At 33.1% G+C, this 72,089-nt stretch overlaps 1 non-coding gene across 1 annotated transcript; it reads left to right on the top strand.

Moving 5' to 3' along the window:
• The first annotated feature begins 45,703 nt into the window (after nt 1-45,703).
• Nucleotides 45,704-45,810, top strand: LOC139850868 (small nucleolar RNA R71). Its single transcript, XR_011760245.1, has one exon. It is a non-coding gene; the product is annotated as a small nucleolar RNA R71 (small nucleolar RNA).
• The last annotated feature ends 26,279 nt before the right edge of the window (nt 45,811-72,089 follow it).

Genomic DNA, 72,089 nt, shown 5'->3' with positions numbered 1-72,089 from the left:
TGATTTTCCAAATTGGTTATTTTTGTGACCAAAGAGATCAACATATTTTGCTGAGTCTTATATTCATCTGAAGTGACCTGAGGTGTTGTGGTAGCAGGTTTTGGTGATGTAATAGCAGCCCTTGCATCCTTCATGAAACCGGATGGCTTCCTCTTAGCTTGTTGCTTTGAACCTCCTTGTGATGATCTCTGAGGTGACTCATAAAAATACTTCGTTCTTTTCTCCTTCTTCTTGAGTTATTCTGAGGTCATAGGATCTTTTCCTTTCCTTTTCCTCTGAATCAAGCTGACATCCTCCTCCGTCGCTTCATCATCACCCTCGATAACCTCGTCATCAAACTTATCTCCTCCTTGGACATTACCAGTAGCTTTCTGATTATCACCCTCACCTTGCTCATCTGTAACTTCGTAGTTAGAGTCTGAATCCTCATTCCTCCAAGCATTACCTGCTGGGCATCGATAGTTCTCCTTGATATGATGACAAATGAGCTTTCTATTAAAGTCAGGCTTTAAATCCTCATTCCTTGTCTCTTCCATTCTGCGGAAAGTAATTAGATTCATCGGCTTCAGGTGGATAATATCCTCTTCAAGCTTAGGTTGATCAGGTGCAGCGTCATTAATGATTAATTGAAGAAAACGGGCATAGATCAGGTATCTTTGAGTAGTACTGAAGTGGTTTGCTTTGAAGTAGTATAAGACAAATCCCAAGAAATCGTATGGTGCCTTTAAAACAAGTGCCATAAACATAGTTTGCACTTTCTTGTTCAACTTATCAAAGCCAGATTTTCCTCCACTCAAACAATGCATAATCACGTGAGCAAGATATCTAAACTGTGGTGGTAGACATGTCTTCACTAGTTCGGATTTGCCACCAAGGTAACCAGAATAAGCACATCTTCTAAAGCAACCATGAATTCGTTCTCTACTGATAGTCATGTGGGAGCAGTTCTCGTCATTAAAACCCAAAATCCTCCAAATCACATCCTTAGAAACAGTAATATCATGTCCTTGGACTTTACTAACAAGCTTATCTTCATCTACATCGAGTACTGCATTTCTCCAGAACTCTCTCTGATGGCTTTAGTATGGTGTGCATTCAGTAGAAATAGCAGTGTGTATCCTCGATCTCTTAAGAAATTCGATAATCTCCTTAAAATGTGAACCTCTCTCAAGATTAGTGTCATAAAGAGCAACTTGGTTGTTCAGTTCTCCCTTCTCTAGAGGAATCTCTTGCTGAGCAGGTGGGTTGATCGGATTCACTTGAGGATTAGCTTGTTGCTCCCCCTGTCCTTCAACGTTAACAACCGGAATATTGACTTGTTGTTCAGCCATTTGATGATATCTAAACAAAAACTAAAACATTTACAGAATAGTTAGATATATAAATCAATCACCATAAAACATCATAGCATTTGCATCAAAGTGTCATAAACGTGTTAAACATGATGAACCGTGCGAGTGATTATGTCACACGTGCGGCTGAGAGATCAACCATGCGAGTGATATAGTCACTCGTGTCACTGTTGACACGTTTGAGCAGTAACATGGTTTCAGACAATGTACACGGTTGAGGCAAAAATTCTAAGCGAGTGAGTCAACCATGTGGTGACTCGTGCGGTTAATCACACGTGTCAGCTCTTGCAGACGAGTGATCAATAAGATCAAGACAAACGACTGAGCTCAAAGATCTACATGGTTGATCATCAAACGTGCACTGACTCGTGCGAGTCATGTCTCACGCGTACGAGTGACGTCACTCGTGCATGTCTGATGAAACCCGTATTAAATGCCTTTTTAAATTCAACAAAATACATGTTTGATCGTTTTAGGGACCAATTTACATCACAATAGCATGTATGTGTTCTGTTTAACTTAAAACAATAGCAAACACAGATCAAAATAAGCTCTAATTACATGAAATTCGAGTTAAGAACCCTTAGGGTTTCGATGCATTCAATCAACAAATTAATGTACTAAAACTCGATGAAATTTTACTATTGGGTGGCACTGAGATCGGAATAAAGTAATGAACGAATGCTGCAGTGGAAATCTTGATTAGTTAAGATCGAAAATTGAGAGAGAAATAAAAGTGGGTGCACAAGTGTGAACTTCTGAGCTCGTCACCCCTATTTATACTCTCGTGATCAACCGTACGGTTGATCACACGATCCACAATCAACCGCGCGTCTCACCTTTATCACACATGCGTGTGACCCAATAGTCTTAGACCAATTTTGATCAGGGTCATACGTACGGTTAACATCAAGCGTGTGGTTACCCGTACGGTTCACACATCAAGCGTGCGTGTGAGCCACTTAGGCAATTTCAAATTTTCTAATTTTCACAAACTTAGGATTTCGACTCGTTTAACAATCTTAGGGCTAACTAACACTTTAATTTTGAGTCATAAATCACTAACCCTTCAAGAAATGATCATCAACACTTAGGTAACCCAAACAACTTAACCTAATTGAGGTTATTACTCCAATCACTTTGTTTATCCTGAGTAAGTCCTACAGTGTAATGTCATCTTAAATTCACTTACAACCTTAAAACATTAAAGTCCTTCAAATAATCACCAGCTCTAAAAACTTCAAACTTATGGATTTGGTGGCCAGAAATATCTTGATCTCAACAAGGTTCTTTCAGATGTCGTTATGCATTCCGAGGATAATCAGAAAACAAAGAAATGATAAAATCTTTATGGATTTTCTGATGCAAAATGTCATGCAAATAAAATTATGCAAAAGAAAGACATTCTATCATGAAATGCAATAACATGTAAACAAAAATCTTTTTGTTGTTTTTCAGTAATCAGAACAAGCCATAAATGAAATATACAAATCCACATTCTTTTTGTGAGCAAAATGATTAACAATATAAAAATGGATCAGAACTGACATATTGAATCAACTTCTGTTGTTCATTCCTAATTATCTAGTCTATGTCTATTATCATGCAATTACTGATATCAATCCTCATTAAACATGAACATATTTATTCCGGACACTTTGACAATCATGTTGGCATTAGTTACTTGAACATTAAAGAGCAGTGATTTTTGAGATCACACTAAGTTCATTAATCCTTGATTCTTTCATCACTTATGATTGTGCGTTGTTATTAGGTTATCAATTCATTACATGTAACTTTACGTTATCTCTTTCCATGTATTTCATTCAAATTGAACAGGATGGTTCTCACGGCATTTTGAATAACCCTGTCAGCCTTTGGCTTCTATCAGTGTATTGATAATCTTTAATCTAGTTGAAACGGCAGATTTTAGAATATATTGGATTATCCGAATAGGCACATTATTTACCGCGGGGATTGGTTTACAGTTAAAGCAGACTTGCCTGATGACTAGTCGTCACACGAAATAAATCTCAAGGCCCTTAACTTCATTATGTTCAAGTTGACATGGAAAACAATATCGAAAGTTAAACTTTCATATATATATTTAATTAGAGTATATCTAGATAAGTATCTTTCCAACTTACGGTCTTAATAGGTATAACTCTATATTTCAGATGATAAGAATCTTAATAGTTCAGTGTGAACGTCATGATTAAACAATTCAAGCTGCGCGGGGGCGTCAAACTAAGAATGATCTGAGTTCTTTATGAGCACATCATGAATCAGCATTCTTCATACTTTCAAGACTCTGCCATCTTGATACACTAATTATTTTTGACTTTGATTTTCTTTTAATATTTCTTTTTCAGCATATCACTGTCTTTTGACATATTGATTTTGAACATCATCATGAATGGATTTTCCATTGTTATACATGAACTCATGTTTCTTTGTTGTGTGCTCAGATCACTCGAAGGTGTTCTCCCTTAAATGCTTGAACGGTCCGCAATAAGGAATTATACTTTTCAACCTTAAGCGAGAAGGGACACTTACTTTCGACATAAGATAATTTTCTCTGATATTTTGGGGTTTAGTTTCGATTATAAAGTATTAGGCACGTGACAACGTGGTATGCACCAGCCAAACAGATAATCCTCAACTTAAAATTCACCCCCAACTTTCTCTAACAATTATCAATTATGATAGGGGATACCCTCAATCGACTGTTGAGTTCCTTAACAATTATCATTAGATACGATTTCGGAGATTATTAGGTGACTACCTTCAAACGCAACAGATCGTTCATGACTTCTGAATCTCAGATGATCGTTATTCTTATTATGATTGTCTAATGCCGAGAATTCATAAGTCACATCTATCAGTACATCACACAACAGATAGATAAAAATGGTCAAATCAGTCATTACTAATCAAATATATCAATTCTCAGTACAGTAATTTCTTCATCTCCAACAGATTAATCAAAACAAGCTCATTTTCGGATTTTTCAACTTTTTAAGATTTTCTGGTGAGGCATTTATCACTTTTTAGGTATTTTCTGCTGATAACATATACTCCCCCTAAAATACTAAAATATAAAATCTGTTTGTGTTTTAACATTTTAACCAAACAGAAAATATCTACAGACTAGCATGCAAACATGAGATAAATCATGCAAAGGAATGCAGACAGAAAGCAAAAATATGCAATACAGATAATCAAAAACTAAAGATCTATATGTCATGCATCCTACATGCAAAGCCTAAAAGTCTTGATTAAACCTCGCACACAACATCCGAAATCACTTTGTCTCGATCAACAATGTCATTCATCTCTAGTAGGAATAGGAACCTATGTCTAACAAAAGCCTTAGTAAATAAGTCTGCCCTCTGGTCCTTAGTACATAATCTCTTAACCTCAATAATCTTTTTCTCATGGCAATCCCTAAGAAAATGATATTTAACACATATGTGTTTGGTCTTAGAATGTTGAACAGGATTCTTAGTGATCGCTATAGCAGTGGTATTATCAATATAAAGAGGAGAGAAAGAGATTCTTAGCCCGTAATCGTGAAGTTGTTGTTGGATCCAAACAACTTGCGAACAACAACTAGCAGCAGCTATATATTCAGCTTCACACGTGGAAAGAGCAACTGCAGTTTGTTTCTTGCACTGCCAGGTCACCAGCCTTTCACCTAAAAATTGACATCATCCTGATGTAGATTTGTTGTTAATTTTGCAACCTGCATAATCTGAATCGCTGTAAGCTACAAGATCAAACTTCTCATCGTTCGAATACCAGATGCCGAGATTTGGCGAATGCAACAAATAACATAGGATTCTCTTGGCAGCTGTAAGATGAACTGTATTCGGATTAACTTGATAACGAGCACACAGACATGTTGCGAACATAATATCTGGCCTAGACGCAATGAGATACATAAGCGACCCGATGATTGCTCGATAATACGTAGGATCAACAGGTTCTCCTTCGCACTCAAGTGAAATACCTTGATTCACAGCTAATGGAGTTGACACAGGATGTTCTTGAGTCATACCGAAACGTTCCAGTATATCATTCACATACTTTTCCTGATGAAGAAAAATTCCATTTTCTGTCTGTTCGACTTGTAAACCAAGAAAGTAGTGTAGAAGACCCAATTTACTCATTTCGAACTCGTTCTTCATCACCTGTTTGAACTCATCAACAAGTTCCTGCTTAGTAGCACCGAAGATAATATCGTCAACATAAATTTGGACTAAAATAATGTCGTCATCTTGAACTTTTGTGAACAGAGTACAGTCTACCGTGACCATTTGATATCCTTTTTGGATAAGATAACTCGATAATCGTCCGTACCAAGCTCTAGGAACTTGATGTAAACCATAAAGTGCTCGTCGTAATCGGTAAACTTTGTCAGGATGAAGATGATCTTCAAAACCCGGAGGTTGACTGACATATACTCGTTCGTTTAGCTTGCCGTAAAGAAATGCACTCTTAACATCCATTTGATAAACTTTGAACTTCATAAAAGAAGCGAAAGTCAAGAAAATGTGAATCGCTTCCAATCTGGCAACATGAATAAAAACTTCATCGTAATCAAAATCAGGATCTTGCTGATAACCTTTAGCAACTAATCTTGCTTTGTTACGGGTAACATTGCCATCTTCATCGAATTTGCACTTCCAAACCCATTTGAGATCAATTACTTTAGCACCATGCGGCTTAGTAACTAGCCTCTAGATATCTAAACGATGGAATTGCTGAATTTATTCTTGCATAGCCATGACCCAGTCAACATGCTTCAAGGCTTCCTTTGTAGTCTTTGGCTCAATTCTCGAAATATGACATGAGTACTCGTAGTATGCAGCAGTAGCTGTCATATGAGCATCAACTTGACCATCAAACTGAACTTGTCTTCTTGTCCTAACGCATGCATTTGGATCTCCAATTGTATTTTCTCTAGGATGAGCAGCTGTAGTTCTGGGAACTGGGTGTGCGGGAACATGTATCTCATGGTGTAGATTCGTGGTATCTCCATCTTTAGGATATCAGAATTCTCACTTGAAATATCAGATCCGCAGGTATCGTACACTGGATCAACATCTTGATCTGAATCTTGTGCTGGTTCAACGACAGTAGGTAATAGAGTTAGAGTAGGTGCAGACACTTCTGGCTCATTTTGTAAATCAAACAGCATTTGTAGTTCTACTTCATTCTCCGTCTGATCTGGAGCAAGATTAAATGAATCAATCAGCTCATCATAGTTGTAGATCCAAGGATGACTTTTGGTAGCAGTCTTTGTGTAATTTCGTTGGACGTCAACTTCAGACCATTATTCAACACATCTTGTCTCATTGTTGAAAAGTCGCTTGTTAGGAGAAATTTACCCTAGAAACACTCTAGTAACCACTTTCAATCAAACTTACTTCCTTGTCTTCTCTTCAAAATGGTACACAGGGCACCAAATGGTTCTAGATGCTTCAAAGAAGGTTTTATCCCATGCAATAACTCATAGCATGTTTTACCTAGTCGTTTAACGGTTAAAACTCGATTCATAGTGTAACAAGCATTTGCAACAGCTTCACCCCAAAAATGAACAGGTAAAGATGAATCAGCTAGCATAGTTCTAGCAGTCTCAATCAAAACCATATTCTTTCTTTCAGCAACACCATTCATCTATGGAGCGTATTTAGAACTGAACTGCATATTGATACCTTTTTCAATACAAAAACCTGCGAGATACTGATTCTTAAATTCTGTACCATTATTGCATCGAATCTTTCTAACTTTCAAATTAAAACTTGTCTCTAATCGATTGATTAGCACTTTCAAATTCTCAAACGTATCAGACTTCTCTTTTAAAAACATAACCCATGAGAATCTTGAATAATCATCAGTTATCACCAGACAATACTTACTACCATCAATACTTTTAAACCGAATTGGACCAAAGAGATCCATGTGCAACAACTCAAGTGGAACAGAGATTGGATTATACTTCACCAACTTGTGCTCTTTCTTGCTCTGCTTACCGTTCTTACAAGGAACACATGTGCCTGGAATCTGAAATGAACGAAGATCAACACCTTCTACGAGATTGTTGTGAACCAGATGGTTCATCTTTTGAAAAATTAAATGACCCATGCGTTTGTGCCATGTAATAGAATCTTGTTCAGTAGCTTTAGAAACAAAAGCTTGATGATGTTCAGCAGTTGAAGTAGCAACATTCATATCTAGCATGTATAAATCAGCTTGTCGAGGAGCCTTCATCAAAATCATTTCAGGAGAAATCACAAACTCTGGTTTCAAGATGTAGCTGAATTCGTCATCAAATGCTACTTTGAAGGATTTTTCACAGATTTGTGAAACTGATAACAAATTATTTACAAGCTCTTGACAATAGTTCACTTTATCAAAGCTGACTTTATCATTCTTCAATAAACCCTGAGCTAAAATATGACCATCCTTATCTCCAGCAAATGCAACATAACCTCCCTTAATTTTGTGTACATCCGAAAGAAGAGATAGATGTCCAGTCATATGTCTCAAAGTGCCGCTATCTACAATCTAGGTGTTGTTTGCAGGTTTCCTGGTTCCCTGCACATCACATTAAGAAAATTAATTGATAATGGGAACCCATGCCCTGACGGCAGTAGGTTGTCCATTAACACACATAGCTTGAACTTCCATCCATTTCCCGTTTGAGTCCGGAGGAATCTCATCATTAGAAACCTTAAATTTAGAAAGTTTGGAAGGAGAGGTGTCACGCTCTTGGCGTTTGACATTCCTCTCTGAATCAGAATGATTAATCCGTGGTCTTGTTCTTGAAAAATACTTTCTGCGAATAGCTCTTTGAGATGGAGACCTCAACTTTTGTTCAAAAGGTCTACTTTGCTCATTAGCATTGGCAACATTTGCCTCAAAATTTCTTTTAGGAATTTTTCCCTTCACAGGAGAAACAGATCTATTGAAGTACTTCCTTTTGGAGTCTCCAAAGACAACATTTGTCTTAGATCTTTTATCACGAAGTTCATCATTTACAGAGAAACCTGTTCGATGAACATGAGATGATCTAGAATCATCATGTGATAACTCAACTTTATGTCTCGGAGATCGGAATCTTCTAAGACAATAAGCAGCAATGTGTCCAAAAACAGCACAATTAAAACATTGTATTAACTCCCTATGTCCTCTAAATTGATACACGTTATTAGAATTTGAAGATGACGGATCTTGTGTTCTTACTAACATAGGAGAATCATTTGATCTCTGTTTCTGAACAGGCTTAGGGGTAACAGGAGGAACTGGTCTGTTAGCAAATCTAGGATTTTTCAAAATCTTAACAGGACCTTTTGGTGTTCTAACTCTACTTTTCTTAGAGTTATCTCCTAACCCAGTTTTCCTATCTTCCTCATGATCTAGAGCACCTTCAGCAGTATCATCAGAAGTTGTATCCTTAGCTGAACTACATTTTTTATTCTTTTAAACATAATCTTCATAACAAGGAGGGATACAATCTTCTGGTCGACCGTTAACTACGTTAGCATTAACAAATGTGTTCTGAAAAGGAGGAGATGCAGAACTATATCCAATACCCTTTCCCTTGGTGTCATTAAGTTCCACCATTAATGCATTCCATTGTGACGCACTTGCCCAACATTTCATTTTGATTGAAATTGCCTCTAAATCGGCTTTAACGCATTCATTTTCTTTCTTTAGTTCATTAATTGTATCAACATGTTTAATTAAAGCTTGATTTATGTCAAAGTTATAGCATTTAAGATCGTGAAGTTGTTTCTTATAAACTTTGATTTGCTCTTTCAACTCATTTTCAATCTTAGTGGTCACATGGTTAGCATGTCATTATTCTTTCATCTCCGCATATGCCTTTGTTAAATTATCTATTGTTACCTTAGATTCAGCACATTTAACACATTCAATAATAGCAGATGGATCAGAAGATACCTGTTGAACGTTATTTGATGAGGAAGTTTCAGCCATAAATGCAAAGAAATCTATCTTCTTCCCATCATCGAGCTCATCTTTTGATTCTGACAAGTCTGTAAGAAACTCTGATGTATCAGCATTTTTACCCAAATGAATCTGCTCAAGTCTATCCCATATATCCTTAGCTCTTGTCAAACCGGAAATCTTTTCAAGATCACTTTCTAATAAGCACATCTTCAGTAAATCTACTGCTTGCTTGTTCAATGCTTCAAAATTAGATTGATCTACTCCAGTATGATCAGCTTTAACTTCTACCTCTAATTCTGATGTCTTACCCGAATCATCATTATCTGTACTTACACTTTCAAGATCTGAACCTTCACCCATGAGAACTAACAATTCCAATTCAGCAGCAAACATTTTACCCCATTTGTCTAGTTCTGTATCAGAATCAACCAATGTCTCTTCACTCTGATTAGACTCTAGACTTTCTTCAAACACAGAGGTATCACCATAGTTATCCTTCCAACTGTTGAAGTAGTAGTCCTCTGACGATGTTGGTGAAATACTTCCAGATTCAGGTGTACGAGGAACTGAATCATGTCCCTTCTTGAATTTATCTTTAACCATCTTTTGAATCTTCTCTTTCCGAATGATTCATGATAACTTTTCAGCTCTTTCAGCACGAGCAGTTACCTTCTCAACTATACTTTGATCGATAACACAGTTTTCTTTTTCTTCAGAAATCTTGGCCATGTTAGCTTTAGGTTGTTGATCATCAACATTCAATTTGATAGACCAGTCATCATCATCTCCATGAATGACAACTAAAGCTTTGTTTGGACTCTCAGCTGTATCAGCTTCATTTGCTTTATCAGTAATGTAAATCTCATGTTTTGTAGATTGACTCTGAGAACTGTAGTTCTGATTCTTGAACGGATTACGATTACCCTGCTTCTTCTGTTTTGTGCACTGTCTTGAAAAATGACCTAATTCTCCATAGTTGTAACAAGTAACAAAATTCATATCAAAACCTAGTTTTATATCTTTGGTCAGACTGATTGCTTTTCCAGTTCGCTCTCCGTAATCTCTAGCTCGTCTCACAAGATTTGCCATACCCCACACGACCATCAAGATAACTATCATAAGAATTAACAAGGCTTGACAACAAGGCTATATCTTCACTAATATTTTCTTTTCCAGCATTCCTCAAGTTCTCGATCTTAAGAGTAGAAAGAACATCTGATGTAGTCGGTGTAGATGACGCTGTAGTATTGGTAGTAGGCTGTGATTGAGTATTGAGAGAACATGGTGAAACTTGTGGTGGATATGAAGACTGTTGGATAGGTGTACTGCTGACATTCAAACCATACATATTCTGATTGTTCATAGCAAAAGCTGTTTGAAATGGTGCATGAGCCAACTTAGGCGGTGTATAACCATTTGGACAATACATTTTAGTGTCTTGAACTTGTTAAGACCTCTTGACTTTGCTTAACAATTCTAGCTCTTCTTCTTGAAGTCTTGCAATAAACGAGTTCACTGTAGCAGTAGCAAGTTCTCCACTGGTCTTCATAGTTAATACGAAACCATTCCATTCTAACTGTAATGCTCCAGCTAGACAAGTAACTTTATCTTTCTTTTCAATGGTTGCATCATGCTTGTGTATTTCAGCTAACAAATAACGATATCTTTCAACCAATTCTGTAATAGACTCTCCAACTTGCCAGTGAAAACGATCAAACTCAGCTTTTAGTTCTAACCCTTTTCTTGTTCTGTAAGATGAATTTCCTTCGTTGAAGGTACGAAGTGCTTCCCATATCTTGAATGAGTTATCATAACACAGAAATTGATGGAAAATCGGACCATCAAGAGCACTTGTTAAGTTACAATACATCTTCTTTTCCAAGTTATACTCATCACGTTCTTCCGAAGGCATATTATGTAACGTATACAATTCATTTGTCACAGGTGAACGTGGCCATTGAAATTCGGTTTCAATATACTTCCAAAGTTTCGTGTCCTGACCATCAGACCAAATCTTAAACCTCGACTTCCAAGTGGAATAGTTATCCATATTCATTAATCTTGTACATTTCATACCACTTCCGGATTCGCTTTCAGTAAGAAGTAATCGTTGAGTCATATTCGTAATGCTCTAAACTAATGGTACATGTAACGCATAGTCGTTTGAATTAAAAATCTTGAAAACATTACCAAAGGTAAACCTTGCGGTTCAGAATATCAACTGTACGTGTGATAGTATCAACCGTACGTGTCACAGACTCAAGCGTACAAGTCACAACTCAATCGTACATGTCACAACTTAACCAAAAGAACCAGTCACAAAGTCTCAAAGATGCGAGTGACAATCACCCGTGTGATTATTCGTACGTGTCACTATCAACCGCGTGATCACCCGTGTGGTCAGACTTGTAGTTTCTTAACCTAAAAGGTTATGCTTACCCTTGCGTGTGAGTTCACGAGTGATGTCAACCGCCTGGTCAACCGTGCGTGTGATCAAAAATCTTGACCTACTCGTGTGAGCTGCTGTTCACACACAAATCACTAAAAAACCCTAGAAATTAAAGCTAAACCTCAATTTCTTCGTTCACAAGCTGGATTAGCACTAAACTAACATAAACACACTCTCAAATCACTATTACACAAGTAAAAATGATTCTTTTTTGCTAAAAATTACTTTAAACTCAAAAACCCAAACAAATAAACTCTTTAATCACCAAAAATCACTAGGATGATGTTGAAATCACAACCAACGCTCTGATACCAATGATGAAACATGACTAGGAACTTAGAAATCAACACATTTAACTCACACAATGGCGGAATAAGTGAATCAAACCCTCAAGTGAATAGGTTAAGCTTTTTGGGATTAATTTAGTCAAACAACAACTAAATCAAGTGTGATTAGATCAACACCTAGAGCTATTATTCACCATCTGGGTGATTTGGGTTAAGAGAGAATCGGAGGAGCTTACCAGATCTGATTGTGTGTAACAAATGAGAGGCTTAACCTAAAATGAAGAACATAAGACTTTATATAACCCCTGCTATTGAATCACCCGTACAAGTCATCCATCACACGTACGAGTTGGCTTCATCAGCCGTACGGGTGATCACTCACTCGTGTCTTCTCATTTAGGTTGTAATTGTGACTTAGCTCAGCATCAACCTTGCGTATGAGCCTATCAGCCGTACGAGTGAGGCTTCACTCATACGTCTGACTAAGTCAACATAGTCAAACATCCAAATCTCGTTCCTGCAGTTCCTGTAACCACATACAAACATAGATAGGATAATAAGGAGCGATCATGGTGGCCTGTAAACTGTTGTACCTGCAATGGACGTGGTAGATGTCTAGAGACTTGCATAAAATGCATCAACATTAAATGAACTTTATAAATTTTATTAATTAAGATATATAAAAGTATATTTTTATTATATAAATTTTAATATAAAATTTTATTTATTAATAAAAGAACTATATTATTTACTTTAATAAAATCTGTTAAAAATATTTAAATATATAAAACGACTATATTTGAACTATATAATAATCATGTATAAATTTTGGAAGACATTTTGGTCAGTATGACTTTTGTTGACTTTTGCATATTTAGTCTCGAGCATTAGGATTGTGATACACTACGATTTGACCTAAATTGTTAGACAGATATTGATCAAACAAATAAATATATATAATTAATATAGGTTCGTGAATCCAAGGCCAACCTTGCACTTGTTCAATGACGTCATATGTATTTTTACTACAAAATACAGTATTGTGAGTTTCATTTGCTCCATTTTTAAATGCTTTTGAAATATATATTTTTGGGGCTGAGAATACATGCACTGCTTTTATAAATGTTTGACGAAATAGACACAAGTACTTGAAACTACATTGTATGGTTGGATTACTATACCGAATATCGCCCCTTCAAGTCTGGTAACCTAAGAATTAGGGAAATGGCCCCTAATTGACGCGAATCTTAAAGATAGATCTATGGGCCTAACAAACCCCATTCTGGAATTTGGAATGCTTTAGTACTTCGATTAAAATGGTGATTGTGATTGCCAATATTTATGGCATACTTGTGAGTATGCGGAGGATATTCTTTATGCATTATGTTAATGTCGGTTACCAGGTGTTCATCATAAGAATGATTTTTATACACTTGCGAGTGTAAGGTTGTTTATGAAAAATGAAATATTGTAGTCTATTAAAATTATGGAATTGATGGATTATGATAAACTAATGAACTCACCATCCTTTTGGTTGACACTTAAATCATGTTTATTCTTAGGTATTAAAGAAATCTTCTGCTGTACATTAGCTCATTTTAAAGATATTACTTGGAGTCATTCATGGCATATTTTGAAAGACGTTGCATTCAAGTCATTGAATTCATCAAGTTTATTATTAAGTCAATTATAGTTGGATGTATTATGAAATGGTATGCATGTCGTCAACTTTAGATGTAAAGAAAGTTTGTCTTTTAAAAACGAATGCAATGTGTGTAAAATGTACCATATAGAGGTCAAATACCTCGCGATGTAATCAACTATTGTGAATCGTTTATAATGTATATGAACGGGTCCTTTCATATGTGGTATCGAATTCATTTAGTAAACGATTGTAACATTCATTATCATTTCATGCTTAGTTAAACGAAGTTAAAATTTAAACTTATGACATTTTGAAACAAACGGTGATCCGAAAATAAGTTATATAAATTTTAGTCCTATTAAAATATATTTAGGACCTATTTGAGTGATTTTAAAAATACTTATATTTTATTAGGGACTGAGCTCGAATGACAGGTCAAATTTTAGGATTTAGGTTAAACAAGTCTAAATACGAACTTATGTAAATTTAAAAATACACATTAGTTCATAATTAAGTTATGTACAATTAGGATTATTAAAAAATATTATTACTTTGTTAAACTTGAGATTTAATACTCAGTACATATTACTTGGAACAAGAAACAAATAATAAACGAACATTTTATGATTAATTTTACACATTAAAAGACCAAAATAAATAAAAACATGTAATATAAAAATTAGGGATTTTTCCGAATAATTTTATCCGTCATTAATTAACAACGAACCCCGTTATAATCGTCACAATAATACTGTCGGTAGGAGATATATATTTTACCCTCTTCCTGCAGGTTTAATCTACTTGAGTGTTTATTATTATCATTATACTATTTACTTTATCTCCTAATTATAATATATATACATATAATATTATCTCTACTCTCTCCACTTTTAATTCTTGTAATCGAATCAAATCACCATCTCCTATCTATTTGATCAACTTTTTGATTTTTATTCATTTTTCTAATTTTCCGTGATTGGTGTCTCCAGTATATGAGTTTTATTTCTATCTCACTATTGTATCCATGATATTAAATTATGAATTGAAAGTCATTGTTTCCGTTTTAATCATTAACTCATTCATTGAGTACTTATACAATGAGAAAGATATTAGCCATCATTCTTCTCCTTCTTCTCTCATTCGTTTTCTACCCGAAAAACAAACACCCACAATCACCTTGCTTAAACCACCTTCTTGCTTAATGAACGAAACCACCACTATCATCATCCAACAACCACCATGAGCTACCATCTTCAAACCATGCATAATTACAACCGTCTTCAACCGGGTACACAACAACTCTACTACCTTTCTTTTCCCTTCCTTGATCGTGAAAGCAACGAACCACCATGTACCCGGTTCTCTCATTCCTTTTTTCAACTGGACCACCAAGACCCATTTAAATACACCACTAGAAACCGCAACCATCGACTATCACATGAAATCACCAACAAACCCATTAAAACTGCATATGTTTCCTGTCTAATACGCTACTACTGCAGCTAAAAATTTTTACCATCTGTTTTCTGTTTATATTACGGCTGTAAACAACCGGAAAACAATCACCTACAAGAACTGCTATACGTGCTACTGTATATGCTTTCTTTTAATATCGAAATCCCCACAACCCAACAGCCACCACCAACATTTTCTTTCTTCTGTTTTATATTTAACCCAACCGAAAACCACTTCATCACCACCGTGAAAACTTCAATTGTTTAGTTTATGTTCCTATTTCTGTTTTCGTTAATAATAATGAAGAATAAGATGCTAATATGATGGTGATTATGGAGTATGAATAAAGAATGATGAAGAAGATAAGACTATTAAACAATGATAATGATGCTGTGATGAGTGCTCGATTCCCTTTTCTTCCATCCTGGTCGACAGCTTTTAAAACCCAAAGCCCACTTGAATCTAATTTATGATTGCTGTAACTCCTTTAATTATTCATAGGGCCAAACATAAAGATACACTTATGATTTATAAAAGAGGTGACGTTAATGGGATGATGATGGCGACTGTTTAGAAGATAATTAGGACCGTATATTAGATATGGTTATACATCTAATGTCGTTCGAAGTTACAGAATAAAACCACTTCATTGTTTTTAAATTGGACTTCCCATTTGGGTCGTGGTTTGATATTTGGGCTGTTGAGGAAAAACGGGCCACTACTCGCAAACCCACATTTTTTCTTTCTTTCTTTCTTTGATTTTTTTCCGACGTCACACACATTATCTAAGGATAAACGAAAACAAATATGATGATTGATGATGTAGATGATCATGATGATATAGTAATACCGTATGATGTTATGAAGAACGAGACTGTGTATGACTCGATGATGATGAGATGTTTAGTTATGACCGAATGATGATGAGGATAATTCGAATGACGATGAATAACGAGAATGATTAAATGATTATGTGATAATGATGATTATGATCATGAAGATGATAATAATAGCAAATGAAACTGATAATGATAGAAGTTAGGAAAAATGATAATCATGAAATGGGTTTAATGAAGAAGAAGGTAGAAACAGAAAACGGGTTAAAAGAATTAGTATGGTGTTAATAACAGAAAAGATCAGACAGAGGAATGGTTTAGGTGTTTGTGTTTAACTGAGAGGTCTCGGGTTCGAGCCCGGTCTGAGGCATTTAATTTTTAGGAAAAGCTTGAAGGTAGTTTACTCATTTTAATTATTTTTATTATTACAATCATTATTATTATTATTATTATTATTATTATTATTATTATTATTATTATTATTATTATTATTATTATTATTATTATTATTATTATTATTATTATTATCATTATTGATATTATTATTATGATCATGAGTACATGACTAAAATATAAAAAGATGACTAAAAGATTCTATATAAGATAATTATGAAATGATAAATTTAAGTATTATGATTTAGATAAAATATTATTATTATTAAAATAGGTATTATGATCATTATTATGATTACGATTATTATTACTATTTTGAAAGCAATACAAATTATTATTATTTTCATTAACATTAGTATTAGTATCATTTTATTATTATTAGTATTATTATTATTATTATTATTATTAACATAAATATTGTTATTAACAATATCATTTTTATTATTATTATTATTATTATTATTATTATTATTATTATTATTATTATTATTATTATTATTATTATTATTATTATTATTATTATTATTATTAATAAAGTCATTAATATTATTATTAGTAAATCATTATTTTCAAAATTTCATTGATATTAAAAGTATCATTTCTATTATTATTATTATTATCATTATTAGAAAAATTATCATTTTTATCAAAATTATTATTATTACCATCATTATTATAATTTTAACATTAATATTATTATTTTTACATCATCAATATTATTATCATAATAACTATTATTATTATTATTGTAAAATAAAATAACTTTTTATTTATTTTTATTATCAATATTATTCTGTCAAATAACTATTAGTTATATAAAACCATATTTACTACATATAACATAATTATATTAGTACTTTTATAATAAATATTAATAAATATAATTAATTAGGTTATTAATGAAGCACTTAATTAAAATAACATTTAAATCGCTAATAATATACAAATCTGTGCGACTACCATTATATGTGTTAATATATATGTAAATGATATAGGTTCGTGAATCCGAGGCTAACCCTACATTGTTTAGTTGCGTCGTATGAATATTTTTACTACAAAATATTGTATTGTGAGTTTCATTTGCTCCCTTTTTAAATGCTTTTGCAATATATATGTTTGGAACTGAGAATACATGCGCTGCTTTTATAAATGTTTTACGAAATAACACAAGTAATCAAAACTACATTCTATGGTTGAATTGTTATACCGGATATCGCATTTGTTGAACTTGGTAGCCTAAGAATTGGTGTTTATTATAATTGCCACCAATTGACGTGAATCCTAAAGATAGATCTATGGGCCTTGACAATCCCCAGTCAGAGAATTTGAACTGCTTTAGTACTTCGATGTTTATATGTTTAGGGATATTCTAGATGCATTTTGTTAATGTCGGTTACCAGGTGTTCAATCCATATGAATGATTTTTATGCAGATCAATATTAATGGAAATGAAAATATTGTGGTCTATTAAAATATTAAAATGATTATTATGATAAACCTATGAACTCACCAACCTTTTGGTTGAAACTTTAAAGCATGTTTATTCTCAGGTATGAAAGAAATCTTCCACTGTGCATTTGCTCATTTTTGAGATATTACATGGAGTCGTACATGGCATATTTAGGACAGAACCTCGCGATGTAACAAATGTAATGTATTCGTCCAGATGGATTAGGACGGGTCACTTCAACTAAAATTAATGATAATTAAGTTGACTATATCTTTTAATCCATTCATCGAAACCATACGCTTTCTAAATGAAAAGTTATTAATTTTTCGCCAGCTTTGCAACGACATGCATATCATATACCTTATCTAAGTAGCATACGTATTAAATTCATGATTATCATAAACTATTTAACGACGAAATTAAACATACAAGCATGCATAATCATATATACTCGAGCACTAGTCAGGGATACACTATTAATATATAAAAATAAGGTATGAATGCTCACGTATCAATATTGTGATTCGATATTTCACTAAAAGTACGCGGATACAACAGAAATGATAAACACTAGTTTGACCTCACGAGCATACCCATGAATATTACCCATAACCTCCATAGCTATAACCCATAATTTCCTTAGCTCTATCCCGCTCGAAAAACCCGTTTTGAAATATCTCGCTCATGACTCCGTTATAGTATTTTATGTATAAACTAATAATACTAATACTACTACTAATAATAATAAGATTAATAATAATATTAATCTTAATAATAATAATAATAATAATATATAATATATTTATATAGAGGGAGTAATATAGAGGTGAGGATATGTGTGTGATTACAACTAAAATCAAGTGAGATTTATAGAACATTTTAGTCCCCAGCTGCCATGCGATCGTATGGCTCTGCAGTGTGATTCCCATGCGATCGCATGGGGTCACTTTACAGCCCATCTTCATTTGTTTGTACCTTGCTAACAGTTTTATTATATATATATTTATATATATATATATATATATATATATATATATATATATATATATATATATATATATATATATATATATATATATATATATATATATATATATATATATATATATATATATATATATATATATATAATATTTATAAGCATAGTTGACTTGTAATTTTAGTTCCTAAAACTTGTACGTTGTCGCTCGACTAATGTCCCGTTTCCGATTTATCGAACATCGTTACGTACGGTTAGAAAACTAGCACTTTACTTTTAGTGACTTGTACCCTTGTCAAAATATACACTTAAATTATTAATAAACTATATCACTGAAGATGTATCTTAATCATTTGAGTGTTTTGGGCATTTGCTTCTATAAATCAACGTCTCGTTATATAATAATATTATTTTAAATCAAAACGTTTTATGACTACGTTATTATTATATCTCGTTACATTGTAAAGTATATATATATATATATATATATATATATATATATATATATATATATATATATATATATATATCTCAAAATATAAGTTTGAAATATTTATTTAATAATATAATATTTAGTTTCTCAAAAGTAATTATATTTCAAGAATCATTTATAATCGTTTAAATGATAGAAAATATTATTTCATATTACGTTTACGTTTTTGAAACACAATATATATATTTGTAATTTATAATATAAAGCTTTAGTTAAGTTCTTCAAAATTCATTTACAAAATATCTTATAAAACATTTTGATAATAAAGTTCTTTCTAAATTGAAAACATTTTAGTACTAAATCAAATAAATATGATAACTTTTGTTTTCCAAAACTAATATATAATTAAGACTCATGTTGTTAATAATGGAAATCGTTATATCATATTTGAAAAGTAAACTTATATATAATAGGTTTCAAGTTTTTAAATTATTAAATATTGATGAAGCGTGATATAGAGTCCAAAGATTAAATGAACGTACGAAATCATTTTAAGGTAAAACGTCGATATTTATTTTCTAAGTTATCTATATCCCATAACTTTTCTTTCACATTAAGTAATATGAAAGTTAAATAGTTGACGCATATATAGGACATCGAATAGGAACTCCACTAACCCTTGTCTAGTTTCCTGTTAATTGACACTTTACCAATAATTTTGAATTTCGTTAAAAAGGAAAGGTTTCTTAAATCAAAGTGGACCTCTCAACAGAGACACGTAAATCATATCATAATGAATCTTGATAATTCAATCATTTGATATTATCTTATAATTTCCGTCGATAAACATATATTGAAACTAATATGTTTATGTAAAGTATTATTCATCAAATACTTTATTAACGTTCTCAAGTCATTTAATTGATTTCATAACTTATTTTCATATCAAGTAACCGTTTAATGTTTTATTAATATTTCTCAATTTAATAATCACACATATGTATATATTCATACATATTTATTTACACATAATTGTTCGTGAATCATCGAAAGCAGTCGAAGGGTAAATGAATACATGAACACAGTTCAAAGTTTTTAAGATTTCAACATTATAGACTTTGCTTATCATGTCGGAAACATTAAATCATTTAAAGATTAAGTTTAAATTTGATCGAAAATTTCTGGGTTGTCACATAGCTCCCACTTTATTCAAGAACCAAGTGAAACTTGTCGAACGCCATTGTTATTAACCTGATCTGTGCACAATCCTCTAAGCCAAACTCCATGTCGCATCTTTATCTTCAATCTTCATCTTTTTACATTTATATAAAATAGAAAAGTACAACTAATCTAATACTTTTACAATTTTAGATAAACTTAATTACAAAACTATGAAATTGAAAATAAATACAATACAACTTTGGCTTCATGACCTCTGAATAAATCAATAACTAACACGATTTAAAATTGCCATGACCAACAATCACAACATAACACACATAGGTCGGGGCATTACGGGCTATGTATGCAATCACAAATTTAATAACTACATCATTAAAACCTATATATGGCTTATCCATGGTTACAATGCATGTGTATAACCATGGAATAAAATAATTAACAATTATAATAATATTTCAAGCCATAACAATTAAAACTATAATTTAAAATAGTGATATTCTTTCAATCATATTTGTGCGTCATGAGGTTAAGTCTAAATCAGTCGAGTTGACTTTAAAAACCAAAAAGGTTTTGACTTTCACCAATACACCGCAAAACTAAATCTATAGAATAATCACAATACAATTAAAACGGTGTAAAAGCAGCTCTGATACCACTGATGGAAAATCGTATGTACTTTTAAATTTTATAAACGCAGTGGGAGTAACTAACCAACTAAAGGCTTCCATCAAATGAACAAGCATCTTTATCCCAAGTCAACTTCACACTAATAAACTATACACCGAGCTTACCTTATATTCCCTGACGATACCTGCGTCTATAAAAAAATATAAACAACAACGGGTAAGCTTTCAAAGCTTAGTGACTATAATAATAATATGTACATACACATAGCTCATACGATCACGCCTATAGCATCCAACATGCAGTCATATAGGCACCAAATACTATCACAGTAGGATACACATCAAAGCCTGCTACATCACATCAATTACACGTTAAAACTCAATCATACACATAAGGATATCCAAATCACCGGGTGGCCGCCCAAAAGTTATCTAGTGTCTAATTAAAGTCACTAGATGCCATGTGGTCTAATTCATAGTCCACGTCACCATGTGGTCTAACTCATAGTCTACGTCACCATGTGGTCTAACTCATAGTCCATTCACCGTGTGGTCTAACTCATAGTCCACATCACCGTGTGGTCTAACTCATAGTCCACGTCATCGTGTGGTCTAACTCATACTCCACGATATTACTCATCGTCAAATATTCGCCGATTTGACTACGAGTTACACATATAATCTATGCATTCATACATATAATTATTACTCTCACCTCGATAACATGCACAAGTGACATGTAATCACGATCTTCGTCCTCAAATCCGAGCAAGTATTCACCTATATGACACATAAGCATACAAAACACATAAAGACTCATTCTTTATAAGAGAATCCATCACCACATCCCATGACCAATGGATTACACTTTGCTTACTAAAACTCGCCCATTTTGACACAAAATGGACATAACTCATTACTACTTCGGGTGGTAATTCTAACCCACACAAGCAGGCACAATTTAAGTAAATTGCATTTAACTCAAACATGAACCAACCTAGGTAACAACCCAAAATCACTAGTTAGATAGTGATTATACACTAATTGATCATATATATAGGCATATATATGTATATTTTAAGTGCAAAAGGCAATTCAAGTGCAAAAGCAAACAGAACTACAGAAATAAATAAGTAATTATGCGCTGTGGTTAAACTCTGCGGAACCGCACTGAAAGAATTTCTGCGAAAATAACTCGCACAAATATTGTGGATATGTCGGTGATGCGCGGTTGTTAGCTCCGCAGAAATTCGAAGCCTATAAATAGGGAGCTTGGCCTCTCATTTTAGGTTGTTGATTCTGTGCAATTGCTATGGTTTTTATAGTTTGCTTGTGAACACGCTGATGTGCGAAACGTGGTATATGAATTGTTGTATGAAATAGTATGGAAAATACCGATTAAAGATTGTTACACACTAACGGGCAGTGTACCAGATCGTGTAGTAGTATAAATAATGGTTTAGTTCCGTGTATCGTTCCAAGTACGGTTGTATTAGTCAAACTAGTATTCGAAACTATATTATAATTAACTAAGTAAAGGAAACTTAACGGTACAAGATATTATGTTTTTGTGGCTATTTAACGATTTAGCCAAATCAGAGAAGATTAAAAGTAAAAACAATATTTTTAGTCTTTTAAGTTTATATAATGAAAACAAATGCAAAGAAAGCAAATAAGATAGTTTGATTTAGATCAAAGAGACAAAATGTTCATCTAGATATTTTACCCTCGGTATTGGATGTAAGTTATATTGTTAAGACCCGATTGAATGAATATGTGTGTAAGTTACCTAATAGATTTACCAAGAGTTCTCTTTAGTAAACATGCAAACTCGATTACAAGAGCAAGGGTTCCGTTTTCTCTATAGTTCTCGTGTTTGTAACCAAATAACTATGATATATATGCTAATCACCCAAATCGACTTGCCAAGAGTTCTCTTTAGCAAGTACTCAAACTAGAATTACTAAGTGGAGGGTTCCCTATCACCTAGACCTTTTCATTTGTGACTAGTTGATTAGCTAGATCAAAGACTTGAATACCAATTGTCTTTTGCGTTCGCTCTACACAATTCATCCCGACATCGTCTAATCGTTTTAATCTAATTTACCCCCTTGGTCCGGTTTAGTAAACAATCAATCTAAGACAAGTTGATTGTAAATCAATATGATACATCAACAAGAGTTTTCTTTATCAACAACATATCAATTAACTAGATACAAATGATTTAACATCAATAAGCATGGTTCTTTAATTCAAGCTTTAATCTATCACACATAATACATTTAATCAATAAGTTTACATCCAATACCTTAGTTATTAATCTAGACAAACATTATAGATTTTAGCCAACAATCATATTAACAAACAAAATAGCAATCAATTGATAAGTAGAATTCATTGTTAAGAACAAGAAATCAACCTAATAGAGAATGAATCTTGAATGGAGAAGGTGTTGAATCTTGATTCTTGGATGTTAAGCCTCTTCAAAGACCTTGGAGTTCTCCAAAATAGCTCCTAAAATCGTCTTCTAACTCCTCTGGTTCATATCTGATCGTATCTCCCTCAATCATTCACTTTTAAAGTAGTTAAAGTTGGTCAAAAAACAAAAGTAGGCTGAAACCTACTTCTGGACGGCGTCCAGATTTCTGGACGGCGTCCAGTTGTAAAGGCCTGGACGGCGTCCAAATTTCTGGACGGCGTCCAGTTGTGAAGGGCTGGACGGCGTCCAGATTTCTGGATGGCGTCCAGTTGTGCTGAAATTCACTGTCTCGTTTTTTCATAATCTCCCTTCATTTGGACGGAGTCCCAATCATTTTGGACGACGTCCAACATATCTGAAGCCTTGTTTTATCATTTTAGAGCGTTAATTTGACCATAACTTGTATCGGGATCAACTATGATGAAATCACAACATATAGAATGGTCATAATTCACCAAAACTCTTTATAAACCACTTTCCGATACACTTTACATACCTTTGTGTATTACTTGTAGAAACCGCCTTAACTATCATTGATTCGAGAGTATTTCACACGATATTGCGAGATATATATATGATGTATTTGAGCAATACCAAAACACCCTACACTTAAACCTTGCTTGTCCTTAAGCAATTCTTTCTTACAAAGGAGAACAATATCACACATACTTACACAATATATAGTACACACATCACACAAGTTACGCGAAGCACATGAAACACACACGTTTATTTGAAATGTAAACTCACGCTATAAGAAACACACGCTTTATTGTAATCACACTCATGTTATTTACACAATGAGAACACACACACACACATTTTTGGGAGTTTAGAGCCAAGTATCCGAAAAATTTGATCCTACGAAAATCAGGACCTTATGAAAACGTTTTATGTTTTTGAAAATATAATGCTAGTTTTTACACTAGGCACATTTTCTGTTTTTTGTTAGATTTTCTGAATTTTGGAAAATAAGTGCGGGTTTCCCGCTATTGGTCAAGCCAATTCCTCCCACAGTACCTAACATCGCTGGATGTTGGTAAGAAAATAATGTATTTAGGAGGATACACATTACGTCCAGATATCATCGATAATCATGAAGTAATCATCTAATCCGTTAAGTCAACCATAAAGATTGAGGTTCATCAGGCTTAAAAGCTGATATCTTACCTTTTCGGAGGTTATCCACTGGGAATCTGATCAATCACTGACATTTTGTGTATCATGGTGCGCTTCCCATTTGGCCAGCAAATCTCCCTCATTGAGATAAGCTTTGACTACCAGTTTCCTTGTTTGACGTTGAGGCCTGGTAGATTTCCAGTCGATTTTAGCAATGACTTTTCACGATTTTGTCACCCTACAACTGGTCTAGACTACAACTTTTGAAACAAATCAGCAAGTGTGTCGTTCGGAAGACTTTACTTCCTTGAGGATGGAATGGATACATCCTATGGGTAATAATAAAGTGGTCTGACGCAACATTTTCCTTGTTAGGAGAAACAATGAGGATTGTCCTGTTTTAGATTTCGATCTGGCGTGAGGTCCGGTTTCCGACCACGCTATGCAATCACCGCTTTCTCACGGTTTACACTCATTTTGGTACAAGTGACCTACAAGTTAGCTTTACTAAACTAGTAGGATTTTCATTCAAATAATTGAATGATAGTGCAACTTCAAAGACTATTAATAATTTAAAACATAACTCAACATTTCTTTTCTAGTTTTAGAACACAATGTATGTAAAATGAGTTTTGGACAATTTTCGTTTCTAAGGCTACCTGAAAATTTTAAAATTTTGATCATAAACGCCTTAATTTTTGTAAAACGAATTCCCGATAAATTTCTATCTCCCACCCCACACTTGAGATCATGCAAGGCCCTCATTGCATGAAATCAAAAAAAGGATTAAATTTAGAGGGCAAAGTGATAGGGTGATTGTAGAAATTTTTAACCTGTAAATCGTGGAATATGTAGACGAATGCCGCTGAACTTACTGTCAGCATAAGAACATCGTCCATTCCTCGATTATCAACATACATACATCATAATATCAAATGTTTCTGAACTTAATGCCAGTCTTTGAAGTTCAACCACGCTGCACAAAATAACAAACCACACAAATAATGCAAAAAATAATGGTGTATTTAAAACGACAACCATTATCAAACCACACAATTAGTTTAAAAATACAAACCAATATTGTTTTAATACACACCATAACAAATAAATTGTTTAAAATGTTTCCACAAAATGATCATAGGCTCGCAGGCCTTTAGTTATTGTAAGGCCAAAAGTAATTTCCGGAGCCATCTCTGCTCGGGCGTCCCTGCAGGTATTCCTGCTCAAATCTGTTCCTTGCATCCTGCATCGAAGCGTTATTATTATAAATTGGGTAAGGTGGAGGTGGGTTTTGAGGATCAGTGTAGTATTGGGGTGTCAGACGTGTTGTCCCATAGTACTGATCGAGGTTGGAATAAAATAACTCGGTGTTATGGTTATTCCAATCAATACCATAACTGTTCCATCGCTGATTATATACTTGAGCAATCTGGCATTGCTCCATTCCTTGCTGACTCAACCTCATTTTATTGACACTATTGACCAAATTATCCCAACTAGATTGAGACAGATTCCAAGGACCTTGATCATGAACATTTGTCTGGGCTTCCATTTTCGCTTCTTCTTCCTCTTGTTTTTCTTGTTGAACGTTTGTTCCACTACTACTCGCGCCACCTGCCACAAAAGGTACCAAACGCCTATTTCCGTCGTACATCAAAATCTCAGCGTTAACATAAGAAACCTTTTTCAAGGCTTTCATTGCATGGTCACATTCAATCAAGCGATTAAGATCAATATTAAAGTGACGAGCAATCCGCGTAATGTAGTGGCCCCCTAGAAGCAGTTTATCTCTTCGTGCATCCGTAGCGATACCCAGCAAATAGTTCCCAATTAACCCCGGTATATCGGTGTGACAACCCGTTTTATTTGATCCAATATCCATAGATCCAGATATTTTACCTTTTATGTCCTTCGACTCTCGCATTAAAAGTACATGCGATAAGTCGATGGAGAAGCTTATCGTCAGGGGTTGCTATTTCGGTATAACTGTGTCTGCTTGATTTAAATGGGCTAGATGCATTTGGCCCCCTAATCCTTCGCTAAAAGGATTGTTCATTAAAACCCACTCTTCCATGATAGTCTGAGCTTACCAAATATGTCCTTAATTGTGCGTCAGTAAGCTCGTTAAAAATACCCAAAACTCTACATAACCCAAAACTACTCAAACTTCTTTCCTCACCCCCTAGTCGGAATCTAAAGAAAGCATCCGATAGTGGATCGCGAACATTATTGAATCGGAAAGTTGAGTAGAACTCTTTATATAGCACGGGAAACACTTGATCGTGTAGACTGAAAATGTGTTCCCATGCATAGGTCACTATGTTATTATATAGTATAGCTAACAAACGAGTGACATGGGTGTGCATACCCGCCTCAATCAAAGGAGCCCAGTCGAAATACCATGTAGCATTAATTGGTCTACGGGTAATTCGAGCAAAAGTTTCCCCGTAATCATCATTGTCCCGAAGATGTTCTAACCATAATATTGGATTATTTTGATCCTCTTCTTCTTCGTCAGATGATGATGATGAATGTCGTTGTTGAACCGGTGGTGGTGGTGGTGGAACGTTTCTTGATCTTCTGCCTCTTTTTGGTTGTCTACCTCGGCTAGATTGTCCCTGTAAAACATAACAACACCAAACCAAAAGACCATAGAAATCGTTGTGTTAATGTTAGCCAAGAACATAATCGAGTAGCAAGGGGAATTAGTAATTCTGTTCAAAGTTCATAAGCATTGTGATTCATATAAGCAAAAGCGTATGTTCAGAATAATTGATCACAGTCAACCAAAGTCAACATAAACTTGCAAATACACTTTCAAAAATGTGGATCACAAAATTCACAATTAGGCGTCAACTTAGGAGTCAAGCATGTTGCGTTCATAGGCATGACATTTAAACTTGCATTCTAATGATATTCATTACAATCATAGCACAAGTTATCACAATTTAGTTCAAAATGACCATTATAACGCCACTATATTATATCATTCCATACCATCAATCCACTTCAATAGGCTTAAACAAATGAAAATCAAGCATACATCTTTCATAAGATCATTACAATTCAAAGCATGCTAAAAATTCAAGAACATTCAATTTATGACCCGGCCAAATTAACATCTACATCATCAACAACAATTAAACATTTCACAAGCTTCATAAACAACACAAACAAACTCAATATCCTGAATTAATTACCCTAATTTTTGATTTAATCAATACAAACCCTAGAATCATGAACATACCCATCAAACATATAATTATTGCAAAATCAAGACATAATGGGTAATTAAACAACTAAGACATGTTAATCTAAACAAGAATCATGCAAATCAAACACCCCACACTTATCTTTCACCAAATTATACTTATAGACATACAAATCAAGTAATTAAGAAAGAAAAGTATGAAAAGGGAGTAGCAATACCCTAGAAAACATGATTCAAGCTTGGATTTGAATGAAGAAATCGCGAATTTGAAGGAAGAAATTAGGGTTTTTAGAGTGTTGGTTCGTTTGTGGGATAAGGAATAAAAAAGAAGTGTGTTTTGTGGTTGAAAATTGGGTTAGAATAGGTATAAAACGTGTTTTTTTTTTCTGGGTCAGGTGTCTGGAAGGCGTCTAAAATTCTGGACGGCGTCCAGTGAAGAAGATCTGGACGGCGTCCAGAAATCTGGACGGCGTCCAGTAAAGAAACGTGGGACGGCGACCAGTGATTTTGGACGGCGTCCAATTAAACTAAAAAGTACTGACCTCTTTTTGAGAAAACCCTTTGAAATTGGACGGCGTCCAAGGATTTTTGGACGGCGTCCCACTGGTCTGGTGGCTCAAAAACTCATAAAAATTCCCATTTTCAACACACAAAAGTTCATATCATCCTCATTTATCATTTTGTACATTAAAAACAATCAAATCAATCATAAAACACCCAATTCACACTATTTACACGCGTGAACTTTCTTTAACGAGTCGTTCACCCAACTCGTCCCCATTTTGATTTAGGCTTTGTTCTCGAAGTAGAGGCTAACCTCGTCTTCGATTTCCAGGGGACCAACGACATAGTGTTTGACCCGGTGGATATTCACTTTAAAAATATCGCCCTTCCAGTTCACCACTTCAATTGTACCATAAGGGTACACCCTTCTAACAACAAATAGTCCGGACCATCGGGACTTAAGCTTTCCTGGTGATAACTTGAAAAAGGCATTGTAAACAAGGACACGATCTCCTTCCATGAATTCCTTTGGATTTTTCAATCTCTTGTCGTGCCATTGTTTGGTTTTTTCTTTATAAATTAGAGAGTTGTCATAGGCTTCAAGCCTCAACTCGTCTAATTCATTTAACTGGGTTAAACGTGACCGACCCGCCTCTTGGTAATCCAAATTACATGCCTTTAGCGCCCAATGCGCTTTGTGTTCAATCTCCAAAGGGATATGGCATGCTTTTTCGTATACCATACGGAAAGGAGTGGTTCCAATAGATGTTTTGTAGGCCGTGCGAAAGGCCCACAATGTATCGTTTAACTTAACTAACCAATCTTTTGGATTCACACCAACGGTCTTTTCAAGTATGCGTTTTAACGACCGATTGGTATTCTCCACTTGCCCACTTGTTTGGGGATGATAGGATGTTGAAATTTTATGGATCACTCCATATCTTTTCTACACCTTTTCTAATTGCTTATTGCAAAAGTGGGTGCCCCGGTCACTAATAAGGGCTTTTGGTGTGCCAAACCTTGAGAAAAGTTCCATAAAAAAGGTTACTACAACTCGACCATCATTTGTTGGTAGAGGTTTTGCCTCTGCCCATTTGGAAACATAGTCTATGGCAACAAGTATGTAGAGGTAAGAATGAGACTTTGGAAAGGGCCCCATAAATTCAATTCCCCAAACATCGAACACCTCGCATACTTGGATGCTTTGTTGAGGTATTTCATCCCGTTTAGTGATTTGACCTGCCCGTTGGCACGCGTCACAAGCCTTACAAACAGTGTAGGCATCTTTGAATATTGTAGGCCAAGAGAAACTGGCCTCGTAAACTTTCATCCCCGTGATTTGGGGACCAAAGTGCCCACCTGTTGGACCAAGGTGACAATCAAGCAGAATTTCGGTGCATTCCTTCCCCGAAACATACATGCGAATAACTCCATCAGTACATTGCCTAAATAGATAAGGGTCTTCCCAAAAATAGTATTTTAGGTCACTGAAGAATTTTTTTTCTTTTCTGATGTGACCAACCGATTTCTAGGTACCCCCCAATAATGTAATTGGCGAAGTCAACATACCACGGGTCTTCCACTTTCTCTACTCACATGAGGTATTCACCGGGAAAATCATCTTTAATACTCGATTCATGGAGTACTTCAAGATTAGGATTTTCAAGTCTAGAAAGATGGTCAGCCGCGAGATTTTCAGCACCTTTCTTGTTCTTAATCTCGATATCAAATTCTTGCAAAAGCAAGATCCATCTTAGCAATCGAGGCTTAGAGAAAAGGTATCTTAATGCCGAATTATCGTTGAAGATAATTGTCTTCGATAGGACAAGATATGATCGGAATTTTTCAAAAGAAAAGAAGATAGCAAGGAGCTCTTTTTTCGTGGTTGTGTAGTTCAATTGAGCTCCTTGTAAAGTCTTACTTGCATAATAAATGGGTTGAAAACTTTTCTCAACCCGTTGGCCCAAAACTGAACCAACTGCAAAATCCAATGCATCGCACATTAGCTCGAATGGTAGTGACCAATTTGGAGCTATGATTATTGGTGTGTTGACAAGTTTTTGTTTTAAAACATTGAATGCCTTAGTGCATTCACTTGTGAAAACAAAGGGTGCATCTTTTTCAAGAAGTTTATTCAATGGCATTGCAATTTTTGAAAAATCTTTAATAAATCGCCAGTAAAACCCTGCATGCCCAAGAAAACTTCTTACACCCTTCACATTTGAAGGAGATAGAAGGTTGGCAATGACGTCAACCTTTGCTGGATCTACCTGAATACTGACACTTGAGATTTTGTGCCCCAATACAATGCCTTCTTTAACCATAAAGTGTCATTTTTCCCAATTTAGCACTAAGTTTGATTTCTCATACCTAATTTGCATTTTCTACAAATTTAGAAGGCATGAATCGAAAGTGTCATCAAAGACTGAAAAGTCATCCATGAACACTTCCATGCATTCTTCAATCATATCATGGAAAATGGCCATCATGCACCTTTGGAATGTTGCGGGAGCATTACATAGACCAAAGGGCATTCGGCGGTATGAAAAGGTTCCATAGGGACACGTGAAGGTAGTCTTTTCTTGATCCTCGAGGGAGACGGGAATTTGAAAGTACCCCGAAAAACCATCTAGGAAATAATAAAAGCTATTCCCTGCTAGTCTCTCTAACATTTGATCAATGAATGGAAGCGGAAAATGGTCTTTTCTCATGGCATCATTTAGCTTACGATAATCTATACAAATTCGCCACCCCGTGATAGTTCGTGTTGTGATAAGCGCGTCTTTATCATTGGTGATAACAGTTATACCACCCTTTTTAGGAACACAATGGACCGGGCTTATCCATGGACTGTCTAAGATTGGGTAGATTAGACCTGTATCTAGCAATTTAATGATTTCCTTTTTGACAACATCTTGCATATGAGGATTTATTCTCCTTTGACGTTGCACCACTTGTTTGGAATTTTCTTCCATCAAGATCTTGTACGTGCAATACGAAGGACTAATTCCTTTTATATCATGGATTTTTCATGCAATGGACGGTTTGTGGGACTGTAACAAGGAAACAAGACGTTCTTTTTCATGTTTAGAAAGAAGTGAGGAAATAATTACCGGAAGCTTCGAATCTTCTTAAAGGAAAGCGTACTCAAGATGATCAGGGAGCGGCTTAAGCTCCAAAATTAGAGGTTCCTCAGTTGAGGGTTTACTCCAGTACTCGCTATCCTTATTCAGTTGTTCTATCTCCTCCCCAGTTAGTTCATACCCATTTTCCATCAAAGTGGCCATCACATCCATTTCTTCAACGGAAAATTCTTCATCTCCACTCGCCAAATTGTATACACCAGTTTCATCTTATTCAGGAAATTCCTGCAAGAACTCATAATGCGAGTCTATGCTTTGCATAAAATAACAAGTATCATCTGAAGATTCAGGATATTTTAATGACTTGTCAATTGCAAAATTCGCACTAGCTTCACCAATTCTAAGGGTCAACTGCTGGTCATAAACATCAATGACACATCTAACAGTATTCAAAAATGGTCGACCCAAAATAATTGGTATTCTTTCATCAACTTCCATGTCTAAAACCACAAAGTCTGCCGGAAAAATCAGATTTCCGGTCTTAACTAACAAATTCTCTATTATTCCTCGAGGGAATTTTATAGAGCGATCAGCTAGTGGAATAGCCATTCGTGTGGTCTTGAGTTCCCAGGGGCTAATTTAAGGTAAATCGAATAGGGCATTAAATTGATACTATCCCCCAAATCGGCCAATGCCCTCATACAGTCGAGGTCACCCATTAGACATGGAATAGTAAAACAACCTAGATCCCGAAGCTTTTCAGGAAGTGTGTTGGACACCAGCTGTGACGACCCAAAAATTTTCGATCAAATTTAAACTTAAATCTTTATATGATTCGACACGATAAGCAAAGTCTGTAATGTTGAGTCTTAAAATCTTTGAACTGCATCATTTACCCATTTTACCTTCGACTGTTCTCGACGATTCACGAACAATTGCTTGTAATTGAATATGTACATATATATAAATGTAAATACATACAATGATTTAAAATTATAAATTATAATTTAATCATTAGAATTAAATATGAAAAATAATATATAAGATAATAATTTTGTAATTTAAAATGAATCTATAATATATATATATATATATATATATATATATATATATATATATATATATATATATATATATATATATATATATATATATATATATATTGTAATAAATAAATATTAAATAATTCAATATAATATAATTAGTAAATATGATATAACTAATAAATTGTATTATATCAAACTTAATTACAAGATTGTATTATACTTTCATTATTATTATTTATAAAAATGATATGTATAACTTGTTATATTATTATTAGTATTATTATGATTATTGTTACCAATGTTAATATCATTAGTAATATAACTAATAAGTGAAATTATAATTTTAGATATTGTAATTAATATTAGTATTATTATTATTTATTGATATTAGAGATTAATATTTATATGATTAATATTATTATGCTTCTTTAAATATTTAATATACAAATATACACACACACACATATATATATATATATATATATATATATATATATATATATATATATATATATATATATATATATATATATATATATATATATATATATATATATATATATATATATATATATATATATATATATTTGAGATACAACTATATAAATACAGATATATATGTAAATTCTTATACATATTACTGAGATATATATTTATATATATATATATATATATATATATATATATATATATATATATATATATACATACACATATAAATAAATAAATAAATAAATAAATAAATAGCGTATATATATATTAAATACATAAGAATCAGTATTCTGTTTCAAGTCATTTTCGGAGCTCTTGATAATTTCCCTTTCTGTTTAATCAATCGTACTAGTTAGTAATCAAACATAAGGATAATCCAAAATTTCTGTAATCACGGATTCCTATTTTATTTCTTTTAATATATTTCTGTACTATCGAATATTTTCATGTCAACACAAATCAATATAGAACATTGGAATTACTTCTTCCTTTCATTATGAGTCACAACCCACCATCTCTTATCCCCGAACCATGATAACCACCATCAACCTCCAACTATAAACAATCACTTTAACCACATATGTATTAACACAACCCATGAACGATCACCATACCTCAATGCTATTGTTTGATTTCTTGTTACTACTCGATGAAGGCTGCTGCTTTATGAATCACCATGGTTCATCATCATCGTAACATCACCTTTTACTTCTGTTCCAGGTTCCAAGCTTCAAACTCATCCGCCATCGAGCTCGCACACCACCTTCTTCTTGAACACATCACAACCACCACCAAACTATTACTTCTGTGTACTTCGGTTCATATTCTAGTTACAATCAAAACCTTTGATCACCCAAACAAACCGCCATCCATCATATTATATTTTCTTCTTCTGTTTCCGTTTGGAAATCACTACGACAGCCCCGAACAAAAACCCAAAAACCCTTCACTAGATTACTGCAACTACTCGTAAATAACTTCTGTTTCTATCCGAAATCCCACCCAAACGACCACCCATTTAAACCGCTATAAACTGCGGTGCAGGTTATATATTTTTTTTCTTTTCCACTCGCTACTTCATTGACCGAAAGCTTTGTGGTTGTGTACAGCTACAACTTTGTGTGTTCATGTTTAAATATAGATGATTATAGATAATGGTGGGACAATTGGTTGATAGTGATAATACTTTCCGTTTCTTCTTTTGAGCTACACGTCCCTTTTCTCTTCTTCATGGCCGACCAAGTGGCTGTAGGGACATTCCTCTTTATATTTTTTTTGTGAGGATATCATGAGTGATGAAAAAGTCTTGAGAGCATACGTGATATTTTCTTTCTTTCCATGTTTTATCACCTGCCGCAATTGTTGGTTCTTTCTATTTCAATTACAACGAAAACAATTAGGTTTCTGTGGACTTTTACGAATATCTAAACCTTTGACATAAACCATGTATTTTTTTATTGGGTTGATACTAAAATAGTTGTTGGGCCAACATGTCTCCTTTCCTTTTGAACCGTAACCCATCAAAACAGCCGACACCTTGCTAAACTGTGCTCGAAACTTTCTATTTTTAATTCAAAACCCAACCGTCACCATAATAGTATATCAATTGTTGCTATTCTCTTTCTGTTTAAATGATGCATAGAAAAAAAAACAAATATAAAGGTTTGTCTGTTGCACTTACGGAATAAAAGAAGAAAGAAATATATTGATGGTTAGAAATTAGTGCTCACAAGAAAGGGATAGTGGAGTGGGTGTGGGACTAGAGCTAGATGGCTGATAGAACACATTCTTGTGGGACGTTCAATTATTTTTATCATAACAATAATTAATTGGAGCATTATAATTAAGGTGATGGTAATTGGTCTAGTTGAATATGATAATTAAGAATGGATGATTATAATAATAATAAGTGGAAAGGTTTCGGTATTAATAATTTTATGAGTCATGATGATGATGATTGATGAGGAACGTTGAATGATGATGATGGTTACGGAAAAGACGATGAGTAATGGGCGAATAAAGATAATGATTTATGAGATGGAGCTGAGAAGTCGAATAACTCTGTGATGATACATGTTAACCGAAAACCTTTAGGGTTTCATGGGCTACTATGTATATTGGGTTTGTGAAGAGGTCAGGCATAGAACCTGTTGGTGGGCCGAAAAGAAATCTGGGCCGAGATCTGTGTAGTGTTTCTGTTTGGGCATAGAACTCGAGAAGATGCTATAAAGGGTTAACTGAAATTTAATCTGGGTTATAATAGATAAATCAAAATAGAGAAATGGTTAGGTTGTGGTTTTGATGAACGAGAGGTCTTGGGTTCGAGCCCGGGCAATGGCGTTTTCTTTTTAGGAGCTTGTTTTAAAGTACAATTCTATTATTTTTATTTTTATTATTATTATTATTATTATTATTATTATTATTATTATTATTATTATTATTATTATTATTATTATTATTATTATTATTATTATTATTATTATTATTAGGAAAATAAGTATTATTATTATTATCATTATTATTAATTAAAAATTACCATGCTATTAAGATTAACATTATTAGTTAAATTATTATTTTTATTATCATAATTAGTATTATTATTACTCCTTATTAGTATTAGGTGTTATAATCAATATTATGGTTTTCATTATAAAAATAAATTAACTTATTATTATTATTATTATTATTATTAAAGATTATCATTATCATTTATTATTAGCATTATCATTATTGATAAGGTTATCATTATTATTATTACTAAATCCTTATTTTCAAAACTATCATTTTAACGAATAACTATATATAACATATAATTAAAGATATAATATAAGTATACGTTTTTAATGAAATTTAGTATAAATTCTATATAACCACAAAAATATAAATAATATATATTAGTAAATGAAATTATGTGATTTCCATTATATGATTTAATAAGATAAACAAATAATATAGGTTCGTGAATTCGAGATCAACCCTACACTTGTTAAATGACGTCATATGTATTTTTACTACAAAATACAGTATGGTGAGTTCATTTGCTCCCTTTTACTCTTTACATTTTTGGGACTGAGAATACATGTGCTATTTTTATAACTACTTTATTAAATGCTTTTGAAATATATTTTGAACTGCGAATACATGAAATGCTTTTATAAATGTTTGACGAGATAGACATAAGCAAAACATTCCTCGAATGAATTATTTTGCAGACAGAAGTTCTGCGGATTATTATTGAATTATGTGGACATGATAATTGCCACCATTAAATTATGTGAACATGATAATTGCCACCATTGAATTATGTGGACGTGATAATTGCCACCATTGAATTATGTGGACATGATAATTGCCACCAATTGAAGTGAATGTTATGTATCGAGAGAATGATTTTATACACAGGTTATGTGTATGTTATTTTTGTGTACAGAATATGTGTACGGTTATTATGATTTATGAAAAATGGATTTCGTACACGAGAAATGTGTACTGTATTTAAAAGATATCGCATGTACATTACAGTTGGGTATAGGATTCGGGCCCATTTGTACCATGCAGCATTTAAATCTTGTGGTCTATCAAAATAATGAATTTTATTGTTTTATGATTAACGAATGAACTCACCAACCTTTTGGTTAACACTTGAAAGCATGTTTATTCTCAGGTATGAAAGAAATATTCCGCTGTGCATTTGCTTATATTAGAGATATTACTTGGAGTCATTCATGACATATTTCAAAAGACGTTGCATTCGAGTCGTTGAGTTCATCAAGATTATTACTAAGTCATTTATTGATTGGATATATATTATGAAATGGTATGCATGCCGTCAACTTTCGATGTAATGAAAGTTTGTCTTTTAAAAAGGAATGCAATGTTTGTAAAATGTATCATATAGAGGTCAAGTACCTCGCGATGTAATCAACTATTGTGAACCATTTATAATCGATATGGACTTCGTCCGGATGGATTAGGACGGGTCGTTAGAGTTGGTATCAGAGCGGTGGTCGTAGCGAACCAGGTCTTGCATTAGTGTGTCTAACTAGTAGTTGTTAGGATGCATTAATGAGTCTGGACTTCGGCCTAGTAGTTGTTAGGTTATATTAATGAGTCTGGACATGAACCTGGTCTGCATGTCAAAAGTTTTGTTTATCATTTCTTGTCGAAAATTACCTGCTTATCATTCTTAGTCTAAACACATCCTACTGCATTGATTGCATGAATAGTGTATAGACAAAATTCATATCTTAGCGTATCTGCTAATCCATATCTTAGCGTATCTATTACCATAAACTTTGCCTGATATATTTCGTAAATTCCTCCGTAATCTACGAAATCTTTTGTTCTATATATATATATATATATATATATATATATATATATATATATATATATATATATATATATATATATATATATATATATATATATATATATATATAGATATTCTATGTAATTAGAATATCAGCCGATATCCGAAAATCATTTCATATCGAAAAATCCTTTATTCAATCGTACGCAATGGAACTCACAACTAGTTCACGTCCCTCGGATTTCGATATGGAGTCCCACTCCAGCTCCGAAAGCAGCGTCACCGGAATGAATCAACCAATTATTCATCCCCAATTCATCTGATGGGTTTGTAGCCTACTTAATCATTGGAGATAAGAAGAAGGCGATCCCTTCCCCCCACCACAGTCCCCTCTTGGCGAAGAACCTGAAGCACTTACCGGCGAACCGATCCGAGACACCATTTTTACCCTCATTTCCTGAATATCTCGGCATGATTATATATTATCCACAATCCTAAACCTTATTCATCCGCTCGTTCCTACCGATAATCATCTTGGAGTAATAGAAGAAGTCAACGAGCTTCGCGCTCGAGTAGTGGCTCTGGAAAATATGGTGCGAAATGTACCAGCTTCAGCAACATACCGGCACCAACAGTACCACCAACAGCAATGAACGATGAAGTATTGATCCATAACTTCATTAATATTCTGCGAAGAATATGTGGATCCTAATAATTAACGATGAAGTATTGATCCATAACTTCATTAATATTCTGCGTCGAATATGTGGTTCCTAATAGTTTTAGAGATTACTTATTCTAGCGCAAACCGAAACTCAAATGAGTCTAATATTATATTGACTCATTAAATCCATGACTACATCTGAAGAAAATATATATGTATATATATTTTCGTAAAGATTGTGATTAAAAATTCTTTCGTACAAACTGTTAATGATGAAAATATTTTAACGGGTAGGTAATACCCGAGGAATATTTAAGATTTCACATTAATGAGTTACACTGTACGTTCTTCAAATCTGATTCAACAGTCATTTCCTATCCTACTTACATCTACAGATATATGAATTCCGTTTCATAATAAACCAAGTGTATTATTCAATAACAAGTTTGATTTTACACTTTCGTCTACGATGTACTTAAAACTTTCTAGAAACATCAATCGTACCTTGCGAAGTTTGCAAGAATTCCACGAGCATCAACATCCTTCACCGAGGAATATCAATAAAAATAAATATTGAGGTATTGATTGCATTAGTGAAATATTCCGTGAAGATTATGTAATCTCTAATGTTTTAGAGATTATTCATTTCTAATTCAACCCGAAAATCAAATGAGTTTAATATGATATTAACTCATTAAATCAGTATTACATCTGAAGAAAATATACAGATTGTAATGAAAAATTCTTGTTCAAAATATTATTTGTGAATTTTTTTTTAACGGGTAGGTAGTACCCGAGAGATATATAAATTCACAATTAATATGTTACAATCTTCGATTTGGATTCATTAATCATCAACTATACTCACTACCTTCACAACGATACACATTCTTTCATAGAAATCAAAACAATCATCCTCATCCAAATTTGATTTCATATTCCGATTTTAACAAATCAAAATCCAAGTCAAGATTTAACAGAAGGCATCACCCTCAGATTCCTATAGATTTCAAAGCTATACCTTGACTTCAAAACTGTGCAAGATCCTTTGGCATTTATTAGCTAAAATAACTTTGCAATCCCTTTACAAAGTAGTCAGTTTTGTCACAGCTCCAGCAAATCACCTTCAATTATTCATTCGAATAAGCCTTATTATAACGATTACCCCTTCATCATTGTTACCGGGGAACCGTTTATATCTTACCACACTAGCAGTAAATTTACCAACAACTCCGTTGATCTTTGACTTTCCGAAAAATCACTATATTCAGTGAAACCCTATCATTTACTCATTTACATCTTATAACGAGAATTATTATACCAACTACCGGGAATTAGCAAATCAGTATTTTGAAATCTCGCAGCATATCTACATCAACAGTTATAAGTATACATATAACCCTTATCTCTTAGAATTATGATCTTCCACTCTGAAATTTTGAAAAGCACCCAGTCTACAAATCAATACTCCAAATTCTGAAAAAGCTAAATACAGCAGCAAAAACTGTACAAGCTGAATACAGCAGCAAAAACTGTACAAGCTGAATACAGCAGCAAAAAAAAAAAATTGTACACGACCTTAACCGTCGAAGGTATAAAGATAAAGAATAGTATATTGGCAAAGCTTAGAAAAGTTGGAACTGGAAACCAGATTGAGCAAACCATGAAGGAGACTCTGAACAAATTACAAGGACTAAACTTGTACATAAAGAATCTAGATGATTCTGTTTCTGATGAAATCTTTAGCGAATACCTTACTCCTTAACCAATCAAAATCATCGTGAATGAATTTCTTCATCACAATTTGATTCTGAAATCCTAAGATATCATCGTACCTTTCTTTATTAATATCTTCAATATTTTTGAAGATATCTTCATAAATATTCTCGTTTAATATTAACTATCTCTCTGCGCTATCCGTATTATATCATAAAAGGAAACTATTTTAGTGTCTATATTCTGCGAACCTTCGAATTTAAATGAATGTTTTTGAAATAGTGTTGGAAACTGATGCATGAGTTAGTATAATATAATGACACTTGATTAACGTGATTATATTACAGTAATTCATGCTGAGTTTCTTATGAAACGTGATGATTCACAGTACTGTCATCATGTGCCATGTTACACGACTCTTATATTCTATCTAATCTATAAACATATCAAGAACATATTTTCTTGATAGTTCTATCTTTTCTCGTGACTTCTGATAATTTGACAAGTCAAATCGAGTTGTGGAAATAAGGAAACAAAGAGGGTGGATTTATAGTGAAATATCCGACAGAGCAATCCATACAGATTATTGCATTTAATCAAAGGAGATCCTGATTTCCTTAATCGCCGAAGAACCAAATCTTATTACGAAAATTTTCTTTAAATCCCTTGAATTCCGGAATTCAACCAAGGCAATATCAAAAGTTAAAACAAAACTTTATTTCTCATTTCATTTCTTTTATGATAGCTTCACTCGTACTCTTCAAGTAATCGAATCGTTTTACCTATATTACTCAATAGTGATAAAACTCTATATATCAACTCAAATTTGTCATAAAAACATTTTTAGTGTTACCCATGACGACCTCACTCAAATTTCGGGACGAAATTTCTTTAACGGGTAGGTACTGTGACGACCCGGAAATTTCCGAACAAATTTAAACTTTAATCTTTATATGATTCGACACGATAAGTAAAGTCTGTAATGTTGAGTCTTAAAATCTTTGAACTGTATCATTTACCCATTTTACCTTCGACTATTCTCGACGATTACGAACAATTTCTTGTAATTGAATATGTACATATATATATAAATGTAAATACATACAATGATTTAAAATTATAAATTATAATTTAATCATTAGAATTAAATATGAAAAATAATATATAAGATAATAATTTCATAATTTAAAATGAATCTATAAATATATATATATTCAACACATAAATATTATTATATATATATTGTAATAAATAAATATTAAATAATTCAATATAATATAATTAGTAAATATGATATAACTAATAAATTGTATTATATCAAACTTAATTACAAGATTGTATTATACTTTGATTATTATTATTTATAAAAGTGATATGTATAACTTGTTATATTATTATTAGTATTATTATCATTATTGTTACCAATGTTAATATCATTACTAATATAACTAATAAGTGAAATTATAATTTTAGATATTGTGATTAATATTAGTATTATTATTATTTATTGATATTCGATATTAATATTTGTATGATTAATGTTATTATGCTTCTTTAAATATTTAATATATATATATATATATATATATATTTGAGATACAACTATATAAATACAGATATATTTATGTAAATTCATATACATATAACTGAGATATATATATATATATATATATATATATATATATATATATATATATAAATACATACACATATATATAAATAAATAAATAAATAAATAGCATATATATATATTAAATACATAAGAATCAGTATTCTGTTTCAAGTCATTTTTAGAGCTCTTGATAATTTGCCTTTCTGTTTAATCAATCGTACTAGTTAGTAATCAAACATAAGGATAATCCAAAATTTCTGTAATCACGGATTCCTATTTTATTTCTTTTAATATATTTCTGTACTATCGAATATTTTCATGTCGACACAAATCAATATAGAACATTGGAATTACTTCTTCCTTTCATTATGAGTCACAACCCACAATCTCTTATCCTCGAACCATGATAACCACCATCAACCTCCAACTATAAATAATCACCTTAACCACATATGTATTAACACAACCCATGAACGATCACCATACCTTAATGCTATTGTTTGATTTTTTGTTACTACTCGACGAAGGCTGTTGCTTTATGAATCACCATGGTTCATCATCATCGTAACATCACCTTATACTTCGGTTCATATTCGAGTTACAATCAAAACCTTTGATCACCCAAACAAACTGCCATCCATCATATTATATTTTCTGCTTCTGTTTCCATTTGGAAATCACCACGACAGCCCCGAACAAAAACCCAACAACCCTTCACTAGATTACTGCAACTACTCGTAAATAACTTTTGTTTCTATCCGAAATCCCACCCAAACGACCACACATTTAAACTGCTATAAACTGCGGTGCAGGTTATATATATATTTTTTTTTCTTTTCCACTCTCTACTTCATTGACCGAAAGCTTTGTGGTTGTGTACATCTACAACTTCATTTGTTCACGTTTAAATATAGATGATTATAGATAATGGTGGGACAATTGGTTGATAGTGATAATACTTTCCTTTTCTTCTTTTGAGCTGCACGTCCCTTTTCTCTTCTTCATGTCTGACCAAGTAGCTATAGGGACATTCCTCTTTATATATATATTTTTTGTGAGGATATCATGAGTGATGAAAAAGTCTTGAGAGCATGCGTGATATTTTCTTTCTTTCCTTGTTTTGTCACCTGCCGCAATTGTTGGTTCTTTCTATTTCAATTACAACGAAAACAATTAGGTTTCTGTGGACTGTTTCGAATATCTAAACCCTTGACATAAACCATGTATTTTTTTATTGGGTCGATACTAAAATAGTTGTTGGGCCAACATGTCTCCTTTCCTTTTGAACCCTAACCCATCAAAACAGCCGACACTTTGCTAAACGGTGCTCGAATCTTTCTGTTTTTCATTCAAAACCCAACCGTCACCATAATAGTATATCAATTGTTGCTATTCTCTTTCTGTTTAAATGATGCATAGAAAAAAAAACAAATATAAAGGTTTGTCTGTTGCACTTACGTAATAAAGGAAGAAAGAAATATATTGATGGTTAGAAATTAGTGTTTCTGTTTGGGCATAGAACTCGAGAAGATGCTATAAAGGGTTAACTGAAATTTAATCCGGATTATAATATATAAATCAAAATAGACAAATGGTTAGGTTGTGGTGTTTATGAACGAGAGGTCTTGGGTTCGAGCCCGGGCAATGGCGTTTTCTTTTTAGGAGCTTGTTTTAAGGTAGAATTCTATTATTTTTATTATTATTATTATTATTATTATTATTATTATTATTATTATTATTATTATTATTATTATTATTATTATTATTATTATTATTATCATTATTATTAATTAAAAATTACCATGTTATTAAGATTAACATTATTAGTTAAATTATTATTTTTATTATCATAATTAGTATTATTATTACTCCTCATTAGTATTAGGTATTATTATCAATATTATGGTTTTCATTATAAAAATAAATTAATTTATTATTATTATTATTAAAGATTATCATTATCATTTATTATTAGTATTATCATTATTAATAAGGTTATCATTATTATTATTAGTAAATCCTTATTTTCAAAACTATCATTTTAACGAATAACTATATATAACATATAATTAAAGATATAATATAAGTATACGTTTTTAATGGAATTTAGTATAAATTCTATATAACCACAAAAATATAAATAATATATATTAGTAAATGAAATTATGTGATTTCCATTATATGTTTCAATAAGATAAACAAATAATATAGGTTCGTGAATCCGAGATCAACCCTACACTTGTTAAATGACGTCATATGTATTTTTACTACAAAATACAGTATGGTGAGTTCATTTACTCCCTTTTACTCTTTACATTTTTGGGATTGAGAATACATGCGCTGTTTTTATAACTGCTTTATTAAATGCTTTTGAAATATATTTTGAACTGTGAATACATGAAATGCTTTTATAAATGTTTGACGAGAGAGACATAAGCAAAACATTCCTCGAATGAATTATTATGCAGACAGAAGTTCTGTGGATTATTATTGAATTATGTGGACATGATAATTGCCACCATTAAATTATGTGGACATGATAATTGCTACCATTGAATTATGTGGACGTGATAATTGCCACCATTGAATTATGTGAACATGATAATTGCCACCAATTGAAGTGAATGTTATGTATCGAGAGAATGATTTTATACACAGGTTATGTGTATGTTATTTTTGTGTACAGAATATGTGTACGGTTATTATGATTTATGAAAAATGGATTTCGTACACTAGAAATGTGTACTGTATTTAAAAGATATCGCATGTACATTACAGGTGGGTATAAGATTCGGGCCCATTTGTACCATGCAGCATTTAAATCTTGTGGTCTATCAAAATGATGAATTTTATTGTTTTATGATAAACGAATGAACTCACCAACCTTTTGGTTGACACTTGAAAGCATGTTTATTCTCAGGTATGAAATAAATATTCCGCTGTGCATTTGCTCATATTAGAGATATTACTTGGAGTCATTCATGACATATTTCAAAAGACGTTGCATTCGAGTCGTCGAGTTCATCAAGATTATTACTAAGTCAATTATTGGTTGGATATATATTATGAAATGGTATGCATGCCGTCAACTTTCGATGTAATGAAAGTTTGTCTTTTAAAAACGAATGCAATGTTTGTAAAATGTATCATATAGAGGTCAAGTACCTCACGATGTAATCAACTATTGTGAACCATTTATAATCGATATGGACTTTGTCCGGATGGATTAGGACGGGTCGTTAGACCAGCGCTGAAGATCTAGCATTTAAAGTGACTGATGAAACGCTTTCCATCTTCTTGAGGTTAGTAAGTAAGTCTTTTAAGAACTTAGCATACTTGGGCATACCTGAATTCACATAAATAAAAGGCATATTTATGTTAATTTGTTTAAACATATCTAGAAATTTTAACCTTTTGGCTTCGAGCCTTTCTTGTTGTTACTTTCTTGGGTATGGGAGGGGTGGTTGATATGGCTTCACTACGGGTTTCTCTCGTTCTTCCTTCTCAACCACTTGTTCTGGCTCCTTAACCAGTTCGTCATTTTTGTTCAACTGAACACTGAAATTAGAATCTTCGGCCATTTTTGGAGCTTCGTATGCTAGACCACTCTGTGTGGTGATAACATTGGCGTGTTCATTTTGGGGGTTCTTATTAGTATCGCCTGGTAAACTCCCTGGTTTTCTTTCACTAAGTAAACTAGCTAAACCACTCATTTGCTTCTCCAGATTCTGAATTGCAGCTTGTTGGTTTTTAAATTGGTGTTCGTTCTTCTCGTTTTTTTGGCTTATATTGGTGACAAGCTGGGTCTGAGATGCAATTAACCTCTCCAACAAACTCTCCATATTTGAATTTTTCTCTTCTTGTTGAGGTTTTTGATAAAAACCCAGAGTTTGTTGTTGGAACCCACTACTTGACCCTTGTTGGTAATTAGAATTTTGACCTTGAGGGTTGTAGGGGTTGTTGAAGTTTCGGTTCTATTGGGCTCTTCCTTGAAATTGATTATTATTTCTTTGGCTTATGAAAGCCACTTCTTCTTTTTGAGCCATTGTTAAACCGACATCACAATCTTTTCCTAAATGGAGACCACCACAGTATTCACAACCTACCTTCATACTATGAATTTCCTTGGTGATTTTGTCCATGTTTCGAGCAACACTGTCTATTTTCACACTTAGGGAACTAAGGTCATCATAAGCACCTGCACTTTGGACTTGAGCATTACGAGTAATTGGTCGTTCTTGATGCCACTCATGAGAATAATCGGCTTGCTTCTCGATTATCTCATAAGCCTCTTGCTCGGTTTTGTCCATAAGTGAACCTCCGGCCGCTTGATCAATGAAAATTCGGGTTGTAACATCACAACCCTTGTAAAAAATTTGAACTTGTTGGAAGGTATCCAGACCATGGTATGGACAACCTCTTAGCATTTTGGAAAACCGATTCCATGCTTCATATAAGGTTTCCATCGACTTTTGACAGAATTGGGTAATTTCTTGTTGGAGTCTCGCGGACTTAGAAGCTGAAAAATATTTCTTAAGAAATTTTTCCATCATACCATCTCAAGTTTCTATCGTAGCCTCGGCAATGAATCTAACCAACTTCGTGCTTCCCCATGGAGTGTCCATGGGAAAAGTCTTAAAAATATGGCCTGATCAGTGTCTGGTTTAAGTTTGAATAGAAGACATATCTCTTGAAAAAGACGAATATGTTCGTTTGTATCTTCATTCGGACCACCACCTGAGACGTCCCGTTCATATCGAATATAAACGTTACGTATTCATTGGTGTCATTGCGAGGTATTGACCTCTATTTGTGACATTTTTTAAAAAAAAAAATCTGCATAAGTTTTTATGATACAAACCATAAACTTTATTATAACCAAAGTCTTAAACAACATAATAATGATTATCGTTTAGCGATAATCTTAGTCTTACAAACTTTACATTTGATAATAACAGTACGATTTCCAACATATTTCACATTACAAATCTTCCGATATGCAGTTTTATTTTTGACACAAATATGCATACTCCAAATCTTGCTTAAATTCGGCATAATGCAGCGGAAGCTTTTAATTAGCACCTGAGAATAAACATGCTTAAAACGTCAACATAAAGTTGGTGAGATATAGGTTTAATGCTAGCAGCGTTATAAATATAGACCACAAGATTTCATATACACAAATGTTTTAATAAAAATATTCTAAGTGGTTTAGCACTTGATAACCATACTTAACATTTAATCAACGTCGCATATTCCCTTTATTATGAAATCTCACTACACCGTACCATGTATAGTTATCGAAACGAAGTATTGTGCAACCGTTGAATACTGGTCGTCCAGTCCGATTGGGGTTGTCAGGCCCGATAGATCTATCAACAGGATTCGCGTTTACAATACCGCATGTAAATAGTAGTTACCAAGTTACAAGGAAGTATGCCAGTGGTACAACTCAACGTAGAATATATATTTTTTATCACTTGTGTCCATAACGTAAATCATAAAATGCATGTATTCCCATCCCGAAATATTTAGAGTTTAAAAGTGGGACTATATACTCACTTTTGCCTTGAAGATATTTAACACGACTTGGTCTCCGATAGATATCACAAACCTAACCATATATATATATATATAATATATCAACATATTTTCTTTTTAAATAATCGTTTCATATATACTTATAATACTTTTAATATCTATTAATCCGTAGTTAGCAGTACGATGTTAGTGGTCCACAATTAGTTGCTCAATAAAATAAATAAAGACCCCATCGTATTCGTATTAATCGGAATTAATCTTTACCCATGGTACCATGTTGTCAAATGACGTGTTGCGTACATAAATTACCGTGTTGTCAAATGACGTGTTGCGTACAATCATGAGGTCTTATAATTAATCCTCTCGTGTTGTTTACGGGTGGTCCTGAAATATATAAAATCAAATCATAAGTAAATATATATAAAATATCATATTAATTAGCAAAGACATGATTAGTTTAGTTTTACTCCAATTAATTTCGTAGCTAAACTAGCTTCGGATACCCAATTTTGTTTTAGCCGCAGTTTCTTCAATACAACTCTGTTTTTGTTGGTTCAACTTGCCACTTCCTTGGATCGAGCCATTATTTATGAATATGAACTGTAAATACCTTAGTTTGCATTTGAAATCATAGGTTATAGGTCAAACTTTGGTGAATCTTATGAAAGTGATCATTTCCGTTGTAAAAACAACACCTAGATGATCATTTTTACAAAAATACTTACACTTTGAGTTACACCATGAGATTTTTATATATTAACATATTCATAAGAAATATAATTTTTCCATAATATAAACTTCCATTTCAAAGTTTAAGATGGTTTTTAATTATCCAACCCAAAACATCCCCCGGTTGCACTCCAACGATGTAGATTCAGTTTTAAGGCGTTCTTTGTAAAATCAAGTGGTATCTTGTTACGTTAGCATATCATTATGATATATTACAGGTCTTGAAGTGTTTTAAAAGTCGAGTTAGAAGGATCTATTTAGTTTGCGAACAAGTTTGAAATCATGCAAACTATGTTCTTGTTGTTATGATTTGTATATTCTTAATAAGATAGTTATAATTGAACAAGATGATGAACAAAGGTTATACCTCAAGTATGATGAAGAAAGTTACTGAATAAACAAGATATGAACTTATTCTTGATGACTTGGAAGATTAAGAAGTGAAATCATGAAAAGAAACAAAGGTTGTAAGTAAGTTTATATCTTGATTTAAGATAAATAACTTACATGAATTGAATCAAAGTTTAAACATAGTTTTACCTTGATTATGAAGCTAAAAGATGGTGAAAATGCTTGAAGATGATCAAGTATGATGTTAGGAGTATTTTGAGAGACAATTTGGAGTGTAAGTATGAGAAAATGGAATGGAAAAATGGGGTGAAATCATAAAAACGAATTTAATTGTTATATAGAAAAAAAATCCTTAAGTTTGTTTTTTAGCTCATAAGTCTTCCTAATTGATCCCACATGTTGTTGACTAACAATGGCTGCTAAGAGCAGATAATTGAGGTCTAATAATTGGTATTTATCAATAGTAAATACATCTAGAAGCTGCGTATAATACGGGTACATATACCCTAAGTATACGTGTAGAAATCTTGAGGAAATGGAACGAGAATTCAAATATAACTATCTTTTGTGAATATACTTATGTTGTTTTATGTATTTAAGCCCTTTAAAATTGATTAAATACATATTTATACGATACTTGTATAAGCATTATAGATTATAGGTATATATGTCAAAGAACGTTACGTATAGTTACCGTTTTGAAAACTTAAGTTAGTAGTCTCAAAGTATACTTATAACTCATTGTTATTAGTACACAATGATATGTTAAACTATCCTTAGATCATGTTAAATATGAATAAATACTTCTATGTACACAATCAATAATTATCGTATGTTATATAGTTCGTGATATCATCGGTCAAATTGGACGGTCAAACGTTGTGTAAAACTCTTTTCAAAAACACAACACTCAACAATTTGGATTGCTTATTATGTTGGTAATGTTTAATTTATGTAAATATTAATCTTATATGTATAAAACGATCGAAAAAATCCGGGTCGTTACACCACCAAATTGACATATGTTGTTAATCATTTGGAGAATAGGTCCTTTTATTTCAAATTTTTCTTCACCTGTGGGTGGAGTAATGACACTACCTTGTCCGGTTCGGGTTGCTTTCATCTTGGCCGCCATTGATTATCTTGGTACCACCTGCCTTGCCTCTCCTTCCGTTCCAAATTTGGAGGATGAACGGTTTCACCAAATTCAGAGTATCTTGGCTTGGTTGTACTTGATTCTGAATCAAAAGTTTCTTGCTTTGATGAAGATTCAAAAAGTTCAAGTACTTATTTTGGGATCCTATCAAGCTTTCTATCAGGTTCTGTAAGCGGTGTAAGTAATGGAGAATCTGAACTTCGGGTATGTGGCATATGCAACCTAAAATCTGTCAATCACACAACTAACAAAACTATTAAATGCACCGATTCTATAAGTTTAAAAATCAAAGACTATTAATAATTTAAAATAATTAAGGAACTGCTTAATCACAAATTAGTTAACAATTCTATTTTGACACAAAACTGTCCCCGGCAGTGGCGCCAAAAACTTGATGTGTGAAACGTGGTATATGAATTGTTGTATGAAATAGTATGGAAAAATACCGATTAAAGATTGTTACACACTAACGGGCAGTGTACCCGATCGTGTAGTAGTATAAATAATGGTTTAGTTTCATGTATCGTTCCAAGGACAGTTGTATTAGTCAAACTAGAATTAGAAACTATATTATGATTAACTAAGTAAATGAAACTTAATGGTACAAGATATTATGTTTTTGTGGCTATTTAACGATTTAGCCAAATCATAGAAGATTAAAAGTAAAAACAATATTTTTAGTCTTTTAAGTTTATATAATGAAAACAAATGTAAAGAAAGCAAATAAGATAGTTTGATTTAGATCAAAGAGATGAAATGTTCATCTAGATATTTTACCCTTGGTATTGGATGTAAGTTATATTGTTAAGACCCGATTGAATGAATATGTGTGTAAGTTAACTAATAGATTTACCAAGAGTTCTCTTTAGTAAACATGCAAACTCGAGTACAAGAGCAAGGGTTCCCTTTTCTCTATAGTTCTCGTGTTTGTAACCAAATAACTATGATATATATACTAATCACCCTAATCGACTTGTCAAGAGTTCTATTTAGCAAGTACTCAAACTAGAATTACTAAGTGGAGGGTTCCCTATCACCTAGACCTTTTTGTTTGTGACTTGTTGATTAGCTAGATCAAAGACTTGAATACTAATTGTCTTTTGCATTCGCTCTACACAATTCATCCCTACATCGTCTAATCGTTTTGATCTAATTTACCCCATTAGTCCGGTTTAGTAAACAATAAATCTAGACAAGTTGATTGTAAATCAATATGATACATCAACAAGAGTTCTCTTTATCAACAACATATCAATTAACTAGATACAAATGATTTAACATCAATAAGCATGGTTCTTTAATTCAAGCTTTAATCTATCACACATAATACATTCAATCAATAAGTTTACATCCAATACCTCAGTTAATAATCTAGACAAACATTATAGAGTTTAGCCAACAATCATATTAACAAACAAAATAGCAATCAATTGATAAGTAGAATTCATTGTTAAGAACAAGAAATCAACCTAATAGAGAATGAATCTTGAATGGAGAAGGTGTTGAATCTTGATTCTTGGATGTTAATCCTCTTCAAAGAGCTTGGAGTTCTCCAAAATAGCTCCTAAAATCGTCTTCTAACTCCTCTGGTTCGTATCTGATCGTATCTCCCTCAATCTTTCACTTTTAAAGTAGTTAAAGTTGGTCAAAAAGCAAAAGTAGGATGAAACATACTTCTGGACGACGTTCAGATTTCTGGACGGCATCCAGTTGTAAAGGCCTGGACGGCGTCCAAATTTCTGGATGGCGTCCAGTTGTAAAGGGCTGGACGGTGTCCAGATTTTTGGATGGCGTCCAGTGGTGCTGAAATTCACTGTCTCGTTTTTTCATAATCTCCCTTCATTTGGACGGAGTCCCAATCATTTTGGACGGCGTCCAACATATCTGAAGCCTTGTTTATCATTTTAGAGGGTTAATTTGACCATAACTTGTATCGGGATCAACTATGATGAAATCAGAACTTATAGAATGGTCATAATTCACCAAAACTCTTTATAAACCACTTTTCGATACACTTCACATACCTTTATGTATTACTTGTAGAAACCACCTTAACTATCCTTGATTCGAGAGTAGTTCACACGATATTGCGAAATATATATATGATGTATTTGAGCAATATCACACGCCCAAGCCTTAATTATAATCAAACCAAGGTAATTCAATCAAGACCAGGACATGGTGATTGATCACTTGAATCTAAGTGAAAGACGATCATAAGGTCCCAAAAACATTATCAACACCACCATCCACCCCTCATTGCACTCAACTCCTAAATTAGATCTTAACATCTAATTTAGGATTGATCAATTTGCGCCATCTATGGGACATGAATTAAAATTGAATTCAATAAATCTATTCTGTGTAATCGAATGATTTAATTTCAAATTTAATTATAGTCATGTTCTTATTTCATGATTTGCAGGACAATTCACTTACAATATCTGATAATTTGATTTGAGAAGAAAATAAAAAAGTTAAATGACAAGGCAGTTGCTAAGAGAACTGCGAAGTTGTTAAAGCTTCAATGCAAGCGAAATAACAGATTTAAAAATGGTTCAGAGGTTAGCAATTTGGCAAAATTAAAGCGAAATCAACTAGAAGAGTAGCAAATGTGCAATAATGAATTAGTGTGTGCAAGTAATAAAAAAACAAAAGCTTATAAGTGAAAAGCTTCAGAAACACTTGAAAAATGGCAGCTCGCACCAATAACGTTCCCGCCAATGCGAAATTATGCATGATTGATTCACCAGTAGTTATATCTTGCAAAATTGTAAACACTGGAATTACAATTATGAAAGTGCATGTGGATACAGGAAGCAGTGTAGATATCATATATGAGCAATGCTTTCACAAGTTGCCAGAAAGTATTAGAGCAGAGTTGATACCTACTACAGTTTCGCTATCAGGCTTTGCAGGAGAATTCGCATGGTCGGTTGGGCAATTGCTGAAATGTCCCATTCATATCGATTATAAACGTTCCATATTAATTGATTTCGTTGCGAGGTTTTGACCTCTATATGAGACCTTTTTCAAAAACTGCATTCGATTTTAAAACAAACCATAACCTTTATTTTATCGATAAAGGTTTAAAAATATTACGACGATTATCAAATAATGATAATCTAAAATATAGCGTTTTCACACGACTATTACATAATGGTTTACAATAATATTACACATCAACTTAAGTCTTCGAATGCAGTTTTTAAACAATATTATACAAGCATGCTGACTCCAACTCTTGTCCATACATTAGCATACAATAGCGGAAGCTCTTAATAATCACCTGAGAATAAACATGCTTAAAACGTCAACAAAAATGTTGGTGAGTTATAGGTTTAACCTATATATTTATCAAATTGTAACAATAGACCACAAGATTTCATTTTTTACCATAAATATACATCTCATATCAGGCATTTCGCAAACTGCATAGAGATAAAATTCATTCATATGTTGAACACCGGGTAACCGACCTTAACAAGATGCATATTGAAATGTCCCGTTCTTATTGATTAAAAACGTTCCATATTAATTGATTTCGTTGCGAGGTTTTGACCTCTATATGAGACGTTTTTCAAAGACTGCATTCATTTTTAAAACAAACCATAACCTTTATTTCATAAATAAAGGTTTAAAAATCTTTACGTAGATTATCAAATAATGATAATCTAAAATATCCTGTTTACACACGACCATTACATAATGGTTTACAATACAAATATGTTACATCGAAATCAGTTTCTTGAATGCAGTTTTTACACAATATCATACAAACATGGACTCCAAATCTTGTCCTTATTTTAGTATGCAACAGCGGAAGCTCTTAATATTCACCTGAGAATAAACATGCTTTAAACGTCAACAAAAATGTTGGTGAGTTATAGGTTTAACCTATATATATCAAATCGTAACAATAGACCACAAGATTTCATATTTCAATACACATCCCATACATAGAGATAAAAATCATTCATATGGTGAACACCTGGTAACCGACAATAACAAGATGCATATATAAGAATATCCCCATCATTCCGGGACACCCTTCGGATATGATATAAATTTCGAAGTACTAAAGCATCCGGTACTTTGGATGGGGCTTGTTGGGCCCGATAGATCTATCTTTAGGATTCGCGTCAATTAGGGTGTCTGTTCCCTAATTCTTAGATTACCAGACTTAATAAAAAGGGGCATATTCGATTTCGATAATTCAACCATAGAATGTAGTTTCACGTACTTGTGTCTATTTTGTAAATCATTTATAAAACCTGCATGTATTCTCATCCCAAAAATATTAGATTTTAAAAGTGGGACTATAACTCACTTTCACAGATTTTTACTTCGTCGGGAAGTAAGACTTGGCCACTGGTTGATTCACGAACCTATAACAATATATACATATATATCAAAGTATGTTCAAAATATATTTACAACACTTTTAATATATTTTGATGTTTTAAGTTTATTAAGTCAGCTGTCCTCGTTAGTAACCTACAACTAGTTGTCCACAGTTAGATGTACAGAAATAAATCGATAAATATTATCTTGAATCAATCCACGACCCAGTGTATACGTATCTCAGTATTGATCACAACTCAAACTATATATATTTTGGAATCAACCTCAACCCTGTATAGCTAACTCCAACATTCACATATAGAGTGTCTATGGTTGTTCCGAAATATATATAGATGTGTCGACATGATAGGTCGAAACATTGTATACGTGTCTATGGTATCTCAAGATTACATAATATATAATACAAGTTGATTAAGTTATGGTTGGAATAGATTTGTTACCAATTTTCACGTAGCTAAAATGAGAAAAATTATCCAATCTTGTTTTACCCATAACTTCTTCATTTTAAATCCGTTTTGAGTGAATCAAATTGCTATGGTTTCATATTGAACTCTATTTTATGAATCTAAACAGAAAAAGTATAGGTTTATAGTCGGAAAAATAAGTTACAAGTCGTTTTTGTAAAGGTAGTCATTTCAGTCGAAAGAACGACGTCTAGATGACCATTTTAGAAAACATACTTCCACTTTGAGTTTAACCATAATTTTTGGATATAGTTTCATGTTCATAATAAAAATCATTTTCTCAGAATAACAACTTTTAAATCAAAGTTTATCATAGTTTTTAATTAACTAACCCAAAACAGCCCGCGGTGTTACTACGACGGCGTAAATCCGGTTTTACGGTGTTTTTCGTGTTTCCAGGTTTTAAATCATTAAGTTAGCATATCATATAGATATAGAACATGTGTTTAGTTGATTTTAAAAGTCAAGTTAGAAGGATTAACTTTTGTTTGCGAACAAGTTTAGAATTAACTAAACTATGTTCTAGTGATTACAAGTTTAAACCTTCGAATAAGATAGCTTTATATGTATGAATCGAATGATGTTATGAACATCATTACTACCTTAAGTTCCTTGGATGAACCTACTGGAAAAGAGAAAAATGGATCTAGCTTCAATGGATCCTTGGATGGCTCAAAGTTCTTGAAGCAAAATCATGACACGAAAACAAGTTCAAGTAAGATCATCACTTGAAATAAGATTGTTATAGTTATAGAAATTGAACCAAAGTTTGAATATGATTATTACCTTGTATTAGAATGATAACCTACTGTAAGAAACAAAGATTTCTTGAGGTTGGATGATCACCTTACAAGATTGGAAGTGAGCTAGCAAACTTGAAAGTATTCTTGATTTTATGAAACTAGAACTTTTGGAATTTATGAAGAACACTTAGAACTTGAAGATAGAACTTGAGAGAGTTCAATTAGATGAAGAAAATTGAAGAATGAAAGTGTTTGTAGGTGTTTTTGGTCGTTGGTGTATGGATTAGATATAAAGGATATGTAATTTTGTTTTCATGTAAATAAGTCATGAATGATTACTCATATTTTTGTAATCTTATGAGATATTTCATGCTAGTTGCCAAATGATGGTTCCCACATGTGTTAGGTGACTCACATGGGCTGCTAAGAGCTGATCATTGGAGTGTATATACCAATAGTACATACATCTAAAAGCTGTGTATTGTATGAGTACGAATACGGGTGCATACGAGTAGAATTGTTGATGAAACTGAACGAGAATGTAATTGTAAGCATTTTTGTTAAGTAGAAGTATTTTGATAAGTGTATTGAAGTCTTTCAAAAGTGTATAAATACATATTAAAACACTACATGTATATACATTTTAACTGAGTCGTTAAGTCATCGTTAGTCGTTACATGTAAGTGTTGTTTTGAAACCTTTAGGTTAACGATCTTGTTAAATGTTGTTAACCCAATGTTTATAATATCAAAAGAGATTTTAAATTATTATATTATCATGATATTATGATGTACGAATATCTCTTAATATGATATATATACATTAAATGTCGTTACAACGATAAACGTTACATATATGTCTCGTTTCAAAATCATTAAGTTAGTAGTCTTGTTTTTACATATGTAGTTCATTGTTAATATAATTAATGATATGTTTACTTATCATAATATCATGTTAACTATATATATAACCATATATATGTCATCATATAGTTTTTTTACAAGTTTTAACGTTCGTGAATCACCGGTCAACTTGGGTGGTCAATTGTCTATATGAAACCTATTTCCATTAATCAAGTCTTAACAAGTTTGATTGCTTAACATGTTGGAAACATTTAATCATGTAAACATCAATCTCAATTAATATATATAAACATGGAAAAGTTCGGGTCACTACAGTACCTACCCGTTAAATAAATTTCGTCCCGAAATTTTAAGCTGTTGAAGGTGTTGACGAATCTTCTGGAAATAGATGCGGGTATTTCTTCTTCATCTGATCTTCACGCTCCCAGGTGAACTCGGGTCCTCTACGAGCATTCCATCGAACTTTAACAATTGGTATCTTGTTTTGCTTAAGTCTTTTAACCTCACGATCCATTATTTCGACGGGTTCTTCGATGAATTGGAGTTTTTCGTTGATTTGGATTTCATCTAACGGAATAGTGAGATCTTCTTTAGCAAAACATTTCTTCAAATTCGAGACGTGGAAAGTGTTATGTACAGCCGCGAGTTGTTGAGGTAACTCTAGTCGGTAAGCTACTGGTCCGACACGATCAATAATCTTGAATGGTCCAATATACCTTGGATTTAATTTCCCTCGTTTACCAAATCGAACAACGCCTTTCCAAGGTGCAACTTTAAGCATGACCATCTCTCCAATTTCAAATTCTATATCTTTTCTTTTAATGTCAGCGTAGCTCTTTTGTCGACTTTGGGCGGTTTTCAACCGTTGTTGAATTTGGATGATCTTCTCGGTAGTTTCTTGTATAATCTCCGGACCCGTAATCTGTCTATCCCCCACTTCACTCCAACAAATCGGAGACCTGCACTTTCTACCATAAAGTGCTTCAAACGGCGCCATCTCAATGCTTGAATGGTAGCTGTTGTTGTAGGAAAATTCTGCTAACGGTAGATGTCGATCCCAACTGTTTCCGAAATCAATAACACATGCTCGTAGCATGTCTTCAAGCGTTTGTATCGTCCTTTTGCTCTGCCCATCAGTTTGTGGATGATAGGCAGTACTCATGTCTAGACGAGTTCCTAATGCTTGCTGTAATGTCTGCCAGAATCTTGAAATAAATCTGCCATCCCTATCAGAGATAATAGAGATTGGTATTCCATGTCTGGAGACGACTTCCTTCAAATACAGTCGTGCTAACTTCTCCATCTTGTCATCTTCTCTTATTGGTAGGAAGTGTGCTGATTTGGTGAGACGATCAACTATTACCCAAATAGTATCAAAACCACTTGCAGTCCTTGGCAATTTAGTGATGAAATCCATGGTAATGTTTTCCCATTTCCATTCCGGGATTTCGGGTTGTTGAAGTAGACCTGATGGTTTCTGATGCTCAGCTTTGACCTTAGAACACGTCAAACATTCTCCTACGTATTTAGCAACATCGGCTTTCATACCCGGCCACCAAAAATGTTTCTTGAGATCCTTGTACATCTTCCCCGTTCCAGGATGTATTGAGTATCTGGTTTTATGAGCTTCTCTAAGTACCATTTCTCTCATATCTCCAAATTTTAGTACCCAAATCCTTTCAGCCCTATACCGGGTTCCGTCTTCCCGAATATTAAGATGCTTCTCCGATCCTTTGGGTATTTCATCCTTTAAATTTCCCTCTTTTAAAACTCCTTGTTGCGCCTCCTTTATTTGAGTAGTAATGTTATTATGAATCATTATATTCATAGATTTTACTCGAATGGGTTCTCTATCCTTCCTGCTCAAGGCATCGGCTACCACATTTGCCTTCCCCGGGTGGTAACGAATCTCAAAATCGTAATCATTCAATAATTCAATCCACCTACGCTGCCTCATATTCAGTTGTTTCTGATTAAATATGTGTTGAAGACTTTTGTGGTCGGTATATATAATACTTTTGACCCCATATAAGTAGTGCCTCCAAGTCTTTAATGCAAAAACAACCGCGCCTAATTCCAAATCATGCGTCGTATAATTTTGTTCGTGAATCTTCAATTGTCTAGACGCATAAGCAATCACCTTCGTTCGTTGCATTAATACACAACCGAGACCTTGCTTTGATGCGTCACAATAAATCACAAAATCATCATTCCCTTCAGGCAATGACAATATAGGTGCCGTAGTTAGCTTTTCCTTCAATAACTGAAACGCTTTCTCTTGTTCATCATTCCATTCAAATTTCTTCCCTTTATGCGTTAATGCAGTCAAGGGTTTTGCTATTCTGGAAAAGTCTTGGATGAACCTTCTGTAGTAACCAGCTAGTCCTAAAAACTGGCGTATGTGTTTCGGAGTTTTCGGGGTTTCCCACTTTTCAACAGTTTCTATCTTTGCCGGATCCACCTTAATACCTTCTTTGTTCACTATGTGACCGAGGAATTGAACTTCTTCCAACCAAAATGCACACTTTGAAAACTTAGCGTACAATTCTTCCTTCCTCAATACTTCTAACACCTTTCTCAAATGTTCACCGTGTTCTTGGTCATTCTTTGAGTAAATAAGTATGTCATCAATGAAAACAATGACAAACTTGTCAAGGTATGGTCCACACACTCGGTTCATAAGGTCCATGAACATAGCTGGTGCATTAGTTAAACCAAACGGCATGACCATAAACTCGTAATGACCGTAACGTGTTCTGAAAGCAGTCTTTGGAATATCATCTTCTTTCACCCGCATTTGATGATACCCGGAACGTAAGTCAATCTTTGAATAAACAGACGAGCCTTGTAGTTGATCAAATAAGTCGTCAATTCTCGGTAGTGGGTAGCGGTTCTTGATGGTAAGTTTGTTCAACTCTCGGTAGTCGATACACAACCTGAATGTACCATCTTTCTTCTTGACAAACAAAACAGGAGCTCCCCACGGTGATGTGCTTGGTCGAATGAAACCACGCTCTAAAAGTTCTTGTAATTGGCTTTGCAGTTCTTTCATCTCGCTGGGTGCGAGTCTGTAAGGAGCACGAGCTATTGGTGCAGCTCCTGGTACAAGATCTATTTGAAATTCAACGGATCGATGTGGGGGTAATCCCGGTAATTCTTTCGGAAATACATCGGGAAATTCTTTTGCAATGGGAACATCATTGGTGCTCTTTTCTTCAGTTTGTACTTTCTCGACGTGTGCTAGAACAGCATAGTAACCTTTTCTTATTAGTTTTTGTGCCTTCAAATTACTAATAAGATGTAGCTTCGTGTTGCCCTTTTCTCCGTACACCATTAAGGGTTTTCCTTTTTCTCGTATAATGCGAATTGCATTTTTGTAACAAACGATCTCCGCTTTCACTTCTTTCAACCAGTCCATACCGATTATCACATCAAAACTCCCTAACTCTACTGGTATCAAATCAATCTTAAATGTTTCGCTAACCAGTTTAATTTCTCGATTCCGACATATATTATCTGCTGAAATTAATTTACCATTTGCTAATTCGAGTAAAAATTTACTATCCAAAGGCGTCAATGGACAACTTAATTTAGCACAAAAATCTCTACTCATATAGCTTCTATCCGCACCCGAATCAAATAAAACGTAAGCAGATTTATTGTCAATAAGAAACGTACCCGTAACAAGCTCCGGGTCTTCCTGTGCCTCTACCGCATTAATATTGAAAACTCTTCCACGGCCTTGTCCATTCGTGTTCTCCTGGTTCGGGCAATTTCTAATAATGTGGCCTGGTTTTCCACATTTATAACAAACTACATTGGCATAACTTGCTCCGACACTACTTGCTCCGCCATTACTCGTTCCGACACCATTTGTTCCTTTCGTTCTATTAACCCCTGGTCCGTAGACCTCACACTTCGCCGCGCTATGACCATTTCTTTTACACTTGTTGCAAAATTTGGTGCAGAACCCCGAGTGATTCTTTTCACACCTTTGGCATAGTTGCTTCTGATTGTTGTTGTTGTTGCGGTTATTATTGTTGTTGGGATGATTGTTGTTGTTGTTGTTGTTGTTGTTGTTGTTGTTGTTGTTGTTGGGCCGTTTGTTGTAGTTGCGATTGATGTTGCGATTGTTGGGATAATTGTTGCGATTATTGTTGTAATTGCTGTTGTTGTTGTATTGGTGATTCTTATCACCGTTTTCCTCCCACTTTCTTTTGACTTGCTTCACATTGGCCTCTTCAGCAGTCTGTTCTTTAATTCTTTCTTCAATCTGGTTCACTAGTTTGTGAGCCATTCTACATGCCTGTTGTATGGAGGCGGGCTCGTGTGAACTTATATCTTCTTGGATTCTTTCCGGTAATCCTTTCACAAACGCGTCGATCTTCTCTTCCTCATCTTCGAATGCTCCCGGACACAATAGGCACAATTCTGTGAATCGTCTTTCGTACGTGGTAATATCAAATCCTTGGGTTCGTAACCCTCTAAGTTCTGTCTTGAGCTTATTGACCTCGGTTCTGGGACGGTACTTCTCGTTCATCAAGTGCTTGAATGCTGACCACGGTAGTGCGTACGCATCATCTTGTCCCACTTGCTCTAGATAGGTATTCCACCATGTTAACGCAGAACCTGTGAAGGTATGCGTAGCGTACTTCACTTTGTCCTCTTCAGTACACTTACTTATGGCAAACACCGATTCAACCTTCTCGGTCCACCGTTTCAATCCGATCGGTCCTTCGGTTCCATCAAATTCCAAAGGTTTGCAGGCAGTGAATTCTTTGTAGGTGCATCCTACACGATTTCCTGTACTGCTAGATCCAAGGTTATTGTTGGTATGTAGCGCAGCCTGTACTGCGGCTATGTTTGAAGCTAGAAAAGTACGGAATTCCTCTTCATTCATATTCACGGTGTGTCGAGTAGTCGGTGCCATTTCCTTCAAAATAGTTAAATGGAACAAGTTAATCATACAGAATATTAAGAGTAGTTAATAGTATTTCGTAGCATAATATGAACTCATTTATAAAAGCTTTTTCTTCATATTAGCGTTTTATAAGTTTAAATTCGGGTAGTACCTACCCGTTAAGTTCATACTTAGTAGCTAATATACAATTCAACTACTACAATTCTATATGAAAAACTGATTATAATAATATTTCGCGTTCAAACTTTTATACAATATTTTACAAACTTACAATACCTCTTATTTTACATAAAGCATGAAATATAGCGCACAATAACTTTGTTACAAGATAGTTGTGAAGACAATTCTAGCTAGTACACAAGTCGTTCAGCAAAGGCAATAAAGACACGTAATTCATACGTCCAGAAACAAGTCATGCATTCTGGTTTTACTAGAACTACTTCCCATCCTTGGTCTTGTGCAACATAACCGTTATGGCCGTTGATAAGACAGCGTGTTGTAACGTCATCAAAGGGACGAGGGTTACGTAATGTCCAACAGTCCCGTAATAATCTAAAAACCTCATTTCTTACCCCAATTACCGACTCCGTCACTTGTGGAAACGTTTTGTTTAATAGTTGTAGCCCGATGTTCTTGTTCTCACTTTGGTGAGAAGCGAACATTACTAATCCGTAAGCATAACATGCTTCTTTATGTTGCATGTTAGCCGCTTTTTCTAAATCACGAAGTCCAATATTCGGATATATTGAGTCAAAATAATTTCTTAACCCGTTGCGTAAAATAGCATTTGGGTTCCCCGCAATATATGCGTCAAAGTAAACACATCGTAACTTATGGGTTTCCCAATGTGATATCCCCCATCTTTCGAACGAAAGTCTCTTATAAACTAAGACATTCTTGGAACGTTCTTCGAATGTCTTACAAACTGATCTCGCCTTAAATAGTTGTGCCGAAGAATTCTGGCCGACTCTAGACAAGATTTCATCAATCATGTCTCCGGGTAGGTCTCTTAAAATATTGGGTTGTCTATCCATTTTGTGTTTTTAAACTGTAAAATAGACAAGAGTTAGATTCATAAAAAAAAATACTTATTAATACAAGAAATTTTTACATATATCATAAAGCATAAGAACACTATATTACATATATTACACCACACGAATACAACTATCTTATTCCGACTCGCTCGTTTCTTCTTCTTCGGTTTTGGTTCGTTTTGCCAAGTTTCTAGGGATATATGATGTTCCCCTAATACGAGCCGTCGTTGTCCACATTGGTTTAGAAAAACCTGGTGGTTTAGAGGTTCCCGGGTCATTGTTACAACTTAAGGACTTCGGGGGTTGACGATACACATAAAGTTCATCGGGGTTGGAATTAGATTTCTCTATTTTTATGCCCTTTCCCTTATTATTTTCTTTTGCCTTTTTAAATTCAGTTGGGGTAATTTCTATAACATCATCGGAATTCTCGTCGGAATCCGATTCATCGGAGAATTGGTAATCCTCCCAATATTTTGCTTCCTTGGCGGAAACACCATTGACCATAATTAACTTTGGTCGGTTGGTTGAGGATTTTCTTTTACTTAACCGTTTTATTATTTCCCCCACCGGTTCTATTTCTTCATCCGGTTCCGATTCTTCTTCCGGTTCCGACTCTTCTTCCGGTTCCTCTTCGGGAACTTGTGAATCAGTCCACAAATCATTCCAATTTACATTTGACTCTTCATTATTATTAGGTGAGTCAATGGGACTTGTTCTAGAGGTAGACATCTATCACATAATATCAAACACGTTAAGAGATTAATATATCACATAATATTCATATGTTAAAAATATATAGTTTCCAACAAAAATGTTAAGCAATCATTTTTAAAGAAAACACGGTCGAAGTCCAGACTCACTAATGCATCCTAACAAACTCGATAAGACACACTAATGCAAATTTTCTGGTTCTCTAAGACCAACGCTCGGATACCAACTGAAATGTCCCGTTCTTATTGATTAAAAACGTTCCATATTAATTGATTTCGTTGCGAGGTTTTGACCTCTATATGAGACGTTTTTCAAAGACTGCATTCATTTTTAAAACAAACCATAACCTTTATTTCATAAATAAAGGTTTAAAAATCTTTACGTAGATTATCAAATAATGATAATCTAAAATATCCTGTTTACACACGACCATTACATAATGGTTTACAATACAAATATGTTACATCGAAATCAGTTTCTTGAATGCAGTTTTTACACAATATCATAAAAACATGGACTCCAAATCTTGTCCTTATTTTAGTATGCAACAGCGGAAGCTCTTAATATTCACCTGAGAATAAACATGCTTTAAACGTCAACAAAAATGTTGGTGAGTTATAGGTTTAACCTATATATATCAAATCGTAACAATAGACCACAAGATTTCATATTTCAATACACATCCCATACATAGAGATAAAAATCATTCATATGGTGAACACCTGGTAACCGACAATAACAAGATGCATATATAAGAATATCCCCATCATTCCGGGACACCCTTCGGATATGATATAAATTTCGAAGTACTAAAGCATCCGGTACTTTGGATGGGGCTTGTTGGGCCCGATAGATCTATCTTTAGGATTCGCGTCAATTAGGGTGTCTGTTCCCTAATTCTTAGATTACCAGACTTAATAAAAAGGGGCATATTCGATTTCGATAATTCAACCATAGAATGTAGTTTCACGTACTTGTGTCTATTTTGTAAATCATTTATAAAACCTGCATGTATTCTCATCCCAAAAATATTAGATTTTAAAAGTGGGACTATAACTCACTTTTACAGATTTTTACTTCGTCGGGAAGTAAGACTTGGCCACTGGTTGATTCACGAACCTATAACAATATATACATATATATCAAAGTATGTTCAAAATATATTTACAACACTTTTAATATATTTTGATGTTTTAAGTTTATTAAGTCAGCTGTCCTCGTTAGTAACCTACAACTAGTTGTCCACAGTTAGATGTACAGAAATAAATCGATAAATATTATCTTGAATCAATCCACGACCCAGTGTATACGTATCTCAGTATTGATCACAACTCAAACTATATATATTTTGGAATCAACCTCAACCCTGTATAGCTAACTCCAACATTCACATATAGAGTGTCTATGGTTGTTCCGAAATATATATAGATGTGTCGACATGATAGGTCGAAACATTGTATACGTGTCTATGGTATCTCAAGATTACATAATATATAATACAAGTTGATTAAGTTATGGTTGGAATAGATTTGTTACCAATTTTCACGTAGCTAAAATGAGAAAAATTATCCAATCTTGTTTTACCCATAACTTCTTCATTTTAAATCCGTTTTGAGTGAATCAAATTGCTATGGTTTCATATTGAACTCTATTTTATGAATCTAAACAGAAAAAGTATAGGTTTATAGTCGGAAAAATAAGTTACAAGTCGTTTTTGTAAAGGTAGTCATTTCAGTCGAAAGAACGACGTCTAGATGACCATTTTAGAAAACATACTTCCACTTTGAGTTTAACCATAATTTTTGGATATAGTTTCATGTTCATAATAAAAATCATTTTCTCAGAATAACAACTTTTAAATCAAAGTTTATCATAGTTTTTAATTAACTAACCCAAAACAGCCCGCGGTGTTACTACGACGGCGTAAATCCGGTTTTACGGTGTTTTTCGTGTTTCCAGGTTTTAAATCATTAAGTTAGCATATCATATAGATATAGAACATGTGTTTAGTTGATTTTAAAAGTCAAGTTAGAAGGATTAACTTTTGTTTGCGAACAAGTTTAGAATTAACTAAACTATGTTCTAGTGATTACAAGTTTAAACCTTCGAATAAGATAGCTTTATATGTATGAATCGAATGATGTTATGAACATCATTACTACCTTAAGTTCCTTGGATGAACCTACTGGAAAAGAGAAAAATGGATCTAGCTTCAATGGATCCTTGGATGGCTCAAAGTTCTTGAAGCAAAATCATGACACGAAAACAAGTTCAAGTAAGATCATCACTTGAAATAAGATTGTTATAGTTATAGAAATTGAACCAAAGTTTGAATATGATTATTACCTTGTATTAGAATGATAACCTACTGTAAGAAACAAAGATTTCTTGAGGTTGGATGATCACCTTACAAGATTGGAAGTGAGCTAGCAAACTTGAAAGTATTCTTGATTTTATGAAACTAGAACTTTTGGAATTTATGAAGAACACTTAGAACTTGAAGATAGAACTTGAGAGAGTTCAATTAGATGAAGAAAATTGAAGAATGAAAGTGTTTGTAGGTGTTTTTGGTCGTTGGTGTATGGATTAGATATAAAGGATATGTAATTTTGTTTTCATGTAAATAAGTCATGAATGATTACTCATATTTTTGTAATCTTATGAGATATTTCATGCTAGTTGCCAAATGATGGTTCCCACATGTGTTAGGTGACTCACATGGGCTGCTAAGAGCTGATCATTGGAGTGTATATACCAATAGTACATACATCTAAAAGCTGTGTATTGTACGAGTACGAATACGGGTGCATACGAGTAGAATTGTTGATGAAACTGAACGAGAATGTAATTGTAAGCATTTTTGTTAAGTAGAAGTATTTTGATAAGTGTATTGAAGTCTTTCAAAAGTGTATAAATACATATTAAAACACTACATGTATATACATTTTAACTGAGTCGTTAAGTCATCGTTAGTCGTTACATGTAAGTGTTGTTTTGAAACCTTTAGGTTAACGATCTTGTTAAATGTTGTTAACCCAATGTTTATAATATCAAAAGAGATTTTAAATTATTATATTATCATGATATTATGATGTACGAATATCTCTTAATATGATATATATACATTAAATGTCGTTACAACGATAAACGTTACATATATGTCTCGTTTCAAAATCATTAAGTTAGTAGTCTTGTTTTTACATATGTAGTTCATTGTTAATATAATTAATGATATGTTTACTTATCATAATATCATGTTAACTATATATATAACCATATATATGTCATCATATAGTTTTTTTACAAGTTTTAACGTTCGTGAATCACCGGTCAACTTGGGTGGTCAATTGTCTATATGAAACCTATTTCCATTAATCAAGTCTTAACAAGTTTGATTGCTTAACATGTTGGAAACATTTAATCATGTAAACATCAATCTCAATTAATATATATAAACATGGAAAAGTTCGGGTCACTACACATATAGAATATCCCCATCATTCCGGGACTCTCATCAGATATGATAAATCAAAGTACTAAGGCATCCGTAACTCGGATGAGGCTTGCTGGGCCAAATAGATCTATCTTTAGGATTCGCGTCAATTAGAGGCCATTTCCCTACTTCTTAGGCTACCAAGCTAAAAAGGGGCATATTCGGTTCGATAAACCAACATAGAAAGTATTTTTGATTACCTGTATCTATTTTGTAAAATATTTATAAAACTGCATGTATTCTCATCCCAAAAAATTATAGATTTTTAAAAGTGGGACTATAACTAATTTTCACAGATTTTTACTTCGTCGGAAATTTAAGACTTGGCCACGGATCGGTTCACAAACCTATAAGAAATATATACATATATATCAAAGTATGATCGAAATATATTTACAACATTTTTTTATTACGTTTTAATGATTTAAGTTTATTAAGTTAGCGGTCCAACGTTAGTAATCTACAACTAGTTGTCCACAGTTAGATGTACAGAAATAAATCAATATATATTATCTCGAATCAAACCACGACCCAGTGTATACAAGTCTCAGGCTAGATCACAACTCAAAGTATATATATTATTTTTGAATCAACCTCGACCCGGTATAGCTAACTCAAGCATTACTGCATATAGAGTGTCTATGGTTGTTCCAAATAATATATATAGATGGGTCGATATGATATGTCAAAACATTGTATTCATGTCTATGGTATCCCAAGATTACATAATATATGTTAGAATACATGTATAATACAATATAAGTTAGTGAAGTTATGGTTAGTCTAGATTTGTTGCAAAATTTTCGTAGCTAAAACTAGCAAATTTATCCAATTTTGTTTTACCCGTCATTTCTTCGTTTCAAATCCGTTTTGAGTGATTCAAGTTGCTATGGTTTCATAATGAACTGAAATTTATGAAACTAAACAGAAAAAGTATAAATTTATAGTTGGAAATACAGGTTACAAGTCATTTTTTTAAAGAGGTAGTCATTTCTATCGAAAAAATGACATCTTGATGACCGTTTTGAAAAACATACTTCAACATTGTGTTTAACCATGATTTTTGGATATAGTATCATATTCATATGAAATATTATTTTACTAGAAAAAAAACTTACAATTCAAAGATTAAGATAGTTTTTATTTTTCTAACCCAAAACAGCCCTCGGTTTCACTACGACGGCGTATGTCCGGTTTTACGGTATTTTTCGTGTTTCCAGGTTTTAAATCATTAAGTTATCATATCATATTGATATAGAACATGTGTTAAGTTGATTTTAAAAGTTAAGTTAGAAGGACTAACTTTGTTTACGTAGAAGTTTAGAATTAACTAAACTATGTTCTAGTGATTACAAGTTTAAATCTTCGAATATGATGGTTATATATATATGAATCGAATGATGTTATGAACATCATTAATACCTCAAGTGTAGTATGTAAACCTACTGGAAATGATGAAAAATAAACTTGAGCTTCAAAGGATCTTCGATGGCTTGGAAGTTCTTGAAGTAGAATCATGACACGAAAACTAGTTCAAGTAAGATTACTACTTGAATTAAGATAGTTATGTTTATAGAAATTGAACCAAAGCTTGAATATGATTCTTACCTTTGATTTAGAATGAAAACCTACTGATATTAACAAAAGTTTCTTGATCTTGGATGATTACTTGGAATGGATTTGAAAGCATGGAAGTAATCTAGCAAGTTTGAAAGATTTATTGACGTGTTCTTGAATGGTTGTTTTTATGATGATTAAAGCTTGTAATTGAAGATAAAAGATGGTGAAAATTCTTGGAGATGATCAAGTATGATGTTAGGAGTATTTTGAGAGAGAATTTGGAGTGTAAGTATGAGAAAATGGAATGGAAAAATGAGGTGAAATCATAAAAACGTTTTTACTCATTATAAAGAAAGAAAAGATTCTTAAGTTTGTTTTTTTGCTATATAATTCATGCTAGTTGACAAATGGTTAGTTCCACATGTTCCTTAATCATTTAAGGCTGATAAGGAGCAGATTTTTATGTGTATATACCAATAGTGTGTACATCTAGGAGTTGGGTATTATACGAGTACGAATACGGTTGCATATGAGTAGAATTGTTGATGAAAATGAATGAGGATGTAATTGTAAGCATTTTTGTTAAGTAGAAGTACTTTGATATATGTCTTGAAGTCTTTCAAAAGTGTACTAATACATCTAAATACACTACATGTATATACATTTTAACTGAGTCGTTAAGTCATTGTTAGTCGTTACATGTAAGTGTTGTTTTGAAACATTTAAGTTAACGATCTTGTTAAATGTAATTAATTCATTGTTATTATAGTTAAATGAGATGGTAAATTGTTATGTTAACATGATAACATGGTGTATGAATATATCTTAACTTCATATATATATGTGTTAAAATACTATTACAATGATAATCGTTACATATATATATTGTTTCAAAATCCATAAGTTAGTAGTCTCATCTTACTTGTATAGTTCATTGTTAATACACTCAATGATATACTTAATTATCATTTTATCATGTTAAATATAGTATATCAATATCTTAATACAATACATATGTATTTAGTATTTTGAGCTTTATAATTCAATATTCTCATTTTTTTTTATGTATATCACACATTGTTAATACACTTAGTGAGATACTTACTTATCATAATCTCATGTTAACCATATATATGTCTATATATATATCATCATGTCATTTTTACAAGTTTTAACGTTCGTGAATCGCCGGTCAACTTGGGTGGTCAATTGTCTACATGAAACTCATTTCAAATAATCAAGTCTTAACAAGTTTGGTTGCTTAACATGTTGGAAACATTTAATCATGCAAACATAGTTTTCATTTAATATATAATCATGGAATAATCATGGAAAAGTTCGGGTAACTACAATTGCCGTTTAAAATTGATCTTGTTGATGAAACAGATGCAAAATTGATGTGCCAAGCATGGCAAGATCTGTATGTTATGCGATCTGCTTCGCGCTATAATATGTTGCTGGGGCGCTCCATATTAATTGATTTCGTTGCGAGGTTTTGACCTCTATATGAGATGTTTTTCAAAGACTGCATTCGATTTTAAAACATACCATAACCTTTATTTTATTGATAAAGGTTTAAAAATATTACGACGATTATCAAATAATGATAATCTAAAATATAGTGTTTTCACACGATTATTACATAATGGTTTACAATAATATTACACATCAATTTAAGTCTTCGAATGCAGTTTTTAAACAATATTATACAAGCATGCTGACTCCAACTCTTGTCCATAAATTAGCATGCTACAGCGGAAGCTCTTAATAATCACCTGAGAATAAACATACTTTAAACGTCAACAAAAATGTTGGTGAGTTATAGGTTTAACCTACATATTTATCAAATCGTAATTATAGACCACAAGATTTCATATTTCCATTTCTCATAAACAACATCAAATCTGCATAAAAATCATTCATATGATGAACACCTGGTAACCGACCTTAACAGGATGCATATAGAATATCCCCATCATTCCGGGACTCTCATCGAACATGATAAATCGAAGTACTAAAGCATCCGTGACTCGGATGAGGCTTGTTGGGCCAAATAGAGATATCTTTAGGATTCGCGTCAATTGGTGGCAATTATAATAAACACCAATTCTTAGGCTACCAAGCTAAAAAGGGGCATATTCGGTTCGATAATTCAACATAGAATGTAATTTTGATCACTTGTGTCTATTTTGTAAAACATTTATAAAACTGCATGTATTCTCATCCCAAAAATAATATATTTTAAAAGTGGGACTATAACTCACTTTCACAGATTTTTACTTCGTCGGGAAGTAAGACTTGGCTACTGGTCGATTCACGAACCTATAAATATGTACATATATATTAAAGTATGTTCAAAATATATTTACAACATTTTTAATACGTTTTACTGTTTTAAGTTTATTAAGTCAGTTGTCCTCGTTAGTAACCTACAACTAGTTGTCCACAGTTAGATGTACAGAAATAAATCGATATATATATATTATCTTGAATCAATCCATGACCCAGTGTATACACATCTCAGGCTAGATCACAACTCAAAGTATATATATATTTGGAATCAACCTCAACCATGTATAGCTAACTCCAACATTACTGCATATAGAGTGTCTATGGTTGTTCCAAATAATATATATACATGGGTCGATATGATATGTCAAAACATTTGCATACGTGTCTATGGTATCCCAAGATTACATAATATATTAGAATACATGTATAATACAATATGAGTTAGCTAGGATATGATTAATATAGATTTGTTACCAATTTTCACGTAGTTACAACAAGCAAAAATATCCAATCTTGTTTTACCCATAACTTCTTCGTTTTAAATCCGTTTTGAGTGATTCAAGTTGCTATGGTTTCATATTGAACTTAAGTTTATGAATTTAAATAGAAAAATTATAAGTTTATAGTCATAAATACAGGTTACAAGTCATTTTTGTAAAGGTAGTCATTTCAGTCGAAAGAACGACGTCTAGATGACCATTTTGGAAAACATACTTCCAGTTTGAGTTTAACCATAATTTTTGGATATAGTTTCATGTTCATAAGAAAAATTATTTTCCCAGAAGAACAACTTTTAAATCAAAGTTTATCAAAGTTTTTAATTAACTAACCCAAAACAGCCCGCGGTGTTACTACGACGGCGTATATCCGATTTTACGGTGTTTTTCGTTTTTTCAGGTTTTATATCATTAAGTTACCATATCATATAGATATAGAACATGTGTTTAGTTAATTTTAAAAGTCAAGTTAGAATGACTAAACTATGTTCTAGTGATTACAAGTTTAAACCTTCGAATAAGGTAGTTTTATATATATGAATCGAATTATGTTATGAACATCATCTCTACCTCAAGTATAGTAGGTAAACCTACTGAAAATGATGAAAAAATAACTTAAGCTTCAAAGGATCTTTGATGGCTTGGAAGTTCTTGAAATAGAATCATGACACAAAAACAAGTTCAAGTAAGATTATTACTCGAATTAAGATAGTTATAGTTATAGAAATTGAATCAAAACTTGAATATGAATATTACCTTGATTTAGAAACATAACCTACTGTAAATAACACAGGTTTCTTGATCTTAGATGATTGCTTGGAATGGATTAGGAAACTTGGAAGTAAACTTGTAAACTTGGAAGTGTTCTTGATGTGTTCTTGAGTAATTATTTTTATGATGATTATAGGTAATAACCAAAGCTTGTATTTGATGATTTTTGCTGGAAAAATAGTAACTTAGACGTTCATGGTAGAATGTGTGTGTTTTGAGAGAGAATTGGGAAGAAAATTGGAAATGAAATGGAGTAGGTGGTGAGTGGTGAAGGTGAGTGGGGTTAAAAGGAGTTCTTGTTTTTGTTTCCTTGCTCATAAGTCATGCTAGATGTTAAATGATGGTTCCCACATGGTTAGGTGACTCACATGGGCTGCTAAAAGCTGATCATTGGAGTGTATATACCAATAGTAAATACATTTAGAAGCTGTGTATTGTACAAGTACAAATACGAGTGCATACGAGTAGAATTGTTGATGAAAATGAATGAGGATGTAATCGTAAGCATTTTTGTTAAGTAGAAGTACTTTGATATGTGTCTTGAAGTCTTTCAAAAGTGTACTAATACATCTAAATACACTACATTTATATACATTTTAACTGAGTCGTTAAGTCATCGTTAGTCGTTACATGTAAATGTTGTTTTGAAACCTTTAAGTTAACGATCTTGTTAAAAGTTGTTAACACATTGTTTATTATATCTAATGAGATGTTAGATTATTACATTATCATGATATAATGATGTATTAATATATCTTAATATGATATATATACAGTTAAATGTCATTACAACGATAATCGTTACATATATGTCTCGTTTTGAAATCCTTAAGTTAGTAGTCTTGTTTTTACATATGTAGTTCATTGTTATTATACTTAATGATATGTTTAATTATCATTTAACATGTTTATATATAGTGTATCAATATCTTAAAATGATTCATATGTAATTAGTAAGACGTTGTTATAACGATAATCGTTATATATACCGTTTTCAAGTTTCTTAATTCAATAGTCTCATTTTTATGTATATAACTCATTGTTAAAATACTTAATGAGGTACATACTTATCATAATATCATGATAACTATATATATATATATATATATATATATATATATATATATATATATATATATATATATATATATATATCATCATATAGTTTTTACAAGTTTTAACGTTCGTGAATCGCCGGTCAACTTGGGTGGTCAATTGTCTACATGAAACTCATTTCAAATAATCAAGTCTTAACAAGTTTGATTGCTTAACATGTTGTAAACATTT

This window comes from Rutidosis leptorrhynchoides, chromosome 5 (assembly GCF_046630445.1).
Source record: "Rutidosis leptorrhynchoides isolate AG116_Rl617_1_P2 chromosome 5, CSIRO_AGI_Rlap_v1, whole genome shotgun sequence".
Lineage (NCBI taxonomy): Eukaryota > Viridiplantae > Streptophyta > Magnoliopsida > Asterales > Asteraceae > Rutidosis > Rutidosis leptorrhynchoides.
This window is presented reverse-complemented; position numbering and strand designations above follow the sequence as displayed.